Below are 72,089 nucleotides of genomic sequence, written 5' to 3'. Positions count from 1 at the left end.
AAACAATAAGTACTTCCTTTACTTAAGGCAAGTGACCGATTGCCCAAATAGTACAAAACAGCACAATACAGCACAATAAAACAACATTAACACAAATAAGAATAAAGCTGGGGTCACCGCCTTGGAACGGTCAATGCAAAGATTGGCGGTTTAAACCGGATTTGGAGCGCTCAACCTCACACTTGGCCCAGCAATATTCATAATATATAAATTAAATCACGTTCAGTACACGCGCCTTTGTCTTGAACTCATAAATGCAGGTTTCGAACTGACTAAGTTTATCACTGTTTCGTTTATCACACGGGTATAATTTATATGTAACAATACATTGTCTGTAAGTATTACAGTCGAAACTGACCTAACGGCCACCTGACTTTACCGGTCACCTGCAGACAACGGTCAGTCTGGAATCCCCCCGACGAAAAACACTCTGTATTACACCTGAATTTAACGGTCACCTGACCATAACGGCCAACGGCCACTATATTCTACTCCGTAATTCACGTTTGACCTGAAATCAACGGTCACGCGTCAGTCGTCTCGAGTCGCGAAAATTAAAAACACAGCACATTATTTGTCTGTCTATTTTGCGTTTAAAGCGTCTGAAAGCGGTAATTCTCTATGATATTATAAAAGCGGCCCGCTGCGAGTAAACAAATTATACGGTGTCAAGAGGGTTTCTTTTCCGGGGATAATTGTGGGGGTATCTTCAAAAGAAAATATGTCAGAGTTTATGACTTGTTTAAAGTAATTATCGCAAAATTAAATGACCGCTATTTCTTCGAATTAGAACGGTACAATTACACCGTACTGTCGGTTTATGACACCAAATTCGCTTTTTAGACTTTTACGGACGTGACGTCAACGGAACGTAACAAGCTTTATTTACTGAATGAATGAGATGCATGAGTAAACAATTATACCAGCGTTGATAAAGTCATTGCCTTAATTTAACAATATGAAATAAAATCAATCTAAAAGATATTATGCTCTACTATTCAATGTAAACGCGTAAGTTAAAGCTGTTATTATGCTTTGTTAATGCAATGAGCATTTGTTTTACACTGTATGCAAACGACTGGGTGGGGTAACGACGTAGTAATACTATCAACTGACCAACCTTCTTAAAATTGTGATCCGAATTCAACGGTCACCTGTGGACAACGATCACTTTGATCATTTCCCTTGACTGTATATACATGCATTTTCGTTGTCTTACGACGATTTGTTTTCGCTTTAATACCATTGAACAATGTTCATATACTCTGTGTGCGCGAATCTGTTGTTTGGAGCAATCGTTGGTACAAATCTACAATAAAGCTTCCCCGCTCGTTTATATTGTTTGATCTTTCATTTGACTGCTAAAAGAACTTACTACTCTCCTGCAGCCAATTGTCAGCAGATACAAAAGCATATTTCTTTAGAAACCATATTAACAAATCAAATACATTATCAACTTAACAAAACATCAAACGTACCAGCATAATGTCGTGTTCATATACATTAATTGATGAGACAAATCAATACATTAAAAGAATAATGACTCGTGGTGCTTGTTCGAATGCTTCTCGCAAATGCGCGGTACATTTTGCGTGAATGCAAATCAGTTAGATAGTTGATGATGTAAACATTTTATGGTCTCGCGATTCATATTTCTAATGTTCCCTTAAAAATAATATTTCCCAAGAACAAAAAAGAAAAGATATAGTTCTACATTATATATGCAGCGTGGTAAAAATACATATTTTCTTTCAATTATGAACGATTATGTAAAAACTATTATAAAGTTTTATTATAACGATTTTTATAAAGTTCTTACGTAAAATACAACAATATTTTATTAAATTTACAAAAGCTAGTATAAACAATAAGGCGTTTACTATTACACGAAACTCTATTTGAAGCAGATCTATGAATGAGGTCATATAAAACAAACAATATTACCGCATTTTTTAAAACAAATTTGCCACAATTGTCAGGATTACATTAGATTCCTCAACTTGGTATTGAGGCGTGGCTAGTTTTAAATCCTGCGGCACATATAGAACAATCTTTGCATAGGGAAACATACCAAACTTCACAGCTTCATGGTTTTTGTGGTTTCGGAGACTATATTAATGTACGTTTGCTATGTTAGTCAATATACAGCATGAAGGGCCAATTCTAACCTCTAGGGACATGATTTGAAAACAAATGTAGAGGGCGGCTTTATGATGCTACATGGAACATATTGCCCTTCTTGACGTTGTTGTTCTAGAGAATAAGCATGCAGCAGTCATTTCAATACGTCAGTTTATATAACTTATTTGATTCTGGGAGAGTGGTCTGATTTGACCCGCATGATGTGAACAATCTATGTAGAGGACTAAGTACTATATAATGTAAGTGAAACAAAACATCACCTTGTGTTATTATGTTGTGCATACGTGTGCTTAAAGTAAAACGACATGAATTCCGTTAATATGTTTAACAGACAACTGTACACTATCGCAACAGAAAGGATTTCGTAACCGTAACTGTTGTAACATTATATGTCCGCAAAGAGAAATGCAAGCTTGTTTAGACATAATTTGCTACAAATAAACAAATCATTATTCCCAGAACGCAAACAATACAAAAATCGAGGTGTCTGACAACGCATTTGTATCGCTCATAATGATCTAGAGAGAAAGTCGCCTCTATAACTAAAACGTAAACAGAATCGATCATGTTTCTTCGGATAAAGGGGCAACGTACATTATCAGCCGATGATCTCCTGGTGTCTAATTGTTGCTCTACATAACTAGCATTTGTATAAACTTCTTCATTATCATGCAACAATATAAACTGATTAGTTGCATTGAATAAGTGTTGTTCCCGTGTAAGGCCATTGTGTCTTTATTTAGTTGCGTCACTTATTTGATAACACATGCTTAAATATTAGATTTAATAAACAGCAACATTACATAAGCAAATGTGTAACTGCAATATTCCAACATGATTATTACAAATCAAATGGGTATAAGCGTGCGCGAGCGCTGCAAATACGTGTAAAGCAAGTTATGGAATGGTATTAAACGTCCCACAAAGGGAAAGTTATCGAGTTTGTATTTGTACTCGTAAGTCTTAAATGACCGCAAAAAGCATAATTTAGTCCGAAAAATATCGAATTACAAGTCCAATATTTGTTAAAATATCAACTTAATACACAAAAGTCACGGTGGCTCTGGTCGCCCACCTGAGTAGTAGTAACGTTTGCAAGGGCTGTTAACCTTGTTTTTTGAAAAGAAATGGTTTGTTTTTTCGGCAGATATATAAATATATGCGTCATAAGTAGTTTGTTGTGCTTATGTATTTATAAATAGACATATGTTACCCATACAAACAAACATATAGTTTGGATAAAAGTAATATGAAGACATTAATTTAATAATGATAAAAATAAGCGAAAGAAAAAGAAGTACTTTTTCCATAAATTGTTGTCCGGCTTTGGGATTACGAGATAAGCATTTGAGCATATTTAGATGCTATATGGTATGACTTAATACAACTTGTTTTTCAAAGGACAGTTTTTGATACGGAAAACAACAGTATTTGTTATATGGTTTATTCAAGAAACATTAGACATTACAGTCCATGAGTACACATGTATGTTGAATATATTTATACAAACAAAATGCATGCAAGTGGTCATCAATAATTACAAGTTCATGACATGATTGATCATATACAAACTATATTATGTTCTATACATACATTGTTAAAAGATACATGTATTTGAACATAATGTTAACATAAAAAGCGTTTTTGACAGCGAGAAGTCAACTTTTCTTACATGTAAATTACTCAAAATAATATTTATATACATTTCTTTGAAAAGATGCTTTATGAACATAAGTTGCTAAATTTCTGTTAATTGTTTGGTTATCAGATTGCATTAACTCTATAAATTTTGGAATTTTTGTTTTTTTTTTCCAGTAATATTGCTTTATGTATTTTTTATAATATCAATATATAAGGAACATTCAAACAAAAATGAAATTCATCCTCCAAGACATTGCAATGTTGAGATTTTCTTTCCTGTACTGGTATAGATTCTGGTTTATGCCATCTGCCTGACTCTATTTCTAATCTATGAGAAGATACTCTAAGTCGGCACAGATTAAACCTAAACTTATCAATAGTAACATCATTTAAATAAGGCTGGAATTCAAATTTACAAAAAAAGATTATAACTTACTGCTCTTGATGAATTACTGTTCAGACATCCAATTTTGAATAAAAGCATCATTTAATCTGGATTTAACAAGAGATAAAAAAACACTTATCATCACCTACTTTGGTTTATCCATGCATAATGTAATCCCAAGGACTGCAACAAGTTACAAACAGCTTTTGCCCATGTGTGCATATGTGGTTTACTTATCAAAATGTTACACATATGTAACTATATACACTAAACATAGTTATGGTTTTCTAACTGGGTAACTTTAAGCCAATACCTTATTACATTAGCTGCACGTCTCACGATTAAGGATGTTCTACCAAGTTCTCACACCTAATAATTTTTTACATAAACTTAAATGTACTCTCTCAAGTGTCATGGATTCACTTAAGCCCCATATTTCTGAGCCATAATTTAAAATGGGTAAAACAAGTTGATCAAATAACTGTAATTTGGTCTGAATATTGATTGAGGGAAAATTAAGTAAATATGAATTTAATTTAAAAACCGCTTTTGAAGCTTGTCGAGCAAGAGTTTCAAATGTACTTGTAAATGATCCTCCCGTGGTAAATACAATTCCTAAATATGTAAAGGTTTTTACAATTTCTATAACCTCGCCTTTATATTCAAAATTCATATTTCTCCTTAATTGTCCCCATTTTTTAAAAATCATAACTTTAGTTTTATTTGAATTTACACAAAGTTTCCACCTATCACAGTATTCTTCCAACAAGCACAAATTTTATTAAGTACTTCCTCTGATTCAGCCATAATAACAATATCATCTGCACATAGTAACAGAAATAATTTCTACATTCCAATACCAATCCCATTAAAACCATTTAACATAAAATGTTGCTCAATATCATTCAAATAAATAGAAAAAAGGAACGGTGATAAAGATTCACCCTGTCTCACTCCTAATAAGCAAGAGAAGTCTTCATTACTTATTATATTACTTAATTTGATTCTTGATTTCACATTTACATACATAGATTTATTAATATTTATCATTTTTCTTCGAACTCCTAGTTTCAAAAGTTTATACCAGATAATAACTCGAACCAAATAATCGAACGCTTTAGTAAAATCCACAAATGCAGCATACAATCTCTTTTTTTCATTTAGTAGATAATTAATAACACCATGTAATGCAAAAATATTATCGTTAGTACCCATGTTTTGTCTTAAACCTGCCTGTGATTCTATATATACATGATAATTTTCTGTCCAATTATTCAGTCTATTATTAATGACTTTAGTAAATAATTTCCCAAATGTACTTAATAATGAAACCCCCCTGTAGTTGTTAACATAATTCTTACCTCCCTTTTTATATAATGGTACAATAAAACACTCACTCCACATTTCAGGGAAATGTCCATTTTCAAACAGCTTATTAAATAAAGTACACACAACTTTAAAATAGCTACAACTGTGAAGCCTAAATTAAAAAAAATCATTGATTAGATAGTCACGACCACTTGATTTTCCATTGTGTATTTGTTTACAGGCATTCATACTTTCCTGGTCACAAAATGGTACATTTAATTCATCAAACATTATATTAAGTTCACCATGCAAATATCTATCTTCAAAAAATAAAATATCTCCATCGGGTTGGTAAAATGAAGAATTTGGATCATTTATTGATTTAAAATAGTTAAAAAAATCTTTACTTTTAATGTTGTGTTTATTATCTCCAACACTAGTATTTCTTAACATTTTCCAATATAATTTTGCATTACTTAGTCTTGCATGATCTAATTTCAGTGCCTGATTTTTGTCATAAATACTTTTCTTTTTTCTAATTGTACTTTTATGAATACTTCTTGATTCCACCATATTTTTTCTATTTTCATTTGTAGTAAAGTTTCTGTATGCATTCAATGTTAATAGATGGCGTGGTTATGCAATAGCTTTGGCATAATTTAATACAACACGTTGAATAATTATATCATACAAAGTCGTTTATAACGAAGTAAATGAAGTATGCAAATATCTAATGGAAATGCATCATTGACTTTCTTTTTGGGTACCAAACATTTGACATATAAACATTTGGCAAATAAAGTAGTGAAAACACAAAAAATTGGAAAAATTATCAAATCGAAATAACTGTGAACCTATGAGTTATTTCAATATGCAAACAATATGAAGCATACATACTTTTTTTCAAAAACAACTGCCAAAGAAACTTTGATTTTTAACCAAACAGATTTGTGTGCTTGTTATAAAATGTGTTACATTGTATTTTTAAAACGATTAATTATGATCAATTTATAGGGAGTTTAAGCAGTAAGCCTGTTACACAATCATCACATGGCTATTTAAGAAGGCATCAATCAATACTATTGCAACAATACAAGCACATAAATAAATGAGCTTGCTAGACGATAAGTGAATAAATTGTCAAATAAGACAACATCATCATCACCGTCATCATTACCGTCGTCATCACCGTAATCATCATCATCATCATCATCATCATCATCATCATCATCATCATCATCATCACCATCATCATCATCATCATCATCATCATCATCATCATCATCATCATCATCATCATCATCATCATCATGATCATCATCATCATCATCGTCGTCGTCGTCGTCGTCGTCGTCATCATCATCATCATCATCATATCATCATCATAATCATCAGCATCATCATCATCATCATCATCACCACCACCAACACCATCATTATTATCATCATAGTCATCATCCTCATTAGAAGTAGAGTGTTAACATTATACTAATGCAGCCGTTGTAAGGAAAACTACCCCGCCCCATGCGACCTTGTTTTTCTTCAAATTGTAACCATTTAACATCTCAGCATATATATTATTAGAACAAATGTTTTGACCAAGTTCCATGAAGATCGGACTATTCATGTGACTTCTAGAGTGTTTAGAAGGTTTCACTGTAGCAAAACTGCCCGTCCAGTGGTGGTCATACTGTTTATTTCAACGAAACACATTTTAAACTCAGCTGAGGCCAACATTTTTTAATAAATTGATTTATGGGAGCGCCGACCGTTTTTTATGTCAAAATGAAATAAAAATAAAAGTATCTATCGGCAATTATATTTTCATAAATTCCGCCGACAGTGTTTAAGTCCCGCGTGAAAAAATACAACTGTCGACGACAAAAATCTAAATTTATATTCGCAAGCGTTTTATCGGATCCGTACTTTTACTATCGGCAAATTTCATTGGCTGTTTAAAAAGAATAAACCAATCGTATTTATGTTAAAGTAAAAGCTTTGTTTGGGCATGCAAAACGGCGTGCTCGAAAGTTTGGGTTGACAACAATAATAATGAACAGCGTCCGCGACATTATTTCAAAAAAGAAATTGTCGCAAATTACATGGTCAAGTTAAACATTAAGAATATTGAATTAAATGCGAATCGCGTATTAGATGGACATATCATACAGTTTTACGTAGAGATGCGCACCTATCGATTACATCATTTTAACACGATGGCGAACAAAACAGAACGAAAAAATTGTGACTCTTGGCAAAAATGGCAAATAACGATCAAATAAACGATGGAGATCATACATTTAGAAGGGATTACTATAATGAAAATTAACACATGTGATAACGAACGATGCTAAAAACGTTTTCGATGCCGACAACATATTTGTTAGTAATCTACTCAGTGGATATATGTAACGGAAACGAGTGTTTGAATTCAGTTTACTCGCAAAGTTAAAACATCTGGCAGGATTATCGTTAAAACATTGGATAAGGCAAACATGGTTTCATTTATATGTTAGTGGATCTGTTTATAATCAGATTTATATGCATATATTGCTTTATTATGTTTGTCATGCTCTACAGTTTACTGAAACAGCATAGAACTTTAATGGAAGACAAAGCAAGATAAATTTATTAATATTAAATAAAGTTAGTTAAATACATCAATTACCATTAACTGTGCTTGTTTATACGTTAATGTTTTGCCCTTAACTGCCTCTAATGTGATTAAATTTTTCTGTCAAAACAAGGTATCCAGAGAACTTTTTTTCCCCTTTTTTGCATAAACTGTGCGTTAAACTGCCTTTTTTGAAAGTAATACACCATGCCCCTTTGCCCTACTGGGAAAAATATTAATATGGTGTTATACTGTAAAGTTTTCCTCAGGTTATAACAGTCTAGTCAGACTCATACATAATTATAGTGTTCTAATGTTGCGTTTATGTAAATGACATTTTAGGTTCTTTTCAATTTGACAGTTTAAAGTTGTCTTGTGTTGGACACTTTTTTCATGAATGCTACTAGTAGTCAACATTGATTTCTACTCAAGAAATGTTTATTAAGCAGGACATTAAACAATAAAACAAAACAAGTGCCAGATTACACTTTATTTGATAAAAAAACAAACACTGAGTGATTTCTTTTATTAATGTTTTAATGTACAATTTTTTATTCAATGGCAGACAATGAAGACTTTCCACAAGAATTAAGATTAAAAAGAAATGTTCTTGAAAAATGCATTCATAACACTATTTCTATTGCTTTTAGTGACTACCTGTTTTCATAAATAAGATATATAGTTAAAAAGTAACGTAAAAAGTTGGTTTATAAAAATAAAAAATAAATTGACAAGTTTAAACTTTTATTATTATTTTTTTTTTATTTTTTTTTTATTTCGACCCCCGACCCTATTTTTATAAAAAAAAAAACGTAATTAAATTAATAAAAACAATGTTGGCATGAGGCATAATTGCGATGAATGTAACGACAAAATATAATGAAGATTGGACTACAAATAAGACTTATAGAGTGTTCATAATCTTGTCTTTTTTGACCCAATGACCTTGTTTTTGACCTTGTCTCACGTTACCCAGCTTCGAACTCGACTATTTCTACAAATCTTTAGATTACATTTCATGAAGATCTGACGACACATGTTGCCTCTAGAGTGTGAACAGGGCAAACAGTGACCTTACAAGCTCACCAATTTCACGTTGTGAACTAATTAACTAAGTTTAACTAAATTAGCGACAACATATGGCAGCGAGCGAGAATCAACCACCATATCGAGGAGACAGCGCTTGATTAATATTTTCCGCCGATAAGTCGAACTACCAGATCCACTTATCTCCAAAATCACATAAGCTAATTAAGGCTCCAGAGAACGCAACTAATGTTGCCGATTAACACACAAAGTCAGCATTTGGATATAAAATACTCAGTATATGTTCAAACCTAAGGAGGCGAATTAAAGCTGTTGACTAAAAGAATGCGACAAGTGTCTTATTTAAAAAAAAACTATTGAACATAAAAGCCAGCTGGTGTGGAGAAGCATTTAGCCATTCGATATGTTTTAGTATAAAAACTGCAAACAATAGGGTTAATACATCGCATTGTAATAAACACAACAAGCGAGTGAAAAAGAATGGAGAAAATGGTATTAATTGCATAATCACGAAGCAAGTTGTTCCGTTATCACGGCAAGAATATTCTGCAATTGCTCAAAAATAGCAAAAAAAGTGTTCGAACGATACATGTTAATAGTCTTCCGATTTTACAAATTGCATTTCCTCTGAAGCCGAACATGCAATATCGAGCGCAATTTACTCATATTTGAAATAAATTAAATTGATTTTGATCTTGTTGAAATCTTCTCAATTCTTAAGCGAGTTTTCACTCCGCATGCGGTTTCGATTGATTGAATTTTATTTTAGAAGCAACCCTTAAAAATGTCACGACATGTTTGCATTTCACGAAAAGATGCTGCTCCCACTTTTAATTTCACGTGCGAATGCGCTCTTTGCGAAATAGTAATAACCAAGTGTCTAGTTTATGTTGATGGATTGAAACTGCATGATTTACAGAAATATCAATTAACGTTACAATTCGATTTATTACATATTTTAAAGTGTTGTGTACCATACAACCTTGTCGGATAAGAACCTAAAATGCGTTCGGATCTATATATTAAAATGCTACCTATACATATTTTTGGCGAATAAAAAGTAATGCTTTCAATAAATTGAAATTTACATCAAAGAAATCGTGCTGGTTATTTCAATTTTTATTTTTAAAGTTTGTCAAAACGAATTTCAAACTGAACCGTAATGTCAAACACAAAAAATGAAGGAAAATAAAGGACATTTAGTTAAAACTTAATTCTAGTTATAATAGTTGAAAAGCGCCGTAATTTTTTTCAAACATAAACTCATGTATATGTGTTAATATTCTCAAAAACATTGTGATAAATATCGATAATAAAATCTTTAACAAGTACGTATTACACTTGTTAATCTAATGACTATACTGTACCATATGTACGATTATAAAGCTCCCAGTATCCGGATACAAACGCAGTGGTTACATAGTAACGTTTTTGGGGGGTACATGTCAAAATATTTGCCATAAGTCAATATCTTCTTATTGTTGCAACCAAGTGAACAACGTGAAGTGTCTAAAAAATAACACGTTGAAGCTCAGTGTAACAATTTCATTATTTATATTTGCAAATATTTTATCATGCAATAAGCGTGTCTGTTTTTATGTATCTGCTGTACTACAGTGCCGATTAAAATGTTTATACAGGTGTATACAATAAATGTCTTCATCGTGTTCCTATCGTCTGTGTTATTTCGATCGCATCCTGTTTGTCTGGAATGAAATTGCATCTTATTAACGAGATGTTATAAGACTTACAAATAAATTGTGTACATCATTTTTTTATCCCCACGATTTTTGACAAGCGTAGGGATATTGTGGTTATCTCCGCCGTCCGTCCGTCTGTCCGTCCGTCCGTCCTGGCCACTATCTCCCCCTACATTATAAGCACTGGAACCTTGAAACTTACACATATGGTAGCTATAAGCATATGTGCGACCCTGCACTATTTGGAATTTTGATCTGACCCCTGGGTCAAAAGTTATGTGGGTTGGGGTGGGGCCAGGTCAGAGATTTTCACTCATTTTGTATGTTAGTTTACATTAACTTCTTCATTTCTACACCGATTTACTTCAAATTGATACTGAACATCTATTATGACAATACGGTCAATCTTAACTATGCATGGCCCCATTACCATACCTGGGGCGCCCATGCCCACATAGACAACGCCCATCCAAAATTGCATTTTACTATAAATTCTTCATTACTACACCGATTTACTTCAAATTGATACTGGACATATCTTATGACAATTCGGTCAATCTCAACTATGCATATCCCTATTATCAAACCTGGGGCGCCCCCTAGGTCAAACATGCGGCGTGGGGATACGCGTCGGCTTCTGCCGCGCCATTTCTAGTTTTTAAATTGTTTTGAAGATCTTGTTAGGCACAAGGCAAAAAACATCCTGTAGTTTTGTGTTTTGAACGTTACGTATTTGTAAAAACAAATGTTTCCTTTGACGATCCAGATCCCACAAAACAAGATAAACGAGATAGCGTAATCAACGTGAAAGGTGTACACGCTCAGGTTCAGCAAAAAATAGTTTTTGTCATTTCTATTGTTTTCAATCGTAATTCGGTAATCATTTATTTGAATGGCACTAGTATCCTGTATTAAAAAACAACATATTCTGAGCACGGATGATATAACATATTTACGATAATACGTTTTGTTTTTAAGCTCAATGAAAACCAAACGTACACCTAGTGAGTGTTCGTTTACACGAAATGAATATATATTGAAGTTAAACAAATGTCTTGGTACATAGCCATTACACAAATCGTATAATATGATATCAATTTATTACGCCATACCTTTAACATGTATAACAATTATATATAACAATTGTATATGACTATCCAGATGCGTGTGCACTTATATAAAAACGAATGTTTAAAATGAAAATGTTATATTATTATTGAAGTAAACCCATGAGCTAACATCTCGTGATGTATTTAATTATCTAAAGAAATAAATAACAAAGAGGGTAATAGCGATTATATAAATTCAAATAAATATTAGTCATTAAATTCAGCCACCCCTTTTCAATAATAATGGTTTTGGATTTTTTAATGGGCGAGCAGTTTTGCAAATGAAGCATTTTATTTGTTGCAAAACGCCAAATTAATTTATTTCTAGCAAACGACGGGTTATTTAGATTTCTTAAAGCTTCAACATTACGTTAAGCCCTAAGGAGGCATTTCTCGATTTAAATCCCAAAGGCCCAAGCATGCGACTGGCATTTCTTTCATCCATAAATATTTAATTAGACATCACTTCCCGCTAGAGTTAAATTGTTCAAACAATTACAATTGGGATTCAACATGTTCTCATTGTCTTTCCATGTAAGCAGCGTATTGACAGATATACTGAAAACTAAAAATGCGTCTTTAGATTATGATATGATAAGAAACTGAATAGATTGGTAATTTGCAAAACCGTAACGAACTTAACAAGAGTGTGTCTGCGCGTGTGACACTTAAATAGGTATGACCGTTTCACCTACAGGGCCAAAACACGGGTTAGTTCCCAGATCGTAAGATGAACTAAACTTAATCAAATGCATTTTAAGGAAGGTAACTTATCATAATTGAGATAAAAAATCATTACAAATTCACATTTAAATTGTATCAAACGCGAATGCATGAATTTAAACTTCAATTTTGACGATGATACAATTACACAAATCGGTACTTATTACAAGAGGTACAAAATGGCGCTATTCTGCTCTCATTTACACCGATGGTCAAGAATTTGACCCGGTGGGTGTTTTAACCTACTTGACCCAGATTCTAAGAAGGCATTGATATTGTCAATATGAGGTTTATGTTACATAAACTGTCAGTCACAAGTGTGGCAAATAACGTGCTAACAAGGCTATCTAATCTTTCACATGGTCACCTAATCTTTGACATGGTCACCTTGATATTGAAAACACAAAATTAAATCAAACTAAGTATTTTATTGTTGAGATAAAATGTATTCAAAGTTGCCTCAAGAGTGGCAATACTGTAATTGTAAGTGTGTGCCCTGCTAATATACTTTAACGGCGCACTTGATTCAGATTCACAATATGCCTAGGTACTTTAAGATAAACAGTATCATAGATTGTTGTGAAGTTTTTGTTAACACGTGGCCCCTATGTGGTCACGAACTTCATGTTTGCGCCTGACAACTGGCTGCACACGGCGTAGTAGGCCAGACATAAGGGTATCATAATAGGACAATATTGTCACGTAGGCTCATCTGAGCTTAAGAAAAATAAAATTAACAAAGTGTATTCTTCTTACTATCTCAAAAAAGGTTAAATTCGCTTTTTTATGCCAGATCGGACAATTATATTTCCTCTTATTTGAAAGAAAAATTTCTTCTCGGACACCAGAAAACTCGGGCAATTTTTTTATGAATAAAATTATTAAATCGTGTTTAAGGTCTGGTTTAATATTGGTCAATTAAAGCGGATATAAAATCGGCTACGGCCATGTTTAGGAGTCGTCTATTCAATTGAATCTGGTGGATCAATACATTACGAATTCTGAGTCCATAGATACGCAATAGTTTTATTGATAGTGTGGATAAAATAATGGAATTATTTTCTGAGAATTGTCAATTAAAAGAAATAAAGGCTTATTAGATAACGTATTTTGCTAGTTCAAAATAAGGATTTATCAAGATTTTATAACATTACTTTGACATGATTGAGATCAAATTATTTCTATGTATTGGTCATCATAAATCTTCGTTTGATCATGCATATATTATGTTTTCAAAACGAAACCGAGATTCGCATATTTGCCAACGCTCATGCGTACGTACGATCATGATAATCTATAGGGCTAGAATAGTTTGACATAATGTCATATGATAGGCCTTGTAAATATACTCGAACATTTTGCAACTATAGCCTCTCATTTCTTTATCATTATCTGGAAATTATAGAGATAATATATATGAATTGTAAAGAAAATTAAAAATAAAACAACGTTACATGTAAGATCTTTTTTATTTAAAGGCGGCTGCCTTTCCCGAGTAATTTTCCTCATTAAAGCGGTACAAAAAAGGCACGCGCTGCAGTGTGTGTCCGCACCCAAATGCACATGTTATTGGTTGTTTATGTCGTTATGAAGCGGCGAATTTATTTTTAACAGCGAAATGGACTGTTCCATGTGGTATGATGAGACCAAAGAGATGTTGCCTCGTATTCCAATTCATTGTATCTTGCAAATTAGACACTTATTGTAAGACATAAAGTGAGCGTCTGATATGACTCAAAAGCGTTCGCCGGTATGTTGTGTGGCAAATTGCATATTCCAAGCTGATGCTGCTTACGTAAAGAGTGTTTCAATGAGGGCAATGTTTCAATATATCTTTTAAAAACGATCTAGGGTTTTGTTGAGTCCGTGGATAATTGAAAGTAAAACAATAAAAAAATCGTGATGTGTTTAATATGAAAATTATTGTATTCAAGCGACTTTCTTTGAAAAAAGAACTTTATTTCAATTAGCACTGGTTTAGATCAATAATTCGTTGTACGTTGTTTTCTGTGCTTTCTGGTACTTATTGACACTGCTGTTGTTTATTTATAGAAAGACTGTCGAGCGCAAGGTAAATGATTCCCTAATACAACATAGTACCACACTATGATGGAACCAGACAATTAACGTGGTTTAAACTAGACCATGCTATCGAAATAAATCACACAAATCATAACCGTTACCGTAACCTCTAGAGTGTGAACAGGGCAAACAGTGGCCCCAAAAGCTCACCAATTGCACGTTGAGAACGAATTAACTAAGTTTAACTAAATTAGTGACACATTATTGCAGCGAGGGAAAAGTAGCCTCCATAATGAGCAAACAGCGCTTGATTAATATTTTCCGAGGATAAGTCGAACTACCAGATTCACTTATCTCCAAAATCACATAAGCTAATTAAGGCTCCAGAGAACGCACCTAATATTGCCGGTTAACACAAAAAGTCAGCATTTGGATATAAAATAATCAGTATATGCTAAAACCTAAGGAAGCGAAATAAAGCTGTTGACTAAAAGAATACGACAAGTGTCTTGTTTTAAATATACTATTGAACGTAATAACAGGCTGTTGTGGAGAAGCATAAAGCCATTCGATGTTGAATTGCAGTGACGTCATGGATATAATTATAATTTTAACTTCTTACCATAACACCGTTTTATATAGTTTGACTCAGCACGTTAAAGTTGACCGTTTCGTTTTGGCGTTTAAGTTTGTATTCAAAATAGGCATGAGCTTAAATATCCAGCGTTAGGTTTTATGCTTAAATTAATGGTAAAGCAAATTGTCTTAAAAGTAAATAATATGATATTTCTTGTATTATAAAAAAACCTTGGTTTTAACTCAGCTTAAAATTCATTCGCGTTTTAGTGTAAAAACTGCAAAAATATAGGGTTAATACATCGTTTTGTAATTAAAACAACACGCGAGTGAAAAAAATTGGAGATATATAGTATAAATTGCATTATTGCGAAATAAGTTGCTTCGTTATGATGGCAAGAATGTTCGGCAATTTCTCTGAAAAAGCAACCGAAGTTTTCGAAAAGATACATGTTAATGGTCTTCCAATTTTTCATTATTGCATTTCCGCTGAAGCCGAACATGAAAATCTAATGTATTTTCTCATATTTGAAATTAATGAAATTGATTTTGATCTTGTTGAAATTTTCAATTCCTAAGCGAGTTTTCACTCCGCAAGCGGTTTCGATTGATTGAATTTTATTTAAGAAGCAACCCTTAAAAAATTTCACGAACGCGTATGCATTTCACGAAAAGATGCTGCTCTCACTTTTAATTTCACGTGCAAATGTGCTTTATGTGAAATTTTAATAACCAAGTGTCTAGTTTATGTTGATGGAATGGAACTACATTATTTACAGAAATATCAACTAAGGTTAAAATCCGATTTATTACATATTATAATGTGTTGTGTAACATACGACCTTATTGGATAAGAACATAAAATGCGTTCGGATCTATATATTAAAATGCTACTTATACATATTTTTGGCTAATAAAAATCAATGCTTTCAATTAGTTGAAATTTACCTCAATCAAAATGTGCTGATTGTTTTTAATTTTTATTTCAAAATTGTTTCATAACGCATTTCCAACTGAACCGAAATGTCAAACAAAAAAGAGGATTGAAAATGAAGGACATTTAGGTTAAACTTAATTCTTGTTATAATAGTTAAAAACGCCTAAATAGTTTTAAAACATAAACACATGTACATGTGTTAATACTCTCAAAATTATTGTGATACATATCGATGAAAAAATATTTTACAAGTACGTATTGCACATGTTTATCGAATGCTTTGACTTGTCCATCTGTGTGATTATAAAGCTCCCAGTGTCCGGATAAAAACGAAGTGATTATATAAATAAATTGCTATGGGTAAATATACATATTTGCAATATGTCACCATCTTATTGTTGCAACCAGGCGAACAACGTTAAGTGTCACACGTTGAAGATAGTAGCTTTTAGCATTAACATTCGCAAATATTTCATCATGCAATAAGCGGGTATGTTGTACGTATCTGCTGTAATACAGTACGGATTTAAATGTTTTCACAGGTGTATACTATGCATGTCTACATCTTTTATCAATTGTCTATGTTATTGCGATCGCTTCCTGTTTGTCTGGAATGAAATTGCATTTAATTAACGACCGGTTATAAGACTTACAAGTAATTTGTGCACATCATTGTATTGTTTAATGAAATTGTTCTGAAGATCTTATACCGGATCAACATTATAGACAGATTAAACATGAAAAGAGAAATGGCATATTTATATATATGAAATGGATATCGAATTTGATACAATCAAATCTTGCTAATGAACATTTATTTTCAATTTATTTCGTTCTACTATGCAAAAATGAAAATAGCACACAGTGCTAATCAGGATAAAAATGCCTTTAGATTTGGAAGAATGTTTTAATGGTCCTCTATCGAACATATGCAAGTGGATAAAACATGTTTGGTTATTGTATTCTACTATTTGTGCAAATCAAATATATGTTTTGATTAACTGGGATAAATACTGCGTTCAAAACTAGGCTGATTAACGATGCATACAAATACAGTCAATCGTAATATAAAAAAAGATCAAACACTTATGCACATAATCATAAATTAAAATAATCACATACAATTGTTCTTATTTAGCAATGGTCTTTTTTATTTGTTCATGCTTGCGTTAACGTTTAAGAGTTTGTTTATATTTTTAAAGACACTAATATACAAGAACTTTCTTAGACAAGAGACCAACGATAACCCTTTAACACTTAAATGTACAAACAATATAACAAACTTCAACTTATTACTTAAATATTATGTAAAACTTGGTAACAGGATTTTTCAAATATTTGAGCTAATGACCTTGTTTTAGACGCACGTGACTCAGAAATTAATTCGGCCAAGATATTGCAAATTAACACATGTTGACCAAGATTCATTGAGATTCAGTATAACATATTGCAACATGTTTTATTTTTAATTTATGCTGATTACATACATTAAGACGCACGTGACGCAGATTCAAACGCGATCTTGATATTGTCAAGATATGTTTTTAAGCACGTGGCATTAGGATTTGATAAACAACTTTACATCTAGAGTCGTAAAGACTTAAAAGTTCACTACGGACGACATACGACGGACGACGCACGACTTTGGACGTAGGACATCGAGTAACCTCAATAGCTCACAATAATTACTTCAAAATATTTTATTTCGATTTCTTAAACCTTCATCACTACGTTAGGCCGTTAGGAGGTATTTCTTGATTTTAATCCCAAAGGCCATAGTATGCGACTGGCATGTCTTGCATCCATAAATATTTGATCAGCCATCACTTCCCGCTAAAGTTTAATTGATTAAAAGATTACTATTGGGATTCAACATTTTCTAATTGTCTTGCCTTGTAGGCATCGTATTTTCAGATATTTTTTCCACTGAAATTTAACAATGCGTCATTAAATTATGATATGATCATAAGAAACTAAATTGATCGGTTATCTTCAAAAGGTTACGAACTTTAAGTGTTTCAGCACGTCTGACACTTAAGAAAGCGTGACATTTTAAATTACAGGGCCAAACCACTGGGTAGTTCCAAGTTCGTAAGATGATTTAAACTATATCAAATACATCATCTAAAATTCACATTCAAATCGTATTAAAACGCGAATGCATCGTGTTAAACTTCAATTGCGACGATAATACAACCACAGAATTCGGTACTACCTACATGAGGGACAAAATGGCCCTAAGCGCTAATCTGCTTTCATTTAAACCGATTGTCGGAGACTTGGCTTGTTGACCTGTTTTGAATTTAATTGACCCTGATTCTAAGAAGGGATTGATATTGTCAAAATGAGTATTATGATCATGTTTCATAAAGTGCCAGACACAAATTTGGCTTATATCGCGCTAACAAGGCTTTCTCATCTTTGACATGGTCACATAATCTTTGACATGTTCACCTTGATTTTGGGAACACAAATTCAAACTGAGTATTCTGAAAGAGATTTTTTACAAAGTTCCATCAAGACTTTGTCTTAGGTGGACTCTAGAGTGTAAACATGAATGTTGCCTCAAAAGTGGCAATATATGTGTGTCGAGAGTGCCAACATGATTGTGGCCTCAAGAGTGGCAATATGAGTATGACCTCAAGAGTCGCAACATGATTGTGGCCTCAAGAGTGGCAACATGATTATTGCCTCAAGAGTGGCAACATGAGTTTGACCTCAAGAGTGGCAACATGATTGTGGCATAAAGAGTGGCAACATGAGTGTGGCCTCAAGAGTAGGCAACATGAGTATTGCCTCAAGAGTGGCAACATGAGTGTGGCCTCAATAGTGGCAACATGAGTGTGGCCTTAAGAGTTGCAACATGATTGTGGCCTCAAGAGTGGCAACATGATTATGGCCTCAAGCGTGGCAACATGAGTGTGGCCTCAAGACTGACAATTTGATTGTCGCCTCAAGACTGACAATATGAGTATGGCCTCAAGACTTGCAATTTGATTGTCGCTTCAAGAGTGGCAACATGATTGTGGCATCAATAGTGGCAACATCATTATGGCCTCAAGAGTAGCAACATGATTAGAACCTCAAGAGTGGCAATATGAGTATGGCCTCATAAATTGCAACATGATTGTGCCCTCAAGAGTGGCAATATAAGTGTGGCCTCAGGAGTGCCAACATAATTGTGGCCTCAAGAATGGTCACATGATTGTTGCCTCAAGAGTGGCAACATGAGTGTGGCATCAAGAGTGGCAACATGATTGTGGCCTTCAGAGTGACAACATAATTGTGGCTTCAATAGTGGCAAAATGAATGTTGCCTCAAGAGTGGTAACATGAGTGTTGCCTCAAGAGTAGCAACATGAGTGTGGCCTCAAGAGTGGCAACATGAGTGTGGCCTCAAGAGTGGCAACATGATTGTAGCCTCAAGAGTTGCAACATGGTTATTGCTTCAAGAGTGGAAACATGAGTGTGGCCTCAAGACTGACAATTTGATTGGCGCCTCAAGAGTGACAATATGAGTATGGCATCACGACTGGCAATTTGAATGTCGACTAAAGAGTGGCAATATGAGTATGGCCTCATGAGTGGTAACATGATTGTGGCCTCAAGAGTGGCAACATGATTATGGCCTCAAGAGTGGCAACATGATAAGGGCCTCAAGGGTGGCAATATGAGTATGGCCTTAAGAGTGGCAACATGATTGTGGCCTCAAGAGCGGCAATATGAGTATGGCCTCATGAGTGGCAACATGATTGTTGCATTAAGAGTGGCAATATGAGCATTGTCTCAAGAGTGGCAACATAGTTGTTGTCTCAAGAGTGGTAACATTATTATGGCCTCAAGAGTGGCAACATGATTAGGGCCTCAAGAGTGGCAATATGAGTATGGCCTTAAGAGTGGCAACATGATTGTGGCCTCAAGAGTGGCAATATGAGTATGGCTTCATGAGTGGCAACATGATTGTGGCCTCAAGAGTTGCAAAATGACTATGGCCTCAAGAGTGGCAACATAGTTGTGGCCTCAAGAGTGGCAACATGATTGTGGCCTCAAGAGGGCAACATGATTGCGGCCTAAAGATTGGTAACATAAATTTGCCCTCATAAGTGGCAACATGATTGTGGCCTCAAGAGTGGCAATATGAGTATGACCTCATGAGTGGCAACATGATTGTGGCCTCAAGAGTTGCAATATGAGAATGGCCTCATGAGTGGCAACATGAGTGTTGCCACAATACTGACAATTTGATTGTCCCCAGAACAGTTGCAACACGGTTTTTGTAAGTGTTTGACCTGTTAATATACTTTAATGACGCACTTGAATCAGATTCATAATCCGCCTATGTATTTAAAGATAAACAGTCTGACTGATTATTGTTAAGTTTTGGTGAACACGTGGCCCTATGCCGTAACGATCTTCATGTTTGCGCCTGACTACTGGCTACACACGGCGAAGTAGACAGGACATAGGAATATCACAATAGGGCACTATTATCAAGTAGGCTCGTCTGAGCTAAAGAAAAAGACAACGAACAAAGTGTATTCCACTGATCTCAAAAAGTTAAATAAGGTCAGTAAATAATTTCTTCGCTTATTCGACAGGATAATTCTATATCGAACTCCTGGTAACTCGGCCAATGTTTTATCAATGAAATTATTTGATCGTGTTTTAGGTCTGGTATAATATTGGCCAATAAAAGCGGATATAAAAGCAGCCACGGCCAAGTTTATCTAATTGAATCTGGTGGATCAATAAATTACGAATTCAAAGTCCGTAGGTACGCAATAGTTGTATTGATAGTTTGGATAAAATGATGGAATTTGCTTCTGAGATGTGTCAATTAAATGAAAAGAAGGCATGTGAGTTAACGTCTTTTGCTTGTTCAAAACAAGAATTCAGCAAGATGGTATCACATTATTTTGACATGATTGAGAACAAATATTTCTATGTATTGGCAATCATGAAACTTCGTTTGATTCTGCGTACATTATATGCTATATTGGACAACGCTCATACGTGTAGCCATGATAATCTATAGAGATAGAATAAGTGGACATCATTTTATATGAGTAGCATTTTAAATGTACTCAAACTAGCGTAGTTCTTTTGTTACTTAAGTAACATCATCGAACAATAGGGGTTTAAAGGGGCCTTTTCACAGATTTTGGCATTTTTTAACTTATTCATTAAATGCTTTATATCGATAAATGTAAACATTGGATCGTAAAAGCTCCAGTAAAAATTCAAGAATAAAATTAAAAAAAGGAAAAAAACATTGCCCGAACCAGGTTTCGAACCAGTGACGCCTGGAGTCCTGCCAGAGTCCTGAAGTAAAAACGCTTTAGCCTACTGAGCTATTCCGCCGAGTACACATGCTGGACGTATTTTATACCTTATATAAGCAATCTTCGTAGTTTCACAAAATTTAACGACAAAAACAGAACTCTCCAAATTATTCAATCGTTTCGCGTTGCAACGCTTTATAATTTTTAGGTTTTAAAATCGTCAAAAGATGCATATATAGGCTCTATAAGACCATGGTAAATGTTCAGTATTACTGTTTCCTCACAAATATCATAACTAAAACGAAAATTTGCGAATCTGAAACAACTTTTTTCAATTTTGTCAATTTACCAAAGCGTGAAATGATCCCTTTAATATATACTATTTCTTGTAAAGAAAAAGAAAAATACCAAACCAACGTTACATTTACTTTACGTGTAAGATCGATTATATTTAAATATAACTACATTTCTCGAATAACTCTCTTAATTAAGCTGTGCACAAAAAGGCACGCGTTGCAGTGCGTGTCCGTACCAAAATGCACATTGCTTTTAGTTATTTCTGACGTTATGAATCGGCGAAGTTATTTTTAACGGCGAAACGGACTGTTACATATGGTATCATGCGATCGAACATATGTTTCTTGGTATTCTAAAACATTATATCTAGCACATTGAACGTATTGTAAGACATAAAGTGATCTTCTTGCAATGACTCAAAAGCGTTCGCCGGTATTTTGCCCGGCAAATTGCATATTTCAAGCTGATGCTTTAGTCAAGAATGTAACAATCAGGGCTATGTTTCGATATATCTTTTAAAAACAATCTGATGATGTGTTGCGTTAATAATAACTATAAAATATCATACTGTATGAATGTGCTTGAAATTTATATAAAACGTTTAAAACAAATAGTCAGTAGCTACCCTAAACAACATATAAATGTCACTGTAATAAGTAAAACAATGCTGCTATGGCGCATAAAGCAATCTGTCCAACATTGCCCGTATTATATTGACATGGCAACGAGTATATGGTTTAAATGGCAGATAGCATACACAGTACTGTCTTAATCATTTTGTACTTACATTAAAACGTGAGATATTGTACCCTTATTGATTTGATGGATCAAATGTAATCAGAGTCTGAGCCTGAATATAGTGAAGGTGCTCCACTGCTGCCATTGACAATTCAAGAAATTGCCACTTCAATTGAGAAAACGATTGCATGTAATCTTGCCAGAGTGAATGATGCCGTAATACACGCATGTACCACACTATGATGGGACCAGACAATTAGCGTGGTTTAAACCAGACTACGATGTCGAAATAAACAAACTTACCAGGGCATATGGTTGCATATTTTGTGTTTGCTTATACGAATGCATGCACACTCGATCCAATATAATGTAGTTAAGTGCACTTATAGTTACAGACAATAATTCATTAAAGTTCATATTCTGTTATCACGAGTGATTTTATTTGACATGTATGCTCTCCTCGCCAACAAATATATTGTGCTACGTAGTACAGCACTTATCAGTCATAACCATGCCGTTAAAAAATATTTTTTACATTCATGCATATATTCAACAAATATTTTTATGTATATCTGCCACACATACTAAAAACTGTAAGGCTTCAGTCGACCACTGGGAGTGTCCCTGCGAGTATCTAGACCAACATTGGAAATGTGTTCACATCCAGTAATCTGTCAAGGGTCGTTATTTTTAAACCACACAGAGGAGCGGCGGTAATATCATGCGCTGAAACATAGATGATGCGATTTCATACAATAAACTATATTTTTCCCATCCCTGTACGAATGACCAATTTTCATTTAGTGAACGAACCGTTGGTTTTTTTTAGATAAGATTACTGTGCGAAAATGTCAAAGATAACTGATGTTCCACTAAAATGTCATGTGTTCTCATGTTTTTTATATCATAACTTTACCCACTCGAATATAGATTACTTTTATGATATACAATTTTTAGATAACTAATTTTGATGATTTTATTTCTTAGAATTATTACGCAAAACCCATCATCTCCATGCCACTTATATCACAAACATCATGACCGTTACCGTAACCGTGACTAGCACCACAAACATCATCATCCTCAGAATCCTACTCGTCGCCGACACCAATATCATCATAATCATCATCATTATCACCCTCCTCTTCCTCTTCCTCATCGTCATCTTCGTAATAACCATCAATATTATCTTAATTGTCGACGTCACATATATCGGAAATGTCGCTTATTTAATCAAACTTGTTATCTCCGTCATCGTCAACAATACCACCACCGCAGTCATCATCAACACCTTAGCCATAACAATTACCCTCGTGATCATTATAAACATCATGGTCGTCGTCTTCGACGTTGTCAACATCACCCTCTTCATTATAAAAAATTATCAATACACCCATTGGCAGAAACAATATATAAGTATTAACTCATGAACACGTAAATACATCAGTAACTGTAACTGAACTTTTTACATATCTCATTATAGTCTTGTTTTGAAACCTTAGTTTTAATCATATCGCCACAATCACCAATCTAATTATTCATATACTTAGGTTAATGTTTCAAACAATTTTCATTTTAGGAAGCGTCCTCCGTTTTATTACGTCATATGATTGTTTTTAATAACGTTTATTCTTCGATTGATGTTAATTTTAGTACAAACAATAATGAAAATTCCAATACAACTGCGAGTTATATTATATGTGTCGATAACATTGAGTTTATCTGCATTTATTGCATTGAACTCCAAGGTAGCGATGTAATGAATTGTTAATATTATCGATAACAATTACATAGAGTCTATACAAAATTGAAGACGTATTCAGATTTAAATGGAAACTGCGAAACGTTTTGTATGATTAAATGAGATATCTATGAGCCACATGTGTGTGAATGATAACTCTTATGCGCTGTATTTGAATCACGTCATCAACAGAACCAGTCTATCTTGGTCGGTATTCATTAATTTGAAGAGCACATATGCCTTTAAAAATTAACTTCTGGAATGATAGTTAAACCTTGTTTGATGTTGAATTATGGCAAACAATGAATATAATACTCGCATTGAAGTAATTCTTTTAACATTTAACAAATGATTATAATACCAAATGATTACAATTATCTGTATACCTACATCAAGTTGAGTAAGAACTATTTGTCCAATACTCTAAACAATCCTCGGCTAGTCTTTAAATCAGTTAAAACAAAGTATTTACTTTCAACTCTCAATTGCGGCGATCCCAGCTTTAAAACTATTATATGTTTACTATTAATGTGTATGTATTGCCATTTATTTTTAGAGAAATATGTCCCTTTCCCATTACTTTATGTATAATGGACGGTAAGATGAATTTCTCTTCTGTTTTTATCTTTGAAAATCATTTTTTTCTGATAATATATGTTTGCTGAATAGAAATTCTCAGATCATGCCAACTATATACGATGACCTTATTCATGTTTCAGCATAGTAAAATGTGGTACAATACTATGCATTAAAGAAATAATACCCACTTTATAATCTAAATAGACCTATTCCAGAGTAAGTCTGATTTGTAACGTATAAAAATATTGCCTTAGTGTATTCATTACGAAATTAAGCGAATACATATAACATATTCATGGTTCTCGCTGCATTTTGATACGAGCATTTGTCAGTCGTTTTTTCTACAGCGACATCATAATCATTATCAAGAAACCGGACACATTTTACTATTTCGAAGAAGAATGCTTTGTTAAAAGAACGCATAAAATATATAATTTTGGTCCCTATTCAAGTTCTCATTTCTTTAAATGCAGACAATTTTTATATCGTATTTGAATATCCGCTCAAAACATAATTGCGCATGTAAATAGCATTTTATAATAGATGTATGGTGCTTGTTTTTGTATTGAATTGTTTGAAACAACAAGCAAGAACAGACATAATAACATATTTAATATTCAAAACATCATGAAAAGAAAACATAAGAAACAAATTTCAATTGAAACATATTAATATAAAACAAACTATTTAGGTCGCTTTGATTTGTAAAATGTACCATTCGTCCTCGGTGTACTATGTATATTAGTTACAGAGGCACTATCACTAAGTGATGTGCTATCTGAATTCCTATTCGACCTTAAGCTTGATGCCCGCGACCCTTTAACCTTGAGTTTAATGCTATTTGGACTAGAACTAGTATCACATTGGTCTCGTGTGCACATGGCCCCCTCTAATTCCATACAAGAACTAGGCGTGCCGGGGCTAGAACTTATGTTATTTCTGCTTGTCGTCGTAGTATCTTCGTCGAAGTAAGGATTGTATGTGTATTTATAGCCCTTCATAGGAACACGGGCCGTCGTATCGTCTGCAATATATTGTTGTGTTGAGCATGCATTAAGTGTGGTTTCCTCGAACGACGTGGGTAGGCGATCACGGTCTGGTACAATTCCACTGTCCGAACAATAATGTCCTTTCAACGATCCGCCGTATAATGGAAGATTTTGTCTGCCGTCCCTAGAGCCATCGCTACCGATTACTTCGCTTTTCAAAGGAACTATTTCTTTGTTCGTATATCGCGAATGCAGTGAACTGCGGTCTTCGTTTGAACACCGTGAATCGTTATAATGCGAAAGGGAATCTTTGAAAGTGGCAGATGCGTTTCTTGGTATGTACAAAATGGAATGATTTGACCGTCTGCTACAGACAGTCCCGCTATCGTATGGCGGTGTATCACTTATGTAGTCGTAATAATGCGACATATCGGATGAGCTGCCCGCTACGGACTTTTGTCTGTCGGATTGCCGGCGGTGAATCAGAGAATCGCTAGACGGGTCATGTTTGGACATGGCCTCCTTGTCTCGCCAGTAGATCCGCTCGTACCCCTGTCGGCTTCGGTTGGTACTCAGTGTGCTCTGGCGGGAGGCATTGTGTCGGCACTGGGAACACGTCTCGTCAAACGGGTATTCCTGGTGGATTGGCACTTGCTGTATTGCTTGGATGAGCCTCGCTTCTACGCCGTTCTCCGTCGATCGAACCTTGAATTATACGTAAAAATGTATAACATAGGGTTATAACTATATATCGGCGTCAAGTTATATATATATCATGTTGTAAATTGATTGAGATTATATATTATAAAATAGTACTGAATGTTTCAGAAAATATAGGTCCATTTCTAATTGGAAAACATTCAGTAGTTCATGGTAGATTACTCATACGTTTATTCCTTCTTATAATTGTTTTTTTTACTTTTGTTAGGTTCTTAAATTATTTACTCGTTTTCTACATGTTGTTATAAGTTATCACTCATCCGAATACTCTTTAGTTTGTTTGTGATTTTGAACTTTCGATCAAAAGTGTGTACGTTCGTTTGTTCGTACATAATGTCGTTCGATTGTTCGTCTGATAATTAAATCATTAACATTGCCATCAAACCATTTTTGACATTTACTTAGAAATCAGCATGTCTGATGATTTCTGATAAGACGTGTACCTCAAACGGGAGGCCGCGGCGCTCTGGAATGTTTCCCGCTCTATAGTAGTACTGACTCTGTACGTAGTAGCGGCTCAGCTGCGTATGGAGGCTGGGATCGTCGGCACTCACTATCTTCGTGCAAGTGGTTTGCACGGTGCTCTTGTCGCCTCGGCGGCTGAATAGAGCAAATTTACTTATTCATTAATTAGATAAAAACTGTAATACACCATATTTTTAATAAAGGTACATCACTATAACAAATCAGGTCCTCAACGATGATGGTAAGAGGCATCAACAGCACACAATTATCTTGTTCAAGCAAGGTGAGCAAAATTAAATTAAGTGATTTCATTATTCACTCAAATTTAATTGATGGCAATTGTTTTCTTTATTGACTAAAAATCTAAGTCATTTACGTATATACGGTATAGTATCAACAATAATTGTGCAAGTGCTATTTTGTGTCGTCTTTTTACAACGTTAAGACAGTGCTCACACATAAAATTTCTTTATAAAAAAACACGAATTAAAAAAATTAGACACGTGTATGCATTTTGTAGCTGGCAACCAATCAAGATTGATATTCGTTTCTAAAATTGGATAAACTGTATGCGTACACCCAAGCGAAAAGTTATAGCCGAAGCCACACTTTAAGATGTATGCCACCCGTTTAAGTACTATGCTACTCACACATATCTGCAGCACACAACAACCAGGATGCAGACGAACAGCAGGCATATGCAGGCAAGAATAATGGCTATCACACACTGAGTTCCGCACAACCCGAGCACGGAGTAGACGCTATCACAGGAGTTCAATGAGTCTGGTAATTTCAATGAAGTCACATCCACTTTGCATCGTTTCGCCACGCGGCGGAAAGCGAGGCATCCGTATTGTGGCCCTAAGCGTCCATTCCAATCTAACTCAAGGAGAAGCTTGGCTTTGTCTCCCACTGGTGGTGGGCATGGGAATTGGTCCCAGAGCAGCATTGGTTCACGAACATAGTCCGGCGCACCCCTCCACCTGTCACATTTCTGACAGCGCGGGCACGTATCCTCGCCTATGGGGACCGTCATGCTTCATCTGAGTCTCTGGAAAGAGAAAGAGCTTTGGCATCAGTCACTTTGTAGTGCATCATTCACACGAAATAGTTTGCACGCTACAAACGTGTGGGCGTGTTATCCACGTAAAATGTACTTTACTTAATTAAACACAACAAATAATTCGTAAATATGGTACGTGCGTAATTGTTTATTTTTCAATTAGATGTTAGAGTTTATATACAGTAACCATCGCCACACGCTATAATTTTACATACATTATCCACATACAATTGGTCTACATTTCTTCCATATTTAGATATAAACGCTAGAAACTATGGCTGTTATTAAGTTTTAATTTTAATTGTATTACGCACTTTAAAAGAATACTATGTATTATTTGTGATATTTCTAAGAACATGATGGCGTTATGGAGCTAGGTCGTTCACCTGAGATATGTATGAACTACATAAATGTGTGCTGATTTTTGTAATATTTGTGTTAGCATGGTGAATATTTCTAGTGCCGTTCTCTGATCGAAACAGACGATTTTAATCGGATGCCTTAGCATTACAATTAAGGATCTGAAATTTTACCTTATGGGGGAGGAGTTAAAAATGGTATTATGTGCGGTAACAGTGCATAAAATATTTATTATATAACTATGTGTTTATTTTTTTGAACACGCTTATAGCAAAAGAATAATGAGCTTAGAATAATTTATTATTTTGTTTATTTTTAAATATTCATGCATGTGATGCATTTGAAAATAGGTTCTTTATGAAAACAACTCGGATGTTTTAATACATATTCATTATTTGATGAAAACAATGTTACGATATTATTCTGGTTTCAATTCAATTTATTCCACAGAAGGCTTAACTACAGCATGGTAAAAGTCAGATTTTTCTCATTTTTGACTTATGATTTTAACAAGTTGCCCGTCCTCAGTTTTGATGAATTTAAATATGTATAAGAAACAGACTGGTGTATTTTCAACAAATACAGGTCTTGCTCGGAAGGGTTTTATTTAGAAAAAATCAAACAAAGTATTGTTGTATATTGTCATATATTTTCGCGACCATACAAATCTGTCAAAAATGTTGACATCGTTAGAAGATGTGTTTAAATAGGTGTTGGACAATTAATACATCCTATGATTAATATTTATATTGTTACATCTTCATCCCTGATGATTTATGGTAGATATTATTGTTAATTACACCCACGATCTATGTCGATATTTTTTTAACGGTAACAAGAGAGCCATCGGGTTTAATCCTATGGTTTTAATGTGAATACATTTGTTGGAGGATCACCAACCGATGTGACATACACAAATTACAGCTCTTTAAGAGACGATATTTAAGTCATTTTCCTATATTAGTCTTTACAAATTAGGTTATCCTTGGGGCGTGGACATTTGTTGCCCAGAGAAATAACTTATACAATTAATGTACCCCTACTCTTGTTGTTTTAGAGAACATGTTTGAAGTTTTCAGAGTTGAGGAGGAGAAGTCGTTCGACGAAAACGATAACGGACACACCCACGGGCTTCGTCGGAAATCATGTATCCTAACAGTTCCCCTTAAGCACTTTGTGCCAAAAATCACTCGGACGTGTGTTTATCTCGGCATTTATGGAAATCAGAAAACTCAAAATCACTGTGCTACGCTATTACAATTTTCAGTTTTCAGACAATGAACAATAACGATGCATAAATATGAGAACGCATGCAATATGCAATCTTTTTCATTTCAACATAGCGTGAGCAACAGCAATAATACACCGGCTTCAAACTCAGCATATTTCTGTAAATGTTCCATAGAACCCCACAATGTATGGCTACTTTCGTTATAATCTGATCCATTTACAACTCAAAACTGTTGCCGACTAATTCCACTTGTAATTGTTTTTTCCACTTGAACGCGTCCTACAGTACAATCAAATTGGAAACTTAGAGCCACTCAAGTTATACAAGTTACTGTTCATTATTTCAAGACACGGCATACTTATATAAAAAAAAATCATAATGACAACATGTACTTGTAACTTTGAGACCAATACGCGATTTCTTAGGGTTTACTCATTTCAAAAAAAAATAATGATTTTGTTGTAAATATTCGATTCCCTGTTAAATCTTCTTTGCAGATTTCCTCGTCCTGCAACATGTTATAAAATTCATATGATTAAAGACTCGACTCTATTAATGTCATAAACAAAACATAAACATACGTGTTATATCAATTTATCATTTCAGAAAAGAAAACATTTCAACTCAATCCACGCGCTTCCTTTTTCTCTTGGTATTAATGATGCTCGAACGAAAGCTGACAAGATAATAATAGGGCAGCTGTCAGACCAATATTTAGTCTCAGGATTATCAGAGACCGTTAATTATCTGCGGTTAACGTTTGCGTGCATATAGAATCAATAAAGAAGAGCGTATGAATAGCCGTAGTGCAAGAGTCTAATCAAATCAATGTTCAGACTTTGAAAAACACATTGTTTTGCAGCTGATATTTTCAATCGCCAAAGTGTTGTAACTTTTGAGCTTTCGAGTTTTATATAACTGATTGTGGGTCTTTATTTTCCCTTGATGTTTTAGTATTAAACTTGATTGCTATAAAAAAAAATAAATCAGAGTTTATTTACAGGTCCTACCGGCCTCTTCACGAGGTCTTTGTGGTTCGACCTGAATTGATTGCTATATAATTATGATTTGCCTCAAATATAACAGCATGTTACGTTACCCATTTATGCCTAGCGTCTAGAAAAAAGACCTTGGCAAACAGCGTAGACCCAGATGAGACACCGCATGATGCGGCGTCTCATCGTGGTCTGCGATGTTTGCTTAAAGGAATTTCTGTAAGAAATATTCTAAATATAGAAATAAATATACTGGGCATCCCTAATTTTGGAAATAAATTGATCCAATTTAGAAGAATGGGCGAGTCCACTAGGCATAAATGGTTAATGAAAATGTTGACCATTAATGCGCTGTAGCTAGATTGCTGACGTTGACTGGTTTTCACACATGTTTGAATTTAAAGTTATAACACAAGCATAGCAAACTTCCCAAATTCATCGATGCAAAAGTATTTGATTGGCATTAAATATTGATACAATTTTGCAGTGTATGAATTTGTAAAACAGTCGAATGGAACATAAGCAATGATGCACTATCAAACATATTGAACCATTTTGTAACGAGTTTCATATATTATACATACCTACTACATACAATGTGGTCATTTCGTTATTAAAACATACATAATGTATCCAATCAAAGTCAAATTAAGGCTTTGCGATAAAGAATGCACTCCACACTATGTGTTTTTCTTAGTTTTATTGATGTGAAGTACATCATTAGAAGCATGTACAGATGTGAACGAAGTACGCATTAAGTATTTGTTCATCAGTATGTTTGCTTGTCCTAATGTTGACACTGAAATGTCGCATGAACAGTATCAATAATTCAATAACAAAAATTGCGTACTGTATGAGTCGTGTTCTGAGAAAACTTGGCATAATGCATGTGCGTAAAATGTTATCCCAGATTAGCCTGTGCAGTCCACACAGGCTTATCAGGGACGACACTTTCCGCTTTTATGACATTTTTCGTTTAAATGAAGTCTCTTCTTAGCTAAAATCCAATTTAGGCGAAAGTATCGTCCCTGATTAGCCTGTGCGAACTGCACAGGCTAATCTGGGACGACACTTTACGCACATGCATTATGCCCAGTTTTCACAGAACACGACTCATATTATTTTATGGAGTTGATTTGTATTGATAAAACTTCATCATTCGTTGTCATTCTGGATCATTGAAATACTAGTAAGCGAGTGTTGTCATTGCATATTTTACATCATATTTGATCATAGTGAGAATTAAACTTACATATACCATCTAATTAACATAGATGGAAATTTATAACTTGCGTGTCGTGAATAAAGGATTAGTTTATCTGATAAGTATTCACATTTGAGTGGTAAATAAAAGTGCATGATTATATGATATAATCAATGTACTACACTCGGTGGAAAATAAACGTTGTTAAGCAGAAATGCGAAGCGAAATAAACGTCGACACTGATCAACTGCGCTTAAAAGGCGTTCCGAGATAATAAGCCTTATCATTCTTCCTCGATAAAACATTATTGTTAACATACTAAACAACTCTGCAATGACCACAAGGAAGCGATTGCAATGCGCTTGCAAGCGCATTTTTAGTGAAGCACACTCATAAGTTCGGGTGGTGCTACACGTCGAATTGTATACATTCGAGTAGTGTTCTGAGAAAAGTGGGCATAATGCATTTACCTAAAGTGTCGTCCCAAATTAGCCCGGGCAGTTCGCACAGGCTAATTTGGGACGACACTTTCCACCTAAATATGATTTTTGCTAAGAAGAGACTACATTTAAATGAAAAATGTCATAAAAGCGGAAAGTGTCGTCCCTGATAGGCCTGGGAGGACTGCACAGGCTAATCTGGGACGACACTTTACGCACATGCATTATGCCTAGTTTTCTCAGAACACGACTCATTTGATCAAGTCGTATGCATATAAGGGCAGGTGTACTGAAACGATATGGAAAATCATCAGATGCGCATTTGTTTTTCTGCCGTATACAAGATGTCCACTTTATTAACTATTTATGAAGTTTTTCTACGTTATGCAACACATTATTCCATATAGTTCCCTCGACCGTTTAGCCAATAGTGCATGTCTGTCAAACTTCAAACGTTATATTACGAAAACTACAAAAATATTAATGGGGGCAAATGCTTTATTTACATGGAGTTTTTAAATTCCCTCTGATCTCTGATTGTGTACAAACAACATACAAATGCTGGCAAGGCCAAACACAGACATCGCTTTTCATTGAAGTGTTATTACCTGCATCTCTGCTTTGTTGGTTTCAACAAGCCATCAACATCAAAGCCTTAGTGCTTTACTCAATCAGCCTGGTGTCAATCATTTGTTAACCCTCGTGGCAACTGAACAGATGATCCTCAAAGAAATCAGCCCTTTGCAGCATTCATTAGCAGCGACATTACGTCATTTGATGCTATCATGTCCGTTACGTGCAAGAAGAGTATATGCTCGGATTAGCAAAATGATCACGTAAATAAACGCTTTCCATAAATGTTCATATATTCATGAAATGACGTTGCTAGAGAGGCGAAAAGCTGTTCATGTCATCTCATGCTATCTTAACCCTTTGCATGCTGGGAAATTTGTCTTCTGCTAAAATGTCGTCTGCTGAATTAATAAAATAAGCATTTTCTTCGATTTTTTTCAAAGAATACTATCAGAATAGCAAACAGTTTGGATCCTGATGAGACGCCACGTTCTGTGGCGTCTCATCAGGATCCAGACTGTTTGCAAAGGCCTTTAAAATCCGGTTCCAGCGCTCAAAGGGTTAAGACTCTATACATTAATGTCATAACATTATTTGACCATAACTTTTTTTAATAAAAATAATTTATTTTGACCTTAACGTACATTTCACTATGGAATTAATCATTTATAAAAAAAACGTATTTTGTGTTACACATTGACCGCGTAATTTGACAACAGCAATTACTACAGTCTAAAGATTTATATTGTTAATGATTTACCTGCATATATGTATATCCAAAGTGACAGTGGAATAGATTGGAAAACATAAACTATAATGAATTATTTTATTGTCATAACAAGAATAAAAAACACGCACTTCAACTTCGAGTCAATTATTTTTTTCGTAGTATCCGTTACTACAACAATGTCAGAAGCTTCTTGAACAGCTTATGTTCATTTCTCAGCTTACACAGCGCATAAGCAACTGTGTGCCTTCAGTCTGGTGCCAACTATTCTACAGAGCCCCCAAAATTACCATCATTAACCAAACACCAAAAGCCGTAAACACATTTGGACAAATACTATTGGCTCTATAAATATGAATAAAACAACGAATATGCTACATCTACAATTTGTTCGCAACCAATAATTGCTGTTTACAGTCTTTTATAAGACAAAATGTCTAATCGCATTCTCTTGGGTGAATTAATTGTATGTTTGTATTGTTGTATTGCGTTCTTAAGTTCCTATGTAGCATAAACGCCTTCCGTAGTTGAGAAATGAAGATAATTGACGACGACAGCCAAACAAACGACAGTGTGTTTCTGACCGGAAAAAAATACCTTAAATAAGTCCCAAATGACTATCGAATTTCTTGTTATTGTCATAAAATGATATTTTTCGTTTTAAGGTTTGGAACACAGACCAAATCAAAAAACGTATATTGAATAAATTTAGAATATGGTAACGTGTAACGATTGGCTGACATCATTTAACAACTGTGAAAATGCAAAGTATGGGCAAATACAATTTGTATTGTTAAATTTTATACAACATATTTACGAGTTCTTCTACCTAACATTACCTTTTGGTTCATTTAATTGTTCATGATGCCTTAGAAAACACACATAACCAATTTCTCACAACAACAGCAATTTTATATGAATATCGTTACCTCGGTTATCTAACAAAACCCATTGCAACTAAAAAAAAACTGAAAATGAAACGAAATTTCCCAGTTCCGAAACACATGCGTGTCGAACCGAACATGACAAATTATATGTTGTTCAGAGTCGTTAAATATAAGGCAATTAACTAATGCAGTAATTAGTAATACGGGGCAAGCGTACATGCGTATTATTGGACGTCCAAGGGACTTCAACTTTTTGTAAAATGGACCTACCACTTTTTGTAAAATGGACCTACAGTATCCGCATGAGTGTTTTTTTTTCATTTTATTTCAAATTAATGGTTTACAAATATGTATTACAAGAATTTTACAGCTATTTTCACTGAAAACGTCTATTTTAATGTATAATGTTATGTATTATAGAATAAAATATAGAAATTGTCATGAAATAATGTTTAATATGGACAACTATTCAACTTAAGGTGTGTTTTTGTTTTTGGCGGCCATCTTTGACGCCATTTTGTTTCCATGGCAACTCCAACACTTACGGAAAAAATAATACCCATAACAATAAAATTAAGACTTAGACCTACATTTTGATATATAAAACTTGCTGTTGGCTTTCATAGACTACTCTGGTCCCATATTTAGGGTCTCATTTGCTACACTATACGGCTGTCGTTTCGGGCGTAATTTACGTCCTGACGTCCACTAAAGGAAGCGCTGGTGCAAGGATTGTTTTGTGTAAACATAAGTTGCTCAATAAATATAAACCCATCTAGCCTTCGGAACACACGAATTAGCTTTGACCTCATAATTTCAGATTTCTCAATTACTTTGTTAATTACTATTGCGGTTACCAAACGGGTATAACATGTAACAATGCTTATTATTTTATATATGCATTTGCTGTACGAATTCTGAGCGCAAATCTATTGCTTGAAGATTGTTAAAGATCTGTTTGCTTGTATAATTGTGTTATTACCATTCGTTCGCGCGCTTCTGTACTTTGGAGCTGAAGTTAGTATAAAATGCAATAATGCGCCCCCTTTCCCTGATATTGTTTTATCTATAGTTTAACTGCACAAAGAAGAAGCTTTGCATAACCAGCCTTTATGCTACAGATATAAAGCATATTTCTTTAGAAACCGCAACAACAAATCAAATAAACTATCAACGTAACAACACATCAAACAAACTACCACGTTGATTTCGTTATAGAGGTAATTGATTTGATGAAAACAAGCAAGACAATAAAACAGTAATTATTCGTAATTAATGTTTGTAAGCTACCCGCCAGTGAACGGTTCATTCAGTGTGAATACAACCGCAGTTAAATAGTTGATGTAACCGTTTACCATAATATTTAATTGACAGGCATACATGCAACAGATGTTAAACTTTTGTAAAGATATAAGTCGCTATCATAAACATGCCCTTTTTAATAAACATTCAAAGATATCACGATTCATATTTGTAATTTAAACGTTATTTGTTAAGTATTTGCCTAGAACAAAAATACAATATATACTTATATGATAAGTACAGAGAGGTCACATTAATTATGTACTTTAATATAGGAAGATGACTTTTATTACATTAAATGATAAAAACGCAGTTTTAAAGACACAATAAACAGAAGAGACAAGATGATACTAGATCGCGCAAATGTCTATTCAGACGAAGCTAATTCCAGACCATAAGAACAATAATTTATTAGAACACATAGCAACTATCAACGCTGTTTGGCTGTGTGGTTTCAGAGCATATGAGCATATGGCAAATAATGTTACTAAAAAAGTAAATAAAAAACAGGACCAATTTTAATCCATGTATGCTTAGCGTCTAGAAAAAGGCCTTTGCAAACAGCGGCGTCTCATCAGGGTTTACGCTGTTTGCTTAAAGGAATTTTTATAAGAAATATTCTAAATATAGAAATAAATATACTAGATATCCCTACTTTTGGAAATGAATTGATCCAATTTAGAAGGATGGGAGAGTCCACTAGGCATACATGGGTTAAACTCCAGGTGCACGATGTGAAAAAAGGTAGAAGTACATAATTGATGCTACATGCCACATATTACCCCCTCCCCCCCCCCCCTTTACTTCTGTAAAGATTGACTTTTACAAAGTCATTTTCTTTCAGTCTATATACATTATATGATTGAACCTTACGGGCATGATTTGAACAAAACATTTACAGTACTTCTATCTAATGTTCTCTAGCAAATATCAAGGCTAAATGCGTGGTGGTTTAAAAAAGACGAAACACGATTACTTATGCAAGGCGCATGGTGGACAAATGGCGACCAAACAAAATTCACCTTTATTCACGAACGTTTGTGCGCACAACAATAGAACTACATTCATTCCTTAGATATAGTGTACGAACAAATGTAAATCATTGCAGAGAAACAATTCCGTGACCGTAACTGTTGTGTTATTCGTATACACGTTCAGCTTGGTATGTAAAATCATTCTTACTGAAAATTGCAGAGGGAAATGCCTGCTTGCTTAAAGATCCGTAGCTCCATTTAAAACAATTCATTATCCCCAGAAAACAACTTCTACAGAAACAGAGGAGTGTGACAAAGCATGTGTATCCCTCGTAATGATTTAGAAAGAAAAACGCCTCCTTAATGACAGTGACAGAAGAATCGATACTAGATCTTTGGATAAAGGGAGAACGTTCGCTATCAGACGAGGATCTCCAGGTCTGCCTAATTGCCGCTCCACAAAACACGCAATGGTATGAACTTTCTTCAAAATCATGCGATGATAATGAACTGATACTTTTATTGCGTGTCTCGTTGTTCTAATTTTAAGACATTGTGTCGGGATTAAGTTGCATTACTTATTTAATAAATAATACATGTGTATACATTAAAAAATGATAACATTTCATTCATTAGAAAACGTGAAACTGCAATACTAAACACCAAAACGAATTATTGTAAACATGCGTGAGCGTCAATAATACGTTCGTGCGTTTGAAGTCAATTACGAGATTTAAAAGACATTCCACGCAGAATTCGCTACCGATTTCTCATTAATTTTATTCTCGTAGTTACCTAATTATCAGACAGAAGGTTATACAGTCCCCAAAAACAAGTAATTTTAAGACACGTTCTGATATTTATTGTCGGAAGAAATGATTCTGAAAATGAAACAACAACTAAATAAATAGCATAGTTAATATTAACTAAGTTCAACTCAATTTGTACAACAATTGATGGCGGCGAGAGGGGAATCAACCATCATAACGAGGAGACAGTGCTAGATCAATATTTCCCGCGGATAAGTCGAACAACCAGATCCACTTAACTCCACAATCACATAAGCTAATTAAGGCTCCAGAGATCGAAAGTAATATTGCCGGTCAACACAAAAAGTCAGCATTTGGATATAAAATAGTCGGTAATGTGTAAACCTAAGGAAACGAAATAAAGCAGTTGATTAGAAGAATACAACAAGTGTCTTGTTTTAAACGTACTTTTGAAAGTGCATACCAGCTGTTTTTGGAGAGATTAATACCGTTGAATGTTCAATTGCAGTGATATTGTGGACATAATTATAGCTTTCACGTCTTATTATACACAGTTTCATATACTATGAATCAGAAAGTTGAAGATGAACGTTTTTAAAGATTGACTTTTGTTCAATATAGACTTCAGCTTGACTTCATATGCATATGTATTATTTTGCAATTTTTAAATTGAGATCAAACTATGTCTACTAAAATGAAACTATGAACTATATACACCTTTTGAATCGTTTCAAATGTATGGTCATGACAACTGTCATAGAACACTACTACATTCTTTTCTAACAAACAATATTTTCACAAAGCTTAAATTCATACAGAAGTTTATATTACATTGCTGCAATTTGAAGTCAATACATCTTTTTGCAATAAAAACAGCAGGAGTGTCAATGACCATGAAAGAATATTGTATACATGTAATTACATCGAAACAAGTTGCTTCTTTATAACACGACTTTTCGGCAAGTGCTCAGAAATAGCAACTGACGTTTTAAAAGGATGCATGTTAATGGTCTAAACAACTTAACGTTATTGAATTTCCGCTGAAGCCAAAAATGAAATTTCAAGCGTGTTTCATCACAGTTTAAATTAATGAAATTCATTTTGATCTTGTTGAAACCTTCTCGATTCCAATGGGGTTTTCACGCCGAAAGCGGTATCCATTGATTGAATATTAGTTTAGAAGCAACACTAATACATTTAAGGAGCGTTTCTGTACTTTTCTAAGTGATGTTGTTCTTATTTCAATACCACTTTCTACTGTTTACTTTGCGAATTTATCAGAAATAGCCAAGTGTCTATTTTCCGGGGATCGGTTGAAACATCATGATTTACAGATTTTTTTATTAACGTCAACATCCAATAAAAACATAGTATAAACGTTTAGAACGTGTTGCTTAACATACCGTTTTGGATAGGAACATTACATACTTTCGGAGCAATTTATTTGTAAATAACATATGTACACTTTCGGCGTATACAAAAACTGTTATTCATTAACTGAAAGTAGAATTTGTTAATGAGTGTGAATATTTTTCTATTTGAAGTTTACGTTATGCCATAATACATTTCAAATTGAAACGTAATGTCTTAATAAATATAGGTAAGGCAACGAAGGACATTGTGAAAAAAAAACACAGATTTCTTGCCATAATAGTGCAAACACGCCTTACTGTTTTCAAATATAAAATGTATTCATATTCTTAAGAACGCTTTGATATATATTAAAAAATGATACTTAAAATGTACTTATTATTAGCAAATGTCATATAATGATTTAAATATGCAAAATATTCAATTATAAATCTCCCAATGTCCGGATTAAAAACGCACTAATTTAGTTGGGCTTTTAAGGTACTTGTTAAAATAGTTGTTCAATGTGTCCTTAGTTGTGTTAAAGTTGCAAACAAGCGACAAACGTGGTACTCGACTATTCACACGTTGAAGATCATGTTAAAATATGATTATTAATAGGGTTTTATATTTAATTATACAATAAGCGTGTTTGCTTATAATTGTATGTACACAGTTCTGATTAAAAATGTTTTCACAGGTGTTAATATAAATATAAACCCACGCGAAATTCCTAGGACAAGATATAAAGACATGAATATCTTAATAGTTATCTAATCGTCTTTTGTATCGCGATCGCATTGTGTTTGTCTGCAATGAAATTCCATCTTGTTAGTTTAAACATATTTATTTCTTTTGGCAAGTACAATATATAAAAATAGTTCAGGGCTATAGATAACTTTTGAGTATATTGGGTAATTCACCCCCTGTTTTTGACAACAATTGGGTGTTTGTAAATTTAATAGTTTTAGCAAACCTTTTCACCCCCTTATTTTGAGCTTAATTGGGTTTTCACCTCCGGTTTTTTAACTCAATAGGGTAATTTAGGGAATTACATATATAATATAATAAAAATATACTAAGGTTATTTAGGTTATTACGGTCATTATTTATACAAATGGAATTCAAAAAGGTACCTGTACATAACACCAAACAATTACTGAATTTCTGATCAAAGTTCATTAATTTTTGCATTGAATAAGACCGAGTTCGTGAAAATCGCTGCACAATTGATGAAGTTATGGCTGTTCAAAGCGATATACCCCGTTTTCGAGTCATTTTGAGTTGAATACCTTGAAAATGAAAGTATAAATCAGACGGGTCTATGAATAATTACAATAATACCCCAAAGATTGATAACCGCTGGAGAGACTTTTCTTCATAGGACGGCATATTAACTATCTGATATATTTTTGTACCGAAAATAACCAGTCTAAAAATACGCCAGTGTTCGTAAGAATTGCGTTTCGTGACGCAAGGTTTGTTACGGGAATTACGTTATTTAATTTGTATTTGCGTTTGTGTACGCTTTATTTTGAATTAAATTACGTTTTTGGTTATTTTAATTGCGAAATAACGCAAATACGCTTGTTATCTATAGCCCTGAATTCAAACACAATACAATAGATAGCAGATATCAATTCCATCTTGTTTTATGAAAGGTAATAAAAATGTCTTGCACTTTGTGTGCATTTTTTTAAATAAACTTGGTCCAAAGATTTGGAACCATCAATATTCTAGTCATCTATACATATCACGAGAAGTTGCAAGATACTAATATATACCAGGAGATTTACATGAACTTCGATAAAGAAAACGCTTGCTATAAACTATTAAATTGCAATGAAGTGTGAACTACAATGCATTTATTGACTTTAATAAAAGCGAAGGACATTGGTTTCGGATAAACGTTCATTTAGATTTGGATGTTTGAATTGTTCTTATGAAAACAGACGCAAGTAAGCTCACATTGTTTGTTATTGTTTTTCGTCTGTTTACGCCAAAATAAATGTATTAAAATCGACAAGGACGAAACATGCGTCTAACACACGGGCTTATTCACGTTGCATACATGTCAGTCATAATGTCAACTCCTATAGAAATAGAGATAAGACTTATGCAATAAAGTTGTATTTCAATCGACAGAGATGAAATATGCGTCCATCACTAGGCTGATTCACGTTTCATATGTCAAGCATTATATCAACACGTACATGTATATAAATAAGACCAATGCAAATATTTATAAAACAAAACTTTAATATATACAATTGTTCTAATTTACCTACTGATCATTTCGTTTTGTTCATACATGCGATTCATTATTAGAGTGTGTTGATATATTTTAATGATAATAATAAAATCATTACTCTTTCTTTAAATATTTTGCCAATTATAAATGGACTACATTTTCTTTAATCAACACAATAATTGTACTTTGAAGTAAAAGCAAACAGACACAAAATGTGATAATACTTTACATGAACTTTCTTAGACACGAAAGGCATGATGAGCAATCAGTACTCTCCTGAGCTCATGGTCCACTAATTAACACTAACTTGACCTGATGTCCTTTGTTTTACTACACCTTACGTGACCCATTTTTGACACCGTATCGCATAGATCTATATAGTCAAAACAGACATTCTGCTCATGTTTTATCAAAATTTAATAAAGTGAATAAATGTGACACTAGAGTGGTAACAAATATATTATAAGATTTGACCGGGTTCCATAAGATCGGATGAAAAAGGTGGCCTATCGAGTCGTTACGAGTTAATAGTTGATAACGGACGACATAGTATTACGATGCTTGACGCACGACGCCGACAGCCGGACACAGAATGACCACAATGGCTCACTATGGCAGAGTACTTCAACGCACTTTATACAAGGCCCAACAAACGGGGAAAAAATAAAACATCTATACAAACATCTTTATATTAGCAAAATACGGATAAAATGCAGAAAAAAGACTGTTCGTTCTCTTCTACCTGCTTATACTCAATTCACCGAAAGAAACGTTTCCAATCCTCACCGAGTCATGAATTATTAAAAAAATTATTAAGCAGCTATTGTTCTCATTTACCTTGATATGAATCTTTTGACAATTTTCATTAGCGAAATCACGATCTAGTACATGTTTATACGGACGGACTTTAAATTTTGTGTTTTATACTTCACTTTGTTTAACTTACATATTAAATGTATTCTTTATTTTGACTTGTCTGTTAACAGTAGCTTTTTTATTCAAAGAGTTAATGTCAGTTTATACACGGAATCATGTTTCAATGGCCAGATGGACCAAAAAGAACCTGGAACGAATAAAGACGGCAATTGCGTCACAAGTGTACACTTGCATGCATATTACTAATGTCGACGCGCTAACGTTTTAAGGAATGAATTTTGTTTTGATCGATGAAAAATACGAGATTGGAAATGTTTGCAATTTAAGTGACGACTTTATAGATTATTGGCAACAGCCTATGCTTTTTGACGGCACTTCTATCTTAATTTTACTGCAAATCAATGACACTATGCTTGGCTTGGCCCATAGTTTTTCCCACAATTACATAAACAGCAATATGGTTATGCTTAAGACAGAAACATAGAAATGTTCCGTACACACGTTGTGAGTTCAAGCAGACTAAGATATTGTTTTCATACAAAGTTTCACTAGCTTGTTTTAGGGATTCGACTTGGTCAGGTTGTGTTCAAATATACTAGTAGGGTATAATAGCAGACCGGAAAATAAGTTAATATACCAATGTACTATCGAGAAATGGATAAGATGAAACTATTTCTCAAACATATAACATATTTGTTATACAATGTATTTATTGAATTGAGATTGAAAATGCCCCTGTGTTAGAACAAATAATTTGAATAGGATATTAATTTGATGCATAAACTAATTGTATCAGTTGGTTTAATGATTTGTCACGCACAGAAACTATGATATCCCAAATAATATTCTAAAACCCATCTTCTTTTCATTAACAAAATATTATATTAACGTTCCATTATAAAAAGCTGATTATCATGTAGTTCTTTCATAACGACTGTAGTTAATAATATTTAATCTAAAATAATTTTTCGGGTCACAGCTTTTAATTCCTGATAAACCATGGATCACTTCAGATGTAAATATTTCGTGATGGATCGTCTTCAACGCCTCTACCAACATCAGCTCTTAGCCTACATATATATCGTCTGTATCCAGAAACTGTACACGTGGGCGATTTTTTAGCCAAATCTGCCTGGTTTATTAAATAAAAAGCACAAGGCACATGGCATCTTGTCGTTTTGTTTATGAAACGTTACGCATTTGTTACAAGACATGTTCCTTAAACAAGACAGATTCCATGAAACAAGATAAAGTGAAATAGAGTAATCAACGTGAAATGTGTATACGCTTAGGTTTCAACAAAAACACGATATCTCCTCATTTGAATTGACTTATTCGTTTGAGCGTATTTTACTTAGTGTCCATCTATTCGAGGACATTAATATCCGTTATAACAATAAAGCATATTCTGATCAAGTATTATTTAAAATATTTACGAAAAAAAAACGTTAAGCTTTGCAAATAAATGAAAATCAAACGTACATTAAGTGTGCTTTAAGTTTGATTTCCAATAATGCATTTCATATTTAGTCTAAACATATTTCTTGGAACCAAGTAATCCAATCAAAATAATATTCAATATAAAAACATTGCACCATACAACAAACATTCATCGTAACTATGTATAAAGATTATGTGATCACCTATACACGTCTGCACTTTAAAAACGCAAATCAAGGATGTGTTAAATAACCGGCTACATTCTTCAATATAACATCCACGTGCTTGTAATTCGAGATTTCTTTAATTATCTAAAAATACATAACATAGAGGGAAATAGCGAGCATATAAATTAAACTTAATGTTAGTTATTAAATTCAATCACTTTTGTTCCATAATAATGGTTCTGTATTTCTTCGCGGTCGAGCGTTTGTGCAAATAAAGCATTTTTTTGCAAAACGCACATTTTACGACTGACTGTTCGGATCTCTAAAAGCTTCATAAATATGTTCGGCCTAAGGAGATTTTTCTCGATTGCGATTCCCAAGGGCCCTAGCATGCGACTGGCATCTCTTTCATCCATAAATATTTTATCAACCATCACTTTCGCTCTAAAATTAAATTGTTTAAACGATTACTCCTGGGATTCAACTATATTTGATTTTCTTTCCATGTAACCAGGGTATTGCCAGATTCCACTTAAAAACAAGGATTCGTCATTAGATATGATAACACAAAAAAAACTGAATCGATTGGCACTTCTTAAAACGTTAACATTTAACGTACTGTTTTTTTCACATTTGATACATAAGTATACATCACGTGTTAACCAATAGGGTCAAATCGCAGGTTGTGTCTCGTCCCTTCACAGGAAATACCCGTTATCGAACACGTTTTTAGAAAGGTATCTTAACACAATTTAAATAAAGATAAACATGTTAAATTATCTTTGAAAGAGCGTAAAATATATATGCACAGCGTTTATGACAATGCTGACATGAGTCGCGTTCTGAGAAAACTGGGTGTAATGCATGTGCGTAAAGTGTCGTCCCAGATTAGCATGTGCCGTCCGCACAGGCTAATCAGGGACGATACTTTCCGCTTTTATGACATTTTTCGTTTAAATAAAGTCTCTTCTTAGCAAAAATCCAATTACGGCGGAATGTGTCGTCCCTGATAAGCCTGTGCGAACTGCACAGGCTAATCTGGGATGATACTTTACGCACATGCATTACGCCCAGTTGTCTCAGAACACGACTCACGTGTACAAAAGTTGGTACTTATAGCAATAGGGCAAAGATCGCCACAAGCGCTCACCTTAGTTCAAGGTAGTCTGATGGCCCCAAACGTGACATGGTTACCGATGTTTTGAACCAGTTGACCCAAATTCCAACAATCATTAATATTTTCAAAATAAATATGCTGATATAATAACATTCCCGTCAGAGATGAGACATATAAATGGTAAAAATGATTTTCTAAGATTTGACATTGTAACCTTAATTTGTGACACATGTAACCCAAGTTTAAACTTAAATTCAAACTTAGAGATTTTCAAGATAAACATTGTGAACACGTTTCATCAAGACTGATCTAAATATGTGGCGTCTAGAGTAGTAAGAATGTCATTTTCAGATTTGACCTGGCGACCTTATTGTAAAACGTGTTCCCTTTAGCTATCTTAAAATATTTAAGTTCATTTATAGCGGTCGAAAATCGGACCCAACAAACTTAAAGCTTATTAAAATGATAAGTCCATTATTTGTTGTAGATACGGATTTAAGTATTCACCAATTCCTGACTCGTCTGTTGCTTGCAGTTAGTGTTGTTTTCCCAAAATTATTCTGTAAACCTCAGACAAAACGTTTGATGACACGAAGTAAAGTTATCAAAAATATTACAAGAATAATATTATGTCTGTTTAAACATCAAGTTCGAAAATGAGGGAAAAAACGTTTCACGCCAGATCAGACACATTATTTATTCTCTTATTTAACGCGCTAGTTCTATTCCGGACACGTCCAGACAACGCGGACAATTGTTGTATCAATGAAATTATTTGATCGCGTTCCATCTGGCGGAATACTGGCCAATAAAAGCTGATATAAAAGCGGCTACGGCAATGTTTAAGAGTCGTCTATTCAATTGAATCTGATGAATCAATACAGTACGAATTCTTAGGGCAATACTTACGCAATACTTCTATTGGTTTTTTTGTGAGTAGTGTCAACGAAAAAAAAAAGAAGTATTGAGGGATAACGGTTTGTGCTTGTTCAAAATAACGACTCACTAAGAAAGAATCACTTTAAGTTGACATAATCTAGATCAGGAATTTTAAATAAAACAACTTCGTTTGATCATACAAATATTATGAGATATACTTGAAATCAAGATACGCTCATTAGTATTAGAATGATTATCTATCGATCTAGAATAGGTTGAAGTTATTCTTTATGAATAGAATTGTTATATTAATATTAATCATAGGTGCGTATTTCTTTTGTTGCTATAGTTTCTGATCACGTTATCAAAACGTCAAATTATACGTGTATAGGATATGAGCGTAGTTAAGAAAAATTAAGAGCAACGATACATGTAAGAACGTTTCATTTTCATGGGATATACTTCAGCAGCATGTGTCGAGAACCCCTGTTACTTCCAGCTGTGCACAAATAGGCACGTGCTGGCGTGTGTTTCCGCGACAAAATGCACACTGCTATTGATTGGTTCTGACGTTACGAAGCAGCGAAACTATTTGTAATGGCAAAACGGGCTGTAACATCAGGTATCATGAGACCGAACAGATGTTACAGGATATTCGAATACATTATATCTTGCAAATTAGGCATTTATTGTAAGATATAAAGCGTGCATCTTGCTATAACTCAAAGGCGTTCGCCATTATCTTGCGTAGCAAATTGCATAATCCAAGTTAATGCTTTAGTTAACAATGAAACATTAGGGAGTATGTTTCAACGTATCGGTTAAAAAAAATCGGATATAAAAAAAACGACCTTGAGCCCTACTTCGTAGCAAGTTAAGTAATATGACACTCGTTATTAGTTTTATATGAACATTATGTTATTAAAAAAAATTGCCATTACATTTAGAACGATTTTTTTATTCGAGTGCTTGCGATCAATAATTTTTTTGTTTTTGTTTTGGGTAGTTTATAAAGGATACGTTTGTACATTGTTTGAAGACAAAATAGTGATCATTGAACAATGCTAGTGAATGCTGCTTAAATTGTAGCGTATACGATACATGTCCAACACTGACCATATCTTGTAGAGGTGATGCATGTTATATGCTTCGAATAATCAGATATATCACATGCCTAGTTTTATCCTTCTGAACTTGAGCCCACATCAAAAGGTGCGAGATCGTTGTTTTAATTGGTTATGTACTCGGAATCTGAGAGTTTACTATTGAGCCGTGCTCTGTGGAAAGGGGGTTTAATGTATGTGCGTAAAGTGTCGTCCCATATTAGCCTGTGCAGTCCGCACAGGCTAATCAGGGACGACACTTTCCGCTTTTATGATATTTTCTTTTTTAAGAAAGTCTCTTCTGTGCGGACTGCACATGCTAATCGGGGACGACACTTTACGCACATGCATTAAACCCCTTTTTCACAGAGCACAGATCATATTTTAAAGGCTTAACTGCCCTGCTGCAATCGGAACAATGCACTGAGTCTGAATATAGCATTTCTGCAAGGGTGTATGGTACTTTTAAACACCGAATTGGCTTCACTATGTTGAGACCAGACATGTAAAGTAGTTTAAACCAGAACACGTTGTTTAATTATTAAAAACTACCCGGGCATATGGTTGTGTAGTGGTTGTTTGTTCAAATGCATACAACTTGATCCAATAAAACTATATAGTTGAGTGCAAGTGTAGCTAGATACAATAATGCATTAAACTAAAATTATATTATGTTAATACGAGTGAATTTTATTTAACAAATGTATGCTCTTTCTCAGTCAACTAATCAAATTTACTGTGCGAAGTTGTGCAGTACCTTTCATTGTTATAGCCATACCGTATATACCACTTCGTATGAGTAATTCATATATTAAACAAATATTTATATGAGCCTTGCTCTGTGAATGGTGGGTTTATTGCATGTGCGTAAAGTGTCGTCCCAGATTAGCCTGTGCAGTCCGTACAGGCAATTCAGGGACGACACTTTCCGCGTAAACTTGATTTTTGCTAAGAAGAGACTTTCTTGAAACGATAAATATCATAAAAGCGGAAAGTGTCGTCCCTTATTATCCTGTAAGGGCTGCACATGCTAATCTATGACGACCCTTTACGCACATGCATTAAACCCATTTTTCGCAGAGCACGGCTCATATGTATAGCTGATTCACGTACAGACTTTGTAACTGTGGCCGACCCCTGGGAGTTCAGTATCATGGCTAGAAGTGGAAATGTTTTCACTCTCATTAATCATTCAAGGGCTGTTATTTTTATACCACCCAGAGGACCGGCGATAAAATCATGCGCTCATACATAGATGTTGCGATTGGATACAATAAACTATATTTTATCCCATCCCTTTATGGATCTTCCATGTTCATGTGGTGAACGAATCGTTCTTTTTTCTGATAAGATCACAATGAGTAAATGTCAAAGATAACTGCTGTTGCACTAAAATGTCATTTGTTCTGATGTTTTTTGCATCATAACTTTTCCCACGAGAAAAAGTTTTTTTTTGGAATATAAAAAATCATGATGGCTGCTTTTATTGATAATACTGATAACATAAAACTGTTAAGCATCCACAATCATCATCAATATCGGAAATGTCGCATATATAACACAAATCCCCGTCACCGTAAACACCACCTGCACCACTATTATCATCATCACTTCACCATAAACATCAAAATCAGCATCAAAATCATTATCATAATTGTCGTCGTTGTCGTCGTTGTTGTCGCCATCGTCATAATCATCATCCTTATAAAAAAAAGCCGCAACAAGCAGCAGAAGCAATATAATTAGACTTATGAGCTTATATGAATTAATCCATGTACACGTTAATATATCATTAAAATCAAAGCAATGTTTCACAGATGCTTTAGCAGAATTATTTGGAAATCTTAGTTTGAATCATTCCACAACAATTATCAATTATATTATAATTCAGATGCGATTTTATTCTGTCTTAAAAGGAACCGTTGGCCGATCTGTTTCGGTATATGACTTTTTATATTGTTATATTAACCTTATTTGTCGATTTATCTCCATTTGTGTACATAAAAACGTTACAAATAATTCACACTCCAATTAAATGCGAGTTAAATTAAATGTGTCGATCACAGTGTGCTTATCTGCATTCATTGCAGGAAACTCCAAGGTAGCGATGTAATTAATGGTCAATATTATCGATCGCCTTACAATTATATAGCGTCTATAGAAAGTTGAAGACGAATGCAGTAATTCTCCAGCCTACACACGTATGGAGGAACTAATGAAAATCTACAAGCCATCTTTTTTCTGGATGATAAATTCGTTTACGCTGTATTGATGTAATGTAATCATGTAATCGGAAAAAAGCTAGTCTATCTAAGTCGGTTTTCATTAATTTGAAGAGCGCTTATGCCTTTGAAGATTTACTTCCGGAATTATACTTAAACCCTGTTTGATGAAAAATTATTGCAAACAATAGTTCCAATATGCGCTTTCAAGTAAGTTAGAACGTCGGAGTATTTTTGAAAAACACCGAATGACAATACCGCTGTAAATTTTATAATTATGTATACGTCAAATATTTCCAACTACATTTTCATTACTCGAACAAATCCTGGCTGGATTCAGAGAGGAAATAATATCGCCCCATTGAAGCAAAAAGGTACCATGTGACATTGAAAATAGAAGGCACATGGAAACTTTGTGCACCAATGGGATGAAATTATTATTGACTTCATTCTTTGATAAATATGGCTCGGCCTGTTTCAAAAGCTGCTAACACCAATGTTTCACCTTCAAAGTTTCAATGCAGGGATCCCATCTAAAAATAACTGGTTAACGCCAAGCATAAAGTGTTTTGTATTGTCCTATTTCTTATAGCAATAGGCCCGGTTCCCGTTAATATAAGTCTAATAGATGGTTACACGAAATTCACTTCTGACTATGTCTTTTCCAATCATGTTATAGTGTATAGAAAATATGTAGAAAATACATTCAAAGATCATTTCTACTGTACACAGTGGAATAATGTATGTGCCAGTATGATAAATGCGGTAAAATACTAAGCATTAAAGAAACAATAACCACTTCCCAATCTACAACCAGCCTGCAATTGTATGAATATAAGATATTGCCTCATTTTATTCGTTAAACAACGTGCGAGTACGTGCCCTGAATGGAGGAAAATTTTCATAAAGGAGAGATGTCTTCATGAATTAACCCATTTATGCCTAGCGTCTAGAAAAAAAGCCTTGGCAAACACCGTAGACCCAGATGAGACGTAGCAGGATGCGGCGTCTCATCAGGGTCTGCGCTGTTTGCTAAAAGGAATTTCTGTACGAAATATTCTTAATTTAGAAATAAATATACTAGACATTCCTAATTTTGGAAATAAATTGATCCAATCTAGAAGGATGGAAGAGTCCACTAGGCATACATGGGTTAAGAAATGGTATCAAATTCCGCTCTACGGTTTGTAAACAAAAAAACGAAAAAAAATTGACATTCATACATTGGTCACTGCGTTTTTTACGAGCATTGGTCAGTTGTTTTCTAACTGCGACATCATAAACATAATAAAAAAGCGAAAACGTTTTAGCATGTGACAATAATATTTGTTTTGGGGAAAGAGCTCATTAAAAATAGATCATTTTTGCCCCTAATGATATCGTCTGGTGTTCCCTATGATTCGAATAAATATCCTGGGGCAAATTAAACTGGGTAACAAAATGTTCACTTTGTATAAGTTAAACAGTTCATAAAATATTTGTGTTTTAATAGGAAAACAAGTTAACTAATCTTGCAAACAAAGAATCCAGTAAAATTCTATTTGAAATAAAAGGACTCCGTATTTGCATGAATAAACGTCAACTCAAATCCAGTAGTTTTCACTGGACAAGAGACAAAATATCGGACAGAGGTCAAGTCTTTTAGCGACTATAGTCATTTTGTCATATCGTTTATTTAGTTATAACCGTACACTTCAGATACGTGGTCCGTGTTAAATGACAAATTACACATGTCTGTCATTTTGTCATTGTGTGATTTAAAGATAAGTTTCTTGGACGGATATATTTATATATAAGTGTATATTGTATCTTTGTATGATGAGAGTGACTTGCTTATTTCGAAATCAAATAGATATGCATGAATGTGTAATGTAAGTATAATCATTAAGCGCATTTTACATATTGTTGAAAGACAAAATGTAAATTTACTACTTTAAAAAGTACATCTTCCTATTAGCGCCTGTAATCATGTATTGTGTGCGATAAGGATTATTTTGACAAACATCGCTACAGAATTTAATATTTTAAATGAAGCGTACGGTTTTCGTAAAAATGTTTTTAAAATTTCATTTATACAATAATGTTCTCTAAAGCAAAACTATTCGCAAAAAACATTAAATTTTTATTGGAATGTTAATAGTCATACTTCTGGCGTTATACTAAGGACAATTTAATGCATATGTACTAGACGTTGATAAAGCTAGCATGTCATGAAGTAATCAGATATTTACACGTATACATTTGCAAAATCAAGCAACTCAACTCTTTTACAATTATTTTCAAAAGTGCTCCAAATTTTCGTATTTTTTTTAATCGTAGACCAACTAATAACATTTTATCTGAAAACGACACACATTTTCATGAAACACCTTACCTGTGGTGATAATTTAAATCGCATTTATTTTAATGCACTCTGTATCCATCGCAACATTAAAGTACTGCGATTCCTAAATAAATATATCATCCAGTAATTCCTTGAAACATAATTAACTGCACCGAACGCCACTAAAATCCACCACACATAACTACTCGAGAGAATAGTTCATAGCATGAACGCGAACAACACAACGTCTCGCGACAGACTGTTCGGTGTATTGTGCGAGGCACGCTGAGAACGCGGGCTACTGCACAAAAATCCAATATCGTTTCGCTGAGCTCTCTGTTACTGACAGACGTTGTTATGTGTATGTATAACAGCCGTGGATGAAGAAATAAACAAAACCGCTGATATGGGAACGAGGAAAGCAGATTGTTGATTTTATATAAAACATTATGTTTATTTGAAAACCATCTTTCCGGCGGATAGGCGGGTAAAGTCGGGCGCTTGACCTACGGCTACGGAATATAAAAATTAACATTCGCTTACAACAATTAGTTTAGTTTAGTATTTAGGAATAAATGCATTTTACCAAACGCTCGAAGTTGAAAACATAAAAATGAAAATGTAAAAACAAAATCACTTGACAACCTAATAAATTTAGAAAATATTCTTTAATACAGTGTTGTTTGAAGGTCTCTCATTAACATACATTCGATAATATAATTTATTGAGTATTCATGATTAGTTCACGAATATTCTTTAATGCGAAGCAACGAAAGTTACCACGATCCCAGTGCAAACCATTGGCGATGTAGCGGCTGTTGCAGTTGGCACGATCCCAGTGCAAACCATTGGCGATGTAGCGGCTGTTGCAGTTGGCACGATCCCAGTGCAAACCATTGGCGATGTAGCGGCTGTTGCAGTTGGCACGATCCCAGTGCAAACCATTGGCGATGTAGCGGCTGTTGCAGTTGGCAATGCTGTGGCGGATAATGGTTATGATTATTTGGGTTGTTGTTTTCAATGATAAATTGCGTTATGACTGTTATACTGTTTGTGCCTTTTGAGATGGTAGTAAAAAAGATTTGATATGATAACCGTCATTGTAATGTAGAAATTAGTTGTGTTTTATAATTAATTATGAAAACTTAAGGAAAGAATCTGCGTTTTCGTCTCCGGAGTGTACATGATAGAAAGTAAACCAATGACAAAGTCTTTATTCTGAACAAGCAACCAGCCATTCTAATACCTTCCACAGAGATAAGTGTTGATGTGAATATAATAGAAGTAGCCCGGTAGAATAAACAAGAGTGACGGCACTTGATGGATTATCCCAGCAATGTTGGCTTTGTATATATTCGAGATCTTATTGCTCTGTATGATTATGTTCCTTTTATGTTCCAGCCAAGAATAAACCTGTTATTGCATATATTGAGAAATCAGCACAACGGTTATGCAAACGTCGTATATAAATTACCCGTAGATTGATTAATAATTATTATAAAACATATTTGATCTAATCATATGAGTATTGTATTGGCTACAGTAACATATGAATTTCTCTAATATAATACATTTCTATGATACGGATCTATTTGCTGGCCAAACCATACACAATTCTTTTTTGTATAAGCAAATGTAAGATGGTATCAGCAACGGACACACAATGCTGCTTTAATTTTAGATAACGATGTTGGCGCGGAAATAAGATCGCTGAAGAAGTACATACAGGAATCTAAACATAATCTTGTCACAAAGACATTTGCATCAGTTTCTATTTTGCCCATTCGCCAAGAGATTGATTTACATAAGGAAGCAAGCAATCCGTGTTTTTTTTGCTTGCCCTCATTATATGCTAAAATGCTTTTGTAAAGTGAACGATTGACTTAAATAAAAATGACATGTCCGACTTAGTGTTGCCCATATTGTTTAAAGTTGTAAAGGAAGTATGGAACTTTAATGATTTAACAGATGATAAATACGTATTGACATATCAAAAAGATGTTACATATGTTAAATCCCTATTATCAGAATGTGTCTACTTGACCGCCATTCGCTGTTGGTCTTGTTAATTCATGCTGAAATATTGACATCCTTGATCCTCTTAGCTGTCCCTAATGTGTTAAAGAACTGTATAATCGGACTAAGTCTGTGTCACTTATTTTTCTCACGGCTAAACGTTATTCAACGTTTAGAAATGTCTTAAAGTCCCCGTTCATACCTGTATATATGGGCAGAATCGTAAGAAAACGTGTTTTCATTGAGGATATCATTGAAAATCCGGTTCAAAACGGTTGAAAACAAACAATATAGCGATTTTCATTTTGGGGTCGAGTACGGTAAAGTACGACCTAATTAATATTCATGATTTGACACGTTAATACAAACCTAAACAAACAAAATTGTGGATACGGGCGAATTTAGCGAAGAGAAGGTAAGAACAAATGCAACTACATTTGTTACAGACCTTGCTAAATCTATGTATTTATCTTTCATATGCTAATTATGTTTAGCGAAAGATTAATATAGATATAATTTGCATAACTCGCGACGCTGCCATGATTTTCGCCTTTTGCATGTATTTATGATCATTTATATATTATTTTATCGATACAAAACCGATTTTGACCAGGTTTTCGATGTCAACCTCGATATAAAATATATTTCAATTAATGAATGTAAAGTTTATTTCTCGCTATACGATTCAAATGCAAAACAACGATTCATTCCGCGAACATCCCTTAAAATTAAAAGTTGTCTTGATGTATTTACAATAACGGGAATGTAAACAGTGTTGTATTCACCTAACACTTGATCAGCATAACGAATAAAAAATGAGACATTAAATATACACATTTCATTACTGGATTTTTTTTCAAAACAATATTATTCATTTACAAAATACTAAAAACGTGATGTAGGTTTGTTCGTTCATATGACGTAGAACCAGGTTTAATCTTAATTTTGTTTCATTTTTGGCTATATGTATTGTTCTGTATTATAAACCTGTTTTATGTTCCCCAAAAAATACACGTTTTATCAATCGGTAAAATACAAATATACAGAAATAATTCCCGTTTTATGCTACTCGCTAGATTTCCTATTCCGTATTACCATACTAGCCGGACTACTTGTAATGACGTCACTTTTAAGGCAGAAAATTATAAGAGCATTCTTGGTTAATTATGCACGCTTAAACTCTTTTTTATACTTACATGATTCGAATTTGTATATAATAAAAGGAATATTACGCAAGTCAATTGTTACAAGTGTTTGTATCAGTCTCGTGGCTTGCGCTATTTCGTATCACACTCGAGGCTCCGCCTCTCGTCAGATACGTCATCAAACAAGCCATTCGACTGATACAAACACATGGAACAATTTACTAGCGTAATATTCCGTATGTATTATATTGATAACGTACGTAACAAAAGCAGAGGGCATGAAAACACTTCTCTAATTACAATAGTTCGGTTAAAGTTTATACACTATTTTGTGCTGTTTAGACAGTTCGTTTTTGTTTTGTTTTTTCATTAACTGAATAACAAAGACTTATGCAAAAATACAATATAAATCCCCAATCACTCCTTAATCGTTACGTCTAGTTTAAGGGTTGTTTCGACATATGTATTTATCGAGGATATGTTAACCCTATTACCATAAATACTCCCCTGTTTTGTACAGTCACATTTACTTTGAAAGAAAATGGATTGCTAAAAAAGCTCAACAATGTGTATTATCGTCTGTTCTGCTAAAACTGTTATACCAAAACACAAAAAACATACAACTCAATTAAATCAAGGTATTTAAAGAAAAAATCATTCTTACGGACACACTATTAAAGATTTGAAGGAAGGTCGGGATTGTAGATGTAGATCAAGCTGCTATTTAACTTTTACGAATTGGTTTTGATTTTCTTTTCCGTAAGCAGCTATCATACCTGCAAACTGTAGTATATATTCCCCGAAAAGTTGCACTTTGGTTTATTAATTTCTTGTATTTTAATTATCTAAATTTATGTATTTTCATTATCATTATATAAAAGAAAAAAACAATTATAAAACTGCCCCAACATCCTTAGATTTTTTTATATCATATCGGTGTTATATGTTTTGTCTTAGAGTGTACAGAATATTTGTCAAAAGCCTTAAATAAATGCATAAAGAGGAGTTTAATTCTTCCTACATGAAGAGCAATCATCCATATTTGAACAGTATTTTCCTACAGGTATGCATAGCGGTTCTTAAAAACCATGAGCGAAGTAAGTCAGATACAAAATGAAATCAGTGGCATAATCACGGGTTTCCTTTTGAACTACATATACTGTTAGATAATACCTTTGAACAAGTAATAAACGACATTCACCTTAAAGATAGCATACAGTTTCCAAGAAACACAACGTCACTGAATAACTTCTCAAGCTCAATAGTGTTTGTGTCAGTCGTTTAATATTGTTTAAAATGTTCCTGACATTTCCAGAGACATACGAAACCGAGTGTCTAGATGAATTAATAGAAACTTGTTAACGAATGCCCTTCGAGACATAGCATATAGACATCATTTCTATGGGGATTACGTCATTTCTGATGAAGATACGCACGCACGCAGCAAAAAACGAATTGCTTGCCAAACGGATATGCATAGCAGACTTCTCTTTTGAATTAACCACTCAGTTTTGATACAAAATGAGAAGGATCAGAGCATAAATATCGGTCAAAATAAAACAAATTCGCTTCAAGTGAAATTAATACAATGTAAATTCTTAGATAAAAATATCATAAAACAGGGAAAGAGAAACCGATTCTGCGTTAAAATTTTTATGGAGAAAGCGAATGTAATTAAAAGAAAAGTGTAAACTGGCATTAAACATTTCAAAAGCTCTTCTTGAATTTAAAGACTTTAGTGGAACGCTGATTATCTATTATAATAGTATCTTAGTATACGAAATGTGACTGTACATATTTTAAAGTCGATAGCAACAAAGCCAAAACATAAGACAAATAGACTAAAATTGTATCTATCGCGCTAATGTTCATAGTTCAATCAGATTTCCGCAATAAATGTTATCATTCAAATAAATTTTGCAAACTATACCATATAACTAACTGCCCAATGTTGGTTATTTCATAAGCAACAAGGTGTTACGTCAACTTAAACTGACAGAATCATTAAGAAGACATAAAGATCTTAATATGCCGCATAATTCGTGTGAGTACAAGTGTGTGCAATTGCATTTTATTTACTACAGGGATTACATTTATCAATATCGTGTTTAATAATCAGTATCGTGTTCTTTAACCCTTCTTTTAACTAATGTTGAATTAAAAAGAAGCTTCACATTGCTAGTGTTAATGTCTGCTACGTCTTTATTTTGAACGACTGGCTATTGTATGCTTGTTGTATGGTTTGTTCTTTTCCCTGGTATAGGCAATTCCATGTTACATGTATTTGATTTCTGTTGAACAAGTGTACACAATAAGTGAAGCTATATACGACCTAACATCATTGATTTCAAGTTCAAAATAATTGCAAAATGAACAACAATTCATTCTGATAGCAGTAAAACGTTATCAAAGAAGGTGTTTAATTAACCGAAATAAAGACGAACTCAATGCAGTCAAGTATCCATTGAAATTCACGGCCACCCTACAAAGTAAATTATTTTATTGACTTTTGTGAGACTCTAGCTACAACGATCTGTTGGAAGCAACCACTTCGTGCCCTAAAGTGATAATTGTTAACACCATTTATCAGCAATAGACAAGTCATAAAGAGATAGAGAAAGGAGTTGCCGACACTATTTTAATGTTTACCGCTGTGTATGATAATTGATAACAAGTTTTTATGGACGAAGGTACTCGATAATAATTGCTCGCACATGTCTCAAATGTGTATCTCATTCTTTAAAGTTTATCTTAGAACAAACATGAATAAAAATGTAATTATATGGAATTTGTTAACAGGACTATCACTACCAGAATGTTATGAGAATGTTCACATGTCAGCAGATTGTATTTAGAATAAGTTCACTTCAGTGAAAAAAATTATCGTCTTTACATTGTTAATGTATCTGTGTTGGTAATTTGATGGTGTTGTAAAAAAAGTATTGAAATACTCAAACTTTAAGTGTTTAAAAATATTGTTGCTGGCAATATATACAATATGCGGGGAAAATCAAGAATTGTAGTATTGGTCACATACAAAACGCAACTATAAACGTCTGCTATAAGACTAACGATGTTCTGTAAAACCCAGCTCAACATTACCATACAATACATAAATACAATCATATGAGTTGAACATGTTATTCTAGACATTTACTTTAAAGTGTCATGAAACTACACCGCTGATGATTGGCAGAAACAATCATCTAAAAGCAGTCTGTGGCGTAAACTTTCAATGGAAGGATCATAGAAATACGTGACTTCCACCGAAACAAATTTATCAGATCACGACATTTGCCAATGGATCAGTATTTTGTATATCTAATGCATGTATAGAGTTGCATATGGAGAGGCATGTATTCGTATAAGAATTATTTGTTCGTGTCAATGCTACATGTCGTATCCATAATCGCGCAATTGTGTAAACTATTTATGCTCTTATTTAGTAACAAATGCACAAGTATGTCGATTGGTTTGTGTAGACATTTCCAACATCCGTGAGCCGATCAATTGTGAGCGCAAAATACACGCAGTTACGACGCTAGAAACCTTTGAAACTCGTTTGCTTTATGATACATAATAACGCGATTAAAACAAATCTTAATTTATGGAATGAAAATAAACACAAAAAGATGATTCAAAATGATCGAAATCGTAGTATCGGAAGGACGTTTTCTTCCCAAAAATTGTCAAAGTTTATTAACTTTCAAGGCTTAAATTAAGCCATTCTAGGCACCGATACAATTTCACCAGATGTCGCTTACTATTAAGTTAATGGACCCGCCGCGTAAGACGTTCTGTTTTTCAACTTACAGATTCGATGAATGTGATCTGAATGTTCCCTTCATTGTGTTGCAACGTGGCATTAAAGGGATATTTCATATGCAATCATTTAAGTAGTGTATTTGAACGTTAATAGCATGTATTCTTACCTTCAAGAACGTAAGCATGATTTAAATGATTTAATTTAGATACGCTGATGTCCACCATGACCACACTAGTAAACTAGGCGTCTCAATCTTAACGAAGCAATAGCTGGGCATCGTTTAGTGATAACAGGCTAAAGAACACACTATAATAATTTACTGTGTGAATAATGCATCGATAAGAAAGATAATTGAATCGACACAACGTCCTATATACAAATGCCAATCCCAGTGTATTAACTTATCAAGTATTCAAACACACCTAAAACCTAACTTAACCTAACCTAAGATGCGTGATCATATATCGATATAAATTAAAGCACAAGTGAGACAACTATGAGAATTTATTTAATAAGTGCTTGCGTTTGTCAAACGCGGACAATATAGCAATAATCATTTACAACAAATGAATCTTACACGTATTTGCTAAAAATGGAGCACAGTGAACATGTTATGATATTCGGGAATTAAGTGTCGGATTGATGTTTATTATCAAGAAATAATGTCGAGATGTATTATATTGTTGCAATTCTGCAATCAATTGCCTTTTCATAAACAGCATAGTTTTTAAAGTGCTACCTAGCAACCATAAGTCTATTCATATTCCACATCACCAACACCAGGACTAGCACCTGCCTATTTCTTGCCATTCATCGTTTACAATTATTGTTTATTGACATTCAACTGGCAAAAATACCGAAGGTTTTAACCAGACATAATTGCAGCTAATTAATGGTAATTGATAAGGAAATTTTATCCTTGGTCGTTCTGTGGCAGTAAACGTTACTTGGAAATAAACCATCGATGTTGTCAAGGGATTCAGATGACAATGCTGCCCACAAAAGGGTAGTATTATACTATATGCTAGTCTGCTAAAATCGAATAATTCTGGAGAAAATCATATGCATTAAAACAAGAATAAAAAATAACCATTTCATACCTGATATTTTGTAATGTCTTTATGTATATAAACACTCACTTTATAATGTGAAATTTTCGCTGATTGAGATATTCGGTTAAAATCATAAATGAAAAAATACAAATCTTTTATAATTGGTGAGTTTTCAGCGAATGTTGTTCTGTCGGCGTTATTTAATACGATCGCACAAAGCGTATATCGTGACTGTTAAAATTATGCGAGAACAACATCGTGACAATTAGGTTTTAATGAAAACATGCACATGCTAATGCTATTTTACACCAATGTGCAGAAATTTCCATGTAAGCATAGGATGCAGATTATACGAACACGGTGTTGTGAGCGAAATTGGAATGTTAATCAATAATAAAAGCAATCGGTTTACATCCTTCACAGGGTGGCTATGAAACAAGCAGAAAATAAAAGAAACATTAAACGTGGATTTTCAAAAGGCGTCTATGGGTTCACGCCGTTAAAGTCCGTCATTAAAATAGAAATTCTTGTGACCGGCTAAATATAACACGCGGGGCTAGATTAACAGTCTCATCAACAAAAACAGATGCGTTTTATGAAGCACATTTTAAGCATTCTAACGGCCTTTTATCATATGTGTTGACTTAAAGATCAAAGGTCACCTTTGTAAAAACGCGACTCATGGTAGCTCTAACAAATAACAACGTCTTTAATTTATTTCGACAAGAAAATAACCAGGGAACATCCAAGGGAATGCAAAACGAATCTGGAAAAAAAATCGAACAAAATACATCTTCAATAATCATATAATCATCGCATGAGCAATTATAATTTAATTGTTCAATCAATCTCTAATTTAGACTTTGACTAAAGTTCATAAACGTATTTATTGTATGAAAAACGTACCGTTTATTGAACCATTGACTTCTATACATTTTCCTGTCTAAAGATAAGTCCATAATTTTGTTCCCGATTAAAAATAAGGTTTAAAACGCAGACATCAGAAACGTATATATATTGCCATTAAATTAACCATACGTGAATAAATTACATAAAGCCGTCTACAAGGTCGAAAGCATATATTGGTGTGTCATTGGTTATTTTATCATCAGTCCATTGAGGTCATATATAATATTTACGTCTTTAACGGAACGAACTGCAGTGTAGACATTTTTGTTTTAACTTCGTGGAAATTAAACTGTAGATGTTTATTAGTCACTTTACATCATCAAATAATTGCGATCGTGTTACAATATAAATGTATTATTTTGAAATTGGTACTTAAACTGGAGTACAAAAAATTTAAACTTATCAAAAAGTCGTCAGCGTATATATTTGTTTGCGCGAATTAATGACGATGTCAAGTATTAAGTATGTCTTGGGGAGAAATCGCGTTACAAACACGACACAAGTGTCAACAAGATGTTGTACATGTATTAATCTAATCAGCACTGGTCTGTACCCGTATAGTTAAAACGCAGGCCATGATCTGAATGTACTTGAAACGTGGCGGACACAGGGGTGAAGAATGCAATAAGTGACCGATGTATTCATGATATCGATTGGTTTATTTTAAAAATAAATGTAAATAAGTTTACGGCTATTCTTTTCAGCTGTATATTTATGATATTTTTATGTATAGCCGCTGTTTATTGCTTGAATGCATTGACATGTGTTTTAATATCATAACAAACCATTGTTTATTAGTGGTTACTTTCGAGTGTATTATTTTTCATTTGTTCATTTTTTTTATTTGTTCAATGTTATCAAAGAAAATTCTTGACATTTATAGCGACACATTGTTTATATTCGTAACTGGTAAGTAGGAAAAAACCTGACACAATGCGATGAATTCGAGCGCAAACAATTAATACGAAACAAAATGCAAAATGAGTAAATAAAATTATTTCTTATTTAAGCATATTTTCTAGTTTTGACAGTAAACCAAGCATTTTTATCCATCGCATTCCACTGATTGCATCGTTTTAGCTACGATGTTTCTCTAATTATATCTCTAGATTCCGAATGTCATTTAAAAGATTATATGAGGTGATAGTTCCAGTAACAGACGGAACCATGACAGGTTATGGTCAAATATTGTTTGTTGAATGGCCATTTAACTTTTTAGAGATTGTCAAATACACCACCTGCAAGCAATTACAGAATGACAATGTTGCAAAACATAATGCAACTTGAACTTCTAGGGACATTCTTTGAAGAATTTATTGGTTTAGAAGGATCTCTGTAGCGTTCGCTAAGTTTGGAATAATTTATCGATGTTAACATCACAAATTGTTCTTTAATGTTTAATTAGGATATTAAAGTGTATGTGTATTTAATGTAAAAGAACAAACTACTAGCCCATAAGAAAAATAAATGCACATTTGTGTAAAGGTACGCGAAATAATTAACTTGCTCCAACTATTGTGAAGAGATTAATTATAAGTTATTTTCACATTCATAATAAAGTCTGTATTTATTTCTTAATTCAATATTTAAATACGGTATTCGGGTAAAATGTTGTGTTCGGGCCAAGGATTAACCTATTCTTGCATATATTGAGAAATCGGGACAACGGTTATGCAAAAATCGTACATAAATAAGCTCGATTAATACAACATATTTGAACTAATCGCATGAGTATAAGATTTGATACATATGAACAATCTAATATTTTTAATCTCTTTAATACGGATCTTTGTGCTGGCAACACCATACACAACGCTTTGTATGTGTATATGCAAATTTAACATAACGTTTTTGTCGCAGAAATAAGATCGCTGAAGAAGTACACACATGAATCTAGACATAATCTTGTCTCAAATACATTTGCATCAGTTTCTATTTTGCCCATTCGCCAAGGGATTGATTTACATAAGGAAGCAAGCAATCCGCGATGTTTATGCATGCCTTTATTATATGCTAAAATGCTAAAATGTAAAGTGAACAATTTACTTAAATAAAAATGACATGTCCGTCGAAGCGTTGCCAATATTGTTTAAAGTTGTAAAGGTAGTATAGAACTTAAATGATTTAACAGATGATAAATACGTATTAACATATCAAAAAGATGTTACATATGTATGTTAAATCTCTATTACCATAGCGTGTCTACTTGACCGCCATTCGCTGTTGGTCTTGTTCATTCATGCTGAAATATTGACATCCTTGATCCTCTTACGAGTCACTAATGTGTTAAGAACTATGTAATCGGACTAAGTCTGTGTCACTTATTTTTCTCACGGCTAAACGTTATTCAACGTTAAGAAATATCTAAACATCTCTTAAAATTGTAACAAAAGTCTTGATGTATTTACAATTACGGAAATGTAAACAGCGTTGTATTTACCTAACACTTGATCATCATAACGAATAAAAACTACACATTTAATATACACATTTTATTACTGGACTATTTTTTTTTTCAAAACAATATTATTCATGTACAAAATACTAAAAAAGTGATGTAGATTTATTCGTTCAAATGACGTAGTAGCAGATTTAATCTTTGTTTTGTTTCATTTTTGGCTTTATGTATTGTTCTGTATTATATTGATAACTAACGTAAAAAAGCAGCGGCCATGAAAACTATTTTCTCTAAAGGCAATAGTTCGGTTGAACTTTATACACAATTTTGTTCGGTTTAGACAGTTCATTTATTTCATTAACTGAATAACAAAAACTTTTGCAAAAATACAATATAAATCCCAAATCACTCCTTAATAGTTACTTCTTGTTTTAAGGTTGTTTCGACTTATGTATTTATCAAGGATATGTTAACCCTATTACCATAAATACGCACCTGTTTTGTACAGTCACATTTACGTTGAATGAAAATGGATTAATATAAAAATATGCTCTACAATGTGTCTTATCGTCTGTGCTGCTTAAACTGTTATATCAAAACACTAAAAACATACAACTTCATTAAATGAAGATATTTAAAGACGAAATCATTCTTACGGGCACAACATTAAGGATTTGTAGGAAGGTCGGGATTGTGGTTGTAGATCAAGCTGCTTTTTGTATTTAATGAATTACTTTTGATTTTCTTTTCCGAAAGCAGCCTTCATACTATCATAACCGAAAAGTTGCACTTTGGTTTACTGAATTTTTGTATTTTAATTATCTGAATTTATGTATTTCCATTATCATTATATAAAAGAAAAGAACAATTATAAAACTGCCCTAACACCCTTAGATTTTTTATATCATAAGTATTGTCCTAGAGTGTACAGAAGATTTGTCAAAAGCCTTCAATAAAAACATACAGAGTTAAATTCTTTCTACATAAAGAGCAATCATCCATATCTGAACAGTATTTTCCTACAGTTACGCCAATCGGGACACCTCGGACAATTCCGCCATATCGGCGATCGTCTCTCGGGTGTATTTGGTGGAAGGATATGTCTAACGCCTCTAGGCGGAAGATATTACACCGAAAATATAGTTCGGGTTACACACGAATAAATTTTCACTAAATTAACCGATAATATAGATATATAAGGACCAATATCTTTAAGGAGTAATATAATAGAATATTTATTAATGTTATTGTTTAAAATTAGATATTATTGCATGCAAAATATTCAAATTTAAGGAAGCAAATTAGTTGTTTATTGAAGTGAAAACATCAACATTATTCAAACTTAAAACAATCAGTATTTCTTAAATTATATTCATTGCAACATTGCTGATGTAAGGCTGCAGGCGACAAATTTTGAGATTTAATCAATATGTTTATGTTCTATACCATAAACAATCGTACAACACTATACAGTGGTACAGAGAAAACTCTTCGATGTAATATAAGAAATAGTAAACTCTACGTTGGTCCCAATGGCATTACAGTGACCAGCCAGGCAGTCACAAACTATATATGGACCATAGCCGTACGGCCCTCAGTGGGGCTATTATCAGTTTTAAGACACCTGAAAGGTTTCATTGAATGGAATGATTGGGGCTTGATTGAATTTGAAAAACGATTCTTTCTGTACATTTGATGATGGCAACCATACAGTACTTCTGGCAGATATTGTTTATATTTTATCCTAGGCATTTTAATTCCAGATGTTGTTATAATCCCAGCCAGGCAACTAGCTTTTCAAAGCCTTAAACAATCCAGTGCCATTAAAATTAGGGACAGTGTAACAATGTTCAGTTTGGTAATATTAATATATTAAGGCATAACTTTGCCCTTGGAAATGAACAGAATGGCCTCTCAAAATAAGACATACTGTATTGGAAATGTTAAAACTGAGCCGTGTTATTAAAATTTATATTATTTATCTTTTAAGAAACTTTAAGATACATATCACAGGCATGCCCATGGTTTTATGGTCTGCACTCTTTAGATGGAAAACAAAAACACTAAATATGGTTGACAGTCCAGGTAACAATTGTAAAAAGATATTTTCCATCCCTGACTGCCATTTACTGACATGAAGTAATTTAACTGTAATATGTCTGGAAACAGTGTCACTCACACTTTTCTAAATATTGATTTATTCATGCATATATATGTCATACAAGTACAGATCATACAATACAGTCAATTTACAACATTTAACAATTGGAAAACAATTATCACAGGTTTTGGATCACAATGCATTGATATATCACATTTTGAATATCACAGTCAAAGTTAATCATTTAAATTCAGTTACAAGGAAATACACTGTAGTCAGTGTATTTGGCAGAGATCTGAAATAACAAGTAGTTACAAGATGTTGAAATCAAGACATGATATATATACCACAGGATATCCCATGAAAGGTTTGTAACTTATTTCCAATGGGGCCCTATAGATGGGTGGAAAATGTACAAAAATGGTGGCATTAATACGCATACAAAATATCATTAATTAAAACTTGAGACTGTAGTCTTGAGATCAAATAGTAATTAGCATATATTATTAGAGAGCTTTAGTTACACTATTTGTATGTACATTTAAATATAATTATTATATACTTATTATATATATATATATATATATATATATATATATATATATATATTCCTAATTCCATATTTGAACAGTGGTTTTGTCTATACAAGAACAGGGGTGTAGCTGCTATTAGGCACAGCAGGCCCAGGCCTACAATTTTTTTTAAACATGAAAAAATTAGAATTGCTTCAACTTTGAAAAATGCATTAAAATGTTGACCCTGAAGGTGGTGAGGTGTAAGAAATCTGCATTTTATATTGTCATGATCCTCAGGCAATGGATTCTGGTCTTGTTCAAAGGACATATCTTCCAATTATCAACTCTACTTCTTTCTATATAGACATGCAGACAGTATTATTGGAAAGATTTCCCATGGTTTGTCTTGTGAATAAGTGAGTGTTACAATTTTAAATGTTTCTCTGTTCCATATTGTTTTAAAATTTAGTTCTCTGGTATAAAGATAATACAGCAAAATTTAGTTCTCTGACATTGAGATAAAACAGTAAAATATCAAAGAAATACAGACCAAAGTCTTAATAATTTCTTAACTTATTATTTGTCTAGATATGTTTAAATATCACCACAGGCGTTATAGGATTTAAACAATTTCCAGGGGAGGACCCCTGCACACACATCCTGTTTTTATGTAATATATTTGGGCCTACAGCTCAAAAAATGCTAGCTACGCCCCTGAAGAATCTTATTCATGAGTTCACCTTTTTAATAATATTATTAACAATAGATGAAGCAGAAAGATCAGTGTCGAATATTGAACCAAGGTGATCAACAGATGATTGAGAAACAATAGTGTGATCATTACATTTTACATTAAAATTATGAAGTTTAGATTTCCTTTTGGAACCAAACACTATACATTCAGTTTTTCCAAGTTGTAAAGACAGTTTGTTATCCACTAACTATTTAATACAATTTTCAAGTTCTTTACAAACAACACTACTGCTGATACTAGGATCTTTGTGAAAATAAAGGATGACACTTTCATCAGCATATCGAATAAGTTTACATAAATACAAAAATCACTAATATCCTATATCAGTGTTAAGGCATTATGAAATGGAAATGGGTGTGACAAGTAACAAGAACCCTACACATTTACATCACAAAACATATGATATCTACAATTACTTGATATAATATAGATGTTGAAAGTTAATATAAAGAGGGCAATACAAAAGAATGTACAAAAGTAGTAATAAAGACAAAACAACCAGTTTACAATGTTAAGATTTATGCAGTTGTTGGCAATAAGAGAACAATTACCATTCTTAACTTTGAATTTTGCAAGTGTAAATACATGCATGTAAATCAGAACACAAGAATTTGTTTCCCGGTCACTTTGAGCTATATAAGTGCCCAATCTTTACACTCAGTGAATTTGTAAAACCAACTTATATGTGCTAACTGTCTGTCTGAAAACTTAAACATTTCTATAACTTTTGAAATATTGAAGATAGCAACTTGATATTTGGCATACATGTGTATCTCATGGAGCTGCACATTTTGAGTACTGAAAGGTCAAGGTCATCCTTAAAGGTCAAATATACGGCCTCAATTTTCCACACAATTAAACAACTTTTTAAAAAGGCACCAACAAATGTTCCTCCATCCCCTTTGCACGCTTCACAAAGAATCAGTTTTTAGTTCCACTGGCCAAATTTGTTCAAATTATGCCCCTGGGTCAAATTTGACCCTGCCCTGGGGGTCACAAAATTGAAAATTGCTTATTAAAGGCATATTTTGTGAAAACTTTCAAAATCTTCTCGTCCATAACCATTGGGCCTAGGGCTATCAAATTTGGTATGTAGAGACATCTAATAGTCCTCTACCAAATTTGTTCAAATTATGCACCTGCGGTCAAATTTGACACTGCCCCGGGGGTCACAAAATTGAACATATGCGTATATAGGGTCTATTTTGTGAAAACTTTACAAATCTCGTCCATAACCATTGGGCCTAGGGCTACCAAATTTGGTATGTAGTGGCATCTTATAGTCCTCTACCAAGTTTGTTCAAATTATGCCCCTGGGGTAAAGGTTGACCCTGCCCCGAGGGTCACAACATTGAAAATATGCTTATAGAAGGCCTTTTTTGTAAAAACTGTAAAAATTTCTTGTCCCTAACAATTGGGTTAGGGCTACCAAATTTTGTATGTAGTGACATTTTATAGTCCTCTACCAAGTTTGTTTAAATTATGCCACTGGGGTCAAATTTGACCCTGCCCTGGGAGTCACAAAATTGAACATACGCTTATATGGAGCCTTTTTTGTGAAAACTTTAAAAACTTCTTGTCCGACCATAAAAATTGGGCTACCAAATTTGGTATGTAGTGACATCTTATAGTTCTCTACCAAATTTGTTCAAATTTTATCCCTGGGGTCAAATTTGACCCTGCCCCAGGGGTCACAAAATTGAACATATGCTTATATAATGCCTATTTTGTGAAAACTTAAAAGAAAATTCTTTTCCATAACCATTAGGCCTAGGGCTACACAGTTTGGTATGTAGTGACATTGTACAGTCCTCTACTTAGTATGTTCAAATTATGCCCAAGGGGTCAAATTTGACCCTGCCCTGGGGGCCACAAAATCGATTATATGCTAATATAGTGCCTATTTTGTGAAAACTTTAAATATCTTCTTGTCCTTAACCATAAGGCATAGGGCTACCAAATTTGGTATATAGTGACATCTTATAGTTTTCTACCAAGTTTGTTCAAATTATGCCCCTTGGGTCAAATTTGACTCTGCCTGGGGGGTCACAAAACTGAACATACGCTTATATGGGGCCTATTTTGTGAAAACTTTAAAATCTTTTTGTTCATAACCATTGGGCCTAGGGCTACCAAATTTGGTATGTAGCAGCGTCTAGTGAACCTCTACCAAATTTGTTCAAATAATGCCTCTGGGGTCAACTTTGACCCTGCCCCGGGGGTCACAAGATTGAATAAACGCTTATAAAGCGCCTATTTTGTGAAATCTTTAAAAATCTTCTTGTCGAAAACCATTCGGACAACGGCTACCAAATTTGGTATGCAGTAACATCTTATAGTCCTCTACCAAGTTTGTTCAAATTATGCCCTTTGGGTAAAATTTGACCCTGACCCGCGGTCACAAAATTGAACATTATATACGCTTATATCTTGCTTATTTTGTGAAAACTGTCAACATATTCTTATCCTTAACTCTAGGACCTAGGGCTACCACATTTTGTATGTAGTGAGGTATAGTAGTCCTCTACAAAGTTTGCTCAAATTATGCCCCTGGGGTTAAATTTGACCCAGCCCAGGGGGTCACAAAAGTGTACATGTGCTTAAAAAGGGCCTATATTTAAAAGTATTTGCACATGCCGAGAATATTTGTTTCAGCCTTTTTTCAGCAGTGGAGCGATACAGGGCCATCGTGGTCATCTTGTTTATGAGAATATGTCAAAATTGGCAAAAGTTAGGGACAATACTGTCAAAATGCCCTTTTAACAACTCTGGTGACATGCGGCTGTAGTACATTTTCTCTGTAAATTTACAGCGAAACACAAAATGTCATCATCATCAGGGATGGAAATTAGTGGTTTCCCGTGAGCCCGGGGCAAGTAGATTTTGGCCTGGGCAACTCAATTTCAAAAGTTGGTAGTCCGGCCAGGCAACTTGTTTTTTTAAAGCTGAAAACAATTCAGTGCAATAAAAATTGAATAACAATTGACCACCATGGATCAATACAAGTTAAATAACATGCATTATTTTGGAATAGGAAATGATTCAATTCAGGCTCATAATAATACATCATGCATTGAACATGTGTAATGTCAGCAATTTTATTTAATTATCTATTATTTTATTAAAAGAATGTATAATTAACGCATGTACATATTTCTGGGCTCGTTATTCTTTATATGGGCAACCAAAGTACTAAAGATGGTTGCCCGTGCGGGCCACCAATAGTAAGGAGTTAGTTTCAATCCCTGATCATAAATGTATAGCTTTCATGTATATAAATATGATACGAGGTCTTACCCGGTATTTATACAAATTAACCTGGACATTTATGAAAAACACCATCTCCCTGTGAAGTGTAAAGAGAGAAGGCATTTGTTCACCAGTAACATTATGTTCAGTACAATGCAAGCAACGAACATGAAAAATTCAGTTCCCAATTCATCGAGTTTTAAAAAAGATTAACTTTGCTTAAGTAATAATGCATCAATGTTGATTCTAAAGAAAAAGAGTAATCATATATGCCTAAACTGTTCTGCTGCCCAGAAGCAAGGACGTCATACACAAGCTTTACAACATTTATAGTTTTAGTTATTTAACAATCTTAAAAATAAAAATGAATGTCCATTCTAAGTTTACTGTTGTATTCTTTCCTCAAATCATACATGTCTCTTGCATAATTGAATGTTCATGTCCATGGATCACAATGTATATAGAAACAAACATTATTTTGAATTATCTTTCACAGTTATATATTTAATATCAGGTTAATTTTGGGATACACTAAAGCAAATATTAGCATTTCTCTCAAAATGAATCATCCTCTGAAGCCCCCGATGGGATTCAAACCCATACCTCTTTCCTCTGGAGAGGAAAGTATTCTATCTTAAAATACAAGGGCATGTAAGAGGAAAACTAGCAATTTCAAAGAGACGTTTTCACAAATTAGACATGTATTGAAGTTTGTTATTAAATACTTTATATTGATAAGTAAACATTTGAGCAAAATACCTCAATAAAAAAAAAGAATTAAAAATAAGAAAGGAAGTCTTCCTTAACTGGGCTCGATCCACTGACCCTTGGAGTAAAAGCTTAAACCAATGGGCCATCAGTGCTCCCATATAGTCAGTGGTTTATTTTATACTTTATATAAGCAATCCTTGTATAACTATAACATAAGAACTCCCCAAATTATTTTTTTCATTATAGACTCTACGCTATATTGATAAATGCAAACATTGGATCTAAAAAGCTGCAATAAAAAAAAGAATAAAATTGAATAAAAAAATATAAGTAACCCTCAAATGGGCTCGAACCCTTGACCCCATGGAGTAAAAGTCTACCGTTTGGACCACTCGGCCCTCCATGCTCATACAATGAGTGATGTGTTTCATACTTTATCAAGTTTATGTAAGCAATCCTCGTATCTCACAAAATATAACGAAAACAGTCGATTTAATTTTTTAATGAACTTGATGTCAATTCTATAAGTACTCCTATCAGTATGTCAGTAATGGCATCTTTAAATTTTAACAAGTTTTAAAGTACGTTGTGGGAATTCACAGATCTACATTAATTTATTACTTAAAAAATATTACTTGTAATCTTGAAAAAGACGAGCTAAAACACACATTTAAATTTTTCCTCTTTACGAGGCGGCCGCCATCTTTTTTTCTAAAGTAGTTCCAAATCCAATATGACGGCCGCCTACGTACATCAGAGAGACGGTGTGGTGTAGCCCACTGTCCGATGCGTTCAGATTGCAGTTACGCAAAACGGTTCGTTAAAACCATGAGCGTAGCAAGTAAGATACAAAATTAAATCAGTGGCATGATCATGGGTTTTCTTTTGAACTACATATACTGTTAGATGATACCTTTGAACAAGTAATAAACGACATTCACCTTAAAGATAGCATTCAGTTTCCAAGAAACACAACGTCACTGAATTACTTCTCAAGCTCAATAGTGTATGTGACAGTCGTTTAATATTGTGTAAAATGTTCCTGACATTTCCAGAGACATACGATACCGAGTGTCTAGATGAATTAATAGAAACTTGTTAACGAATGCCCTTCGAGACATAGCATATAGACATCATTTCTATGGGGATTACTTCATTTCTGATGAAGATACGCACGCACGCAGTAAAAAAACGAATAGATTGCCGAACGGATATGCATAGCAGACTTCTCTTTTGAATATATCACTCAGTTTTGATATACAATCATGCATGAGAAGGTTAAAAGCATAAATATCGGTAAAAATATAACCAATTCGCTTCAAGTGAAATCAATACAATGTAAATTCTTAGACAAAAATATCATTAAACAGGCAAAGAGACACCGATTCTGCGTTACTTATTTTAAAGAGAAAACAAATGGAATTAAAATAAAAGTTTAAACTGGCATTAAACATTTCAAAAGCACTTTTTAAATTTAATAATTTGAGTAGAATGCGGATAATCTATTATAATAGTATCTTAGTATACGAAATTTGACTGTAGATATTTTCAAGTCGATAGCAACATAGCCAAAAACATAAAGACAAATAAAGTAGAATTTTCGTTATGCCCGCGTATTTTCATAGTTCAATCAAATTTCCGCAATTTATGTTACCATTCAAATATATTCTGCAAACTTAACTCTACCAATTAACTTACTCAATATTTGTTAATTCATAATGTAACATGATGTTACGTCAACTAAAACTGACAGAATCCTTTAAGAAGTCATTTAGGTCTCATAATGCCGCCGCATTCGTGTAAATAAAAGTGAGTGCTATTGCATTATATTATTTGCTATCAGGATTACATAAATTAGGGCTCTCGGAAACGCTTAATTATGCGTATTTGTACGCATAAATTTGAAAAAGGACGTATATTCCAAACCAATCGAGAGTCCCTGGTACGCACGTTTTTTTGCAATAAAAACGTATAAAAGAATTGAAAATTGCGTCATGTCAAGCAGCTGAAATGTACCGAAATTGTCCGCCATTTAAATCCGGACTGGTTTTCAATTTGGTTTCATTGTCAGCGTAAGCATTTAAACAAAAAGCGAAACCCGGTCTGCACCATAGTCAGCGACCACGCGTGACCTTTTTGTTATGGAAGCGCGCATGCTAGCTGGGCAAATCAATATCAATCTCGCTTACACCTGAGATAACTTTG

At 33.8% G+C, this 72,089-nt stretch overlaps 1 protein-coding gene across 1 annotated transcript; it reads right to left on the bottom strand.

Annotated features, from left to right (window-relative positions):
- Positions 1–25,431: 25,431 nt before the first annotated feature.
- On the bottom strand, positions 25,432–51,587 carry LOC127874891 (uncharacterized). Its single transcript, XM_052419560.1, has 4 exons — positions 51,320–51,587; positions 27,665–28,065; positions 26,993–27,149; positions 25,432–26,534 (listed from the first exon to the last, which is right to left on the bottom strand). The coding sequence occupies exons 2-4, from the start codon at positions 28,048–28,050 to the stop codon at positions 25,524–25,526; spliced, it is 1,554 nt and encodes a 517-aa protein (XP_052275520.1). The 5' UTR covers positions 28,051–28,065; positions 51,320–51,587; the 3' UTR covers positions 25,432–25,523.
- Between the last annotated feature and the right edge of the window lie 20,502 nt (positions 51,588–72,089).

Source organism: Dreissena polymorpha, chromosome 3, assembly GCF_020536995.1.
Source record: "Dreissena polymorpha isolate Duluth1 chromosome 3, UMN_Dpol_1.0, whole genome shotgun sequence".
Classification (NCBI taxonomy): Eukaryota; Metazoa; Mollusca; class Bivalvia; order Myida; family Dreissenidae; genus Dreissena; species Dreissena polymorpha.
This window is presented reverse-complemented; position numbering and strand designations above follow the sequence as displayed.

Coding starts and splice junctions, on each gene's coding strand:
- LOC127874891 (XM_052419560.1), bottom strand. CDS start 28,050: ATGACGGTCCCCATAGGCGAGGATACGTGCCCGCGCTGTCAGAAATGT. Junction 27,150..27,664: donor GTTGTGTGCTGCAGATATGT/GTGAGTAGCATA, acceptor TGCTCTATTCAG/CCGCCGAGGCGACAAGAGCA. Junction 26,535..26,992: donor GCCGCGGCCTCCCGTTTGAG/GTACACGTCTTA, acceptor GTATAATTCAAG/GTTCGATCGACGGAGAACGG.